This window comes from Coregonus clupeaformis, chromosome 29, assembly GCF_020615455.1.
Source record: "Coregonus clupeaformis isolate EN_2021a chromosome 29, ASM2061545v1, whole genome shotgun sequence".
NCBI classification, from domain to species: Eukaryota; Metazoa; Chordata; class Actinopteri; order Salmoniformes; family Salmonidae; genus Coregonus; species Coregonus clupeaformis.
In genome coordinates, this window is record NC_059220.1 from 61085234 (window position 1) to 61157322 (window position 72089).

General features: G+C 46.7%; 1 protein-coding gene across 5 annotated transcripts; it reads left to right on the forward strand.

Moving 5' to 3' along the window:
* The first annotated feature begins 24486 nt into the window (after positions 1-24486).
* sema6dl (sema domain, transmembrane domain (TM), and cytoplasmic domain, (semaphorin) 6D, like) lies at positions 24487-59633 on the forward strand. 5 transcript variants are annotated; one of them, XM_045209251.1, is made up of 19 exons: positions 24487-24704; positions 35820-35993; positions 36833-37005; positions 38988-39050; positions 39577-39678; positions 39809-39899; positions 40125-40244; positions 40622-40710; positions 43308-43525; positions 43783-43914; positions 44784-44939; positions 45167-45340; positions 46313-46453; positions 46745-46822; positions 47834-47892; positions 48422-48478; positions 49111-49341; positions 50501-50745; positions 55224-59633. In XM_045209251.1, exons 2-19 carry the CDS (start codon positions 35882-35884, stop codon positions 56433-56435), a joined length of 3453 nt encoding a protein of 1150 aa, XP_045065186.1. In that variant the 5' UTR covers positions 24487-24704; positions 35820-35881; the 3' UTR covers positions 56436-59633. The 5 variants fall into 5 exon arrangements, with proteins under 5 accessions (XP_045065186.1, XP_045065188.1, XP_045065189.1 ...); XM_045209252.1 differs by lacking the exon at positions 24487-24704 and adding an exon at positions 24790-25358; XM_045209253.1 differs by lacking the exon at positions 48422-48478.
* Positions 59634-72089: the final 12456 nt, after the last annotated feature.

A 72089-nucleotide genomic window follows, 5' to 3' on the forward strand; every position in this document is an offset into this window, starting at 1 on the left:
CTAGCTCTCTCTCAGTGTGTTCCAGGCGTAGCATGGCGGGTGGGTTGCTCAGGTTCTTCGGTTTCCATGTCGGGGGAAGTGTGCGCTGAGTCCATGATGGTCAGATCGTACTGTCACGGTTCAGACAGACGACAAGAGGACCACAATTGCGTCACACCAGAAAGTTTATTTAAACTTAAGGGGAAAGGGATGTAGGGAGTGAGTGAAGGCTCCAGGGGTTATCCCGTCCGATGTGCTGGGTCTGTGCCTCCCCCCAGTGGCAGCGATGCGTCCGATGACGCCGGTGGTTGGTGGTCCAGAAGTCCTGGGGGGAGGAAACACAGACACAGGGGCGGAATGAAACCAGGCAGCAGTACAGTTCAAGGGAAATCCAAAATACGTAGTAGCAAGGCAGAAGGCTGGTCAGAGTTACCGGGATTGAAGAGTAGTCAGGAGTCGTAATGGCAGAAGCAGGTCTGGATCTCCTGAGGCAGAAGAGTATCCAAAAAACAGGCAGGTCCGGGGTCACAAAACCAGGGTGAGCCAGAAGCGAGAGCAAACAGGTTCCGGGTGTGAGCTTTGCAGACGATCTGACAAAGGAGAGCTGAAAGACAGGGCTATAAATACTGGGAGAGGTTAGTGGGTAATGCAGCGCAGCTGGCAGAGTAATTAGAGCCGAGCAGAGCAGGGACAGGTGGAGCTAGTTAGGCTGAGTAGAGAGAGTGGTGAGCAGAGTGGAAGAAAATTAAGGTGGTAACCCGGTGGAGTGAGAGGCTCATGACAGAACCCCCCAAGGGGACGGCCCCAGAAGTCCCAAGAGCAACACCACGCCGGGCGGGAGGAGGGGAGCCGGAGGAGGGCTAGAACTCCTCCGAACGGTCCGAGTGAACGTCCTCATCTCGGAGGAAGCCGGAGGGCCGTGGGTCGGGGAGATGGGACAGGTCCCGAGACCCGGATCAGGCACAGGACAGGAAGCCGAGCGGGCAGGACGGTTAGAGACCCCTCTGGGGGCGGCCCCTCACGGATTGCAGGTTGATCAGGATGCCGTTGGTGGAAAGCGGTGATGAGAGTCCTATCCACAATCCGACTAGCTGGCACCCAGGTCCTTTCCTCAGGTCCATAGCCCTCCCAGTCAATGAGGTACTGGAGACCCCTACCCCTCCGTCTGGACCGAAGCAGGCGGCGGACGGTGTAAACCAGACCACCATCGAACGAGCCGTGGAGGAGGAGGACAAGGCGCAGCAGGGACCAGCGGACTCCTGGGCACAGGCAGGGGCTGCAGCAATCCGGCTGGGGGCTGGCAGGACGACTTGTGTTGGTTGCAGATGGGGCAGGCTTGGACGAATTCCCGTACATCCTTCCTCAGAGAGGGCCACCAGAACCTCTGGGCGAGCAGGTTGTAAGTGCGGGTGGAGCCAGGGTGACAAGCTGGCGGGAGTCATGTCCCCACTGAACGACCTGGGACCTCAGGTCTTCGGGGACAAAAAGGCGGTCAGCTGGGCAAGTGCTGGGACCTGGCTGGTTACGGAGAGCCTCCAGCACCTGTTCCTCAACAGCCCAGGTCAGAGCTGCAACGATGCAGGGACTTGGCAGAATCGACACAGGGTCCTTGGAGGGGTCAGGAGCGGAGTTAGTAGGTACTGGCCGAGGGGGTAGTGCGGCGGCAAGCAGGCAAGTTCGGTGGCAGTCCTCTCCCCCACTCCTGATCACCCCGGTCACCCAGTCGAGCTGAGGGTTGTGCCGGCGGAGCCATGGGTAACCCAGGATGAGGGGTTGGCCTGGAGAGGGGAGCAGGTGAAACTGGATAGTTTCTTGATGGTTTCCGGACAGACCCATCGAGACCGGGGGCCGTGACATGAGTGACCGATCCGAGTAAGTGTCCGTCCAGTGCCCGGGCAGGAATAGGAGGTGTCAAACGGAGGTTCTCCAGTCCCAGTTGGCGTGCCAGCTTGATGTCCATTATGTTGGCTTCGGCGCCAGAATCCACCAGAGCAGCCAGGGTGTGAGTTGAGTCAGGGAGGCGGAGGTGAACTTGCAGCAGGGGTTTGCGGTCGGAGGACTGGATGGTCATTGAACTCAACCGGACTCCCCCTATGCCCGGTGAGCTTCGGCCCTTTAAAGGGCAGGTTACCACACGATGTCCATCACCTCCACAATAGAGGCAGAGGTTTGAGGTGAAGCGTCGCTGGCGCTCTGCAGGAGTGAGAGAGGCTCGCCCAATCTCCATAGGCTCAGACTGATCAAGCTGAACTGGGTGAGTGGCAGTAGATGACAGGAGCCCAGTCGGATCTCTCCGAATGCCGGTAGTAGGTGGACCTTGGCGCCCCCTCTCACGGCAACGGGTCTGTATCCTTCTGTCGATCCTGACAGTCAGTGCGATGGCTTCATCAAGAGTGGAAGGCAGTTCATGGGAGACCAACTCGTCCTTGATATAGTCAGCCAAACTATGGAAGAACGCGTCCACCAACGATGGTGTGTTCCAAGAACTTCGTCTAGCCAGGGTTCGGAAGTCGATGGAATGGTCTGCGACTGTACGTCTGCCTTGTCGAATACTGAACAGTTCACGAGACGCCTCTGCGGTTGGTGAATCCAGGTCAAACACCTTCAGCATCTCCTCGGCAAACCGGTCGAAGGTTGCACATGCGGGGGTTTGACGTTCGAACTCTGCTGTTCCCCAGAGTCGAGCTCGGCCCGTCAGGTGAGTGATGGCATACCCAACTTTAGCCCCCTCCGTGGCGAAGGTCCTTGGCTGCAAGGAGAACTGAAGTCGGCAGCTAGTCAGGAATGGCCGGACCTGGGTTGAATCGCCGTTGAACCGCTCGGGGTTTCCAATCTTGGGTTCGGAGCAGCGGCTGCAATGACCGGGGCAGGTAACTCGGGGGCAGGGCTGGTGGGCAGACTGGCTGGGGTCAGGTTGGTGAGGAGTTGAATGATCATGGCGAGTTGTTGTTGCTGCTGCTGGGACTGCTGCTGGTGCTGCTGGAACTGCTGATGCTGTTGGTGGCCGACCTGAAGCAGAGAGGTGATGTCGCCGCTCATGCGGCCTAGCTCTCTCTCAGTGTGTTCCAGGCGTAGCATGGCGGTGGGTTGCTCAGGTTCTTCGGTTTCCATGTCGGGGGAAGTGTGCGCTGAGTCCATGATGGTCAGATCGTACTGTCACGGTTCAGACAGACGACAAGAGGACCACAATTGCGTCACACCAGAAAGTTTATTTAAACTTAAGGGGAAAGGGATGTAGGGAGTGAGTGAAGGCTCCAGGGGTTATCCCGTCCGATGTGCTGGGTCTGTGCCTCCCCCAGTGGCAGCGATGCGTCCGATGACGCCGGTGGTTGGTGGTCCAGAAGTCCTGGGGGGGGGAGGAAACACAGACACAACGGGGCGGAATGAAACCAGGCAGCAGTACAGTTCAAGGGAAATCCAAAATACGTAGTAGCAAGGCAGAAGGCTGGTCAGAGTTACCGGGATTGAAGAGTAGTCAGGAGTCGTAATGGCAGAAGCAGGTCCGGATCTCCTGAGGCAGAAGAGTATCCAAAAACAGGCAGGTCCGGGGTCACAAAACCAGGGTGAGCCAGAAGCGCGAGCAAACAGGTTCGGGTGTGAGCTTTGCAGACGATCTGACAAAGGAGAGCTGAAAGACAGGGCTATAAATACTGGGAGAGGTTAGTGGGTAATGCAGCGCAGCTGGCAGAGTAATTAGAGCCGAGCAGAGCAGGGACAGGTGGAGCTAGTTAGGCTGAGTAGAGAGAGTGGTGAGCAGAGTGGAAGAAAATTAAGGTGGTAACCCGGTGGAGTGAGAGGCTCATGACAATGGCCATATTTCCCATGTCATATCTCAACTGCCAAATCTTCCATCTGCCATTCTGTCATCTTAATTCCTCTCAGATTTTGGGATATCCTTTGAGTGGTCTGGAACATTTATTGTGCCTCCACCTGTGTTGTTGGGTAAGATACAGCTGATTCAGACAGTGACTCATGAGTCAGAGAGAGACCACAGTTCAGACAGGTACACAGCCTCACCCTGCTGGCTGGGAATTAACCTCACCGTAACCTCGTCCTTAACGTAACCTGGTCAACACATGACCTTTTAAATGGATTAATAGTTAATATCATTTCTGTATCCCCATCCTTGTATCATCCAGCCACTAACTCATTCTCAGCCTCTACCTCAGGCCCCAGCATCAAGGCCTAGCCCCAGCCATATACCCCAGCAGCCCTATACCCCAACCCCAGCTCCAGCATCAAACCACAGCTCAGCCCCAGCCTTGCTTCCAGACCCTACCTCAGAGCCCCATCTCCATACCCCAGTCTCTACATCAAGACCCCCAGGAATGAGCCCTAGCCCTGGGACATCTGTGGAGGCATATTCTGTCTATAAATCTGGTCGCAATGTTGGCCCTCTGGCCCCTGGCCCAGCCCTATATACCCCCTAAGGTCATCCCACACACCCCCTAAGCCTCAGGCCCCTGCACACCCCCGACGGTCACCCCGCAAGTCTCTCCCTCCTCTCGGACACACAAGGGCTTGGAAGCACCACTTTCTCCTTTGTCATCTGTCCATCCTCCCCCACCATCCATCCATCCATTCCCACCCGACATACTGCTGTCCATCTAGCACCATCAATACGTTGATTTCTCCAGTCCGCCAATATTGGACACATTGAACCATCCCTATATCCATCTTCACAATAAGGACAGATGCCTCTCCTTCCTCCATGCTGACACAGCAATCTGGGGAACAGACAGTGTACTAGACAGACAGGAGACTGACTGGTAGAGACAGACAGGAGACTGACTGGTAGAGACAGACAGGAGACTGACTGGTAGAGACAGACAGGAGACTGACTGGTAGAGACAGACAGGAGACTGACTGGTAGAGACAGACAGGAGACTGACTGGTAGAGACAGACAGGAGACTGACTAGTAGAGACAGACAGGAGACTGACTGGTAGAGACAGAGAGGAGACTGACTGGTAGAGACAGACAGGAGACTGACTGGTCGAGATAGACGGGAGACTGACAAGTAGAGACAGACAGGAGACTGACTGGTAGAGACAGACAGGAGACTGACTGGTAGAGACAGACAGGAGACTGACTGGTAGAGACAGACAGGAGACTGACTGGTCGAGATAGACGGGAGACTGACTAGTAGAGACAGACAGGAGACTGACTGGTAGAGACAGACAGGGGACTGACTGGTAGAGACAGACAGGAGACTGACTGGTAGAGACAGACAGGGGACTGGTAGGGACAGACAGGGGACTGGTAGAGAGACAGACAGGGGACTGGTAGAGAGACAGACAGGGGACTGGTAGAGAGACAGACAGGGTACTGGTAGAGACAGACAGGGGACTGGTAGAGACAGACAGGGGACTGGTAGAGAGTCAGACAGGGTACTGGTAGCTGGTTTGAAAAATCTGCCGTTCTGCCCTTTAGCAAGGCAGTTAAACCCCAACAACAACTGCTCCCTGGGGACCGTGGACGTTGATTAAGGCAGCCCCCTGTAAGGGTTGGGGTGAGGTGTGCAGGATATACAGTAGGCAGTAGGCAGAGATGGTGAAACAAGGATCTTTACTGGTGGTTTCTCGCACTACCCAATCCATCTCTGGGAAATACTGGTGGCCCACTTTAGCGCAGGACGTCACTCGCTATGTCAACTCCTGTTCCCTATGTGCTCAAACCAAGTCCCCCCAGAATGCTCCAGCAGGGAAGCTCCTGCCACTTCCCATGCCTCAGCGACCCTGGTAACATCTATCCATTGACTTTGTAACCGATCTCCCCTCCTTTGATGGTTTCACCACCATTTTGGTGGTAGTGGATTGATTTTCTATGTCCTGTCGTTTATCACGATAAAAGAAAGGTGGAGCAAATAAGTCTCCAAAAACCAGCTGACAGCCAAAATACGAAATACTACCTAAGGCTGAAACAAATAACGAAACAGGGAGAACACTTCTCAAGTACCTGTACATAGGTCTCCGATCAGACACTGATTAGTACTGCTGGACATAGAGAAACTAGCAGAGAAAACTGAGCAAGGGAACACAGGGAAGTGAGGGCATAAATACACAGGTGAACAGATAGACACAGGTCACACCAATAGGATACTGATTAGTCCAGACTGTGAGTGAGGAGGTGCCTAAGGTTGTTGGAGGAGGACACCTAGTGGCTCGCTCCGGAACTGCGACCCCCTCCTGTAACAGCCCCCTGCAGCTCTCTGATTCAGAGGGGTTGGGTTAAATGCAGAAGACACATTTCAGTTGAATACATTCAGTTGGGCAACTGACTAGGTATCCCCTTCCCACATGGACAGTGTAACATCACAGACAGCCTACCAACATGGTAGGCTGTCTCTCACAAATGCTTACAGACAACAAGCAAAGTCAGGTCGAAATAGGACAGTTGAAGTCAGGAATACTTTAGCACAATGACTGGAAGTCTATGGTAACTGCTAGCAACTACCTCTAACTTCCTTCATAGTGGATGCAGATACATAAAAATGGTTTCCATGAGTTTATTTGATTGGTTGAAAAGATGAACTCTGCTCATTTGTAAATCATGCGTGGCGGCCGCTCAAGACTTCAGCTTTTTCATCTTTTGGCACCAACCCTCTCCCTTTGAAGTCTATCTGTGGGGTTTTGACCAGAGGTGGTGCCTCCTCTTGACAACGCTTCGCTCTAACGTTTTGCTCCAACGCTTCAAGTCGCTTAAAATGTGCAGAAAGTAGAGAAGAGCTCAACTTTTACTACCACTCTGCGTGCCCTCGTTGAAAATGAATGGGGGCGGAACTTCTCCTGACAAATTTGTTGTTGGTGAAAACCCACTGTATGAGACCTTGGCTGCTTACCGTCTGTAACGGGCATGAGGCTTGGACTTGAGCGCGAGTGTGATGCCCTGTCACTAGGGGTGTAACGATTCGTTTTAACAACGATTCGATTTGTATCACGATTCGTGGTTGTCGATACGATTCAAGGACGATATTGGTTCATTTAGAACGATACGATCCGAAACGATTCAGTGACTTGAAATCGATTCAGTAACCTTTTAGCCAAAAATTCACCAGTGTGACTGAAATAAATACCTGGATACTGGACAGTGCAGGTGAAGTTTCCTAGATTCCTGTTTCTTGTAAGGACCGCAATGGTGGCTTGATAATTTCTCGCTCGTCGGCTTCTCCTCTGTCGTCCGCCATGCTATGTTTTGTTGTCTTTGCGCCTTTGCGCTGCTGCTGGCGCGGGGCGATGACGTCACGGATAGGCAGACTGAATCGAGTAATGTTTAAAGCCTTTATCATTAAAAGTGCTAAGAAAAAACATCCATATAAAGTCTGACGTGCTTAAATCCAATGGGTTATTTCCCTAGTATCGATACAATCGATTTATTACATTTTAAAACGATGTTAGATTGATATATGTTGTCCAAAAGGCCAACTCGCCGAGCACAGATCGATGTAGTTGGATCATAGGAATATAAATCGATACATCGATGTAGGAGATGGATCGTTACACCCCTACCTGTCACAATGGTGTATTCTAGTTTTAGTTTAGAAAGGTATTCCCATTGCTCACCTCATGTCTAGGAGTAGATGACTGTCATTTGAGCACCTATGCTTATTACAAGTTTAACCACAGTATCCTCTTCAAAACAAACAGGGCTGCGTGGGGCAGTGTACCGGTGTGTAGGTGCAAGTGCAACCTAACCTGTTGAACTTTCCCTTTGCTCTCTAAACTCTAACCCACGTAGTGACAACAACACATACTGCCGGTTTCCAACCACCATGACTAGTAGGGGAAATCCACAACATACTGTAGGTAGCATTTCATTTGAACCTCAGCTCACAGGGTGTGCAGTAGTTGTATAGCCAAATAAGGTGAAGGAAATTATGACTTCGTTACAAAATGACTGGTTGAGCATGAGGGTGGGGGGATAAGGGGGTCTCAGGAGCACTAAACACCAGGGTGTGTCCCAAATGTGCATGGGCCCTGGTCAAAAGTAGTGCACTATATAGGGTGCCATTTGAGAGTGACAAATGGTGACCTGGGCCCAATTTCCCGATAGTGATGGAACTTTGGCTTACGAGTGTTTTAACTATGCCTCTTTCCTACAACGGTCGTAACATGCGTCTCCCAAAACACCACGCAGAGAGAACGGCCGTAACATGCGTCTCCCAAAACACCACGCAGAGAGAACGGCCGTAACATGCGTCTCCCAAAACACCACGCAGAGAGAACGGTCGTAACATGCGTCTCCCAAAACACCACGCAGAGAGAACGGTCGTAACATGCGTCTCCCAAAACACCACGCAGAGAGAACGGTCGTAACATGCGTCTCCCAAAACACCACGCAGAGAGAACGGTCGTAACATGCGTCTCCCAAAACACCACGCAGAGAGAACGGTCGTAACATGCGTCTCCCAAAACACCACGCAGAGAGAACGGTCGTAACATGCGTCTCCCAAAACACCACGCAGAGAGAACGGTCGTAACATGCGTCTCCCAAAACACCACGCAGAGAGAGCGGTCGTAACATGCGTCTCCCAAAACACCACGCAGAGAGAACGGCCGTAACATGCGTCTCCCAAAACACCACGCAGAGAGAACGGTCGTAACATGCGTCTCCCAAAACACCACGCAGAGAGAACGGTCGCCAACATGCGTCTCCCAAAACACCACGCAGAGAGAACGGTCGTAACATGCGTCTCCCAAAACACCACGCAGAGAGAACGGTCGTAACATGCGTCTCCCAAAACACCACGCAGAGAGAACGGTCGTAACATGCGTCTCCCAAAACACCACGCAGAGAGAACGGTCGTAACATGCGTCTCCCAAAACACCACGCAGAGAGAACGGTCGTAACATGCGTCTCCCAAAACACCACGCAGAGAGAACGGTCGTAACATGCGTCTCCCAAAACACCACGCAGAGAGAACGGTCGTAACATGCGTCTCCCAAAACACCACGCAGAGAGAACGGTCGTAACATGCGTCTCCCAAAACACCACGCAGAGAGAACGGTCGTAACATGCGTCTCCCAAAACACCACGCAGAGAGAACGGCCGTAACATGCGTCTCCCAAAACACCACGCAGAGAGAACGGCCGTAACATGCGTCTCCCAAAACACCACGCAGAGAGAACGGCCGTAACATGCGTCTCCCAAAACACCACGCAGAGAGAACGGTCGTAACATCGTCTCCCAAAACACCACGCAGAGAGAACGGTCGCTAAGTGCGTCATTAGAGCATGTGTCGATTCTGATAGGATCGAAAGAAAGGGAGTGCTGCTCTCGGATCAGCTTTCTCCATTCAAATCTTTCCTTAACATTATAATTATTTCACAATACTGACAACGGATCAGCTCCTAGAGAGATATTTCCACCTACGGCTGCAAATATTGAGGCAGCTTATTCTAATGCTTACCCAATAAAAATGCACTAAATCACAGATTTGGCACATCAATGCGCACGTTAGGCTACACATCATGAAATATATTGAGACAAATTACAGACAGCAGCCTACAAGTAGAAAAATATAACAGAATTGATTGAATATGAAATGTATTTCGATATGACTGAAACGGGCCTATAGCCTACTCTATATATTTTAATGCAGTCATCCCGGTTTTCATTTCACTCGTCGGCTTCTCCTCTGTCGTCCGCCATGCTATGTTTTGTTGTCTTTGCGCTGCTGCTGGCGCGTGGCGATGACGTCACGGATAGGCAGACTGAATCGAGTAATGTTTAAAGCCTTTATCATTAAAAGTGCTAGAAAAAACATCCATATAAAGTCTGACGTGCTTAAATCCAATGGGTTATTTCCCTAGTATCGATACAATCGATTTATTACATTTTAAAACGATGTTAGATTGATATATGTTGTCCAAAAGGCCAACTCCGAGCACAGATCGATGTAGTTGGATCATAGGAATATAAATCGATACATCGATGTAGGAGATGGATCGTTACACCCTACCTGTCACAATGGTGTATTCTAGTTTTAGTTTAGAAAGGTATTCCCATTGCTCACCTCATGTCTAGGAGTAGATGACTGTCATTTGAGCACCTATGCTTATTACAAGTTTAACCACAGTATCCTCTTCAAAACAAACAGGGCTGCGTGGGGCAGTGTACCGGTGTGTAGGTGCAAGTGCAACCTAACCTGTTGAACTTTCCCTTTGCTCTCTAAACTCTAACCCACGTAGTGACAACAACACATACTGCCGGTTTCCAACCACCATGACTAGTAGGGGAAATCCACAACATACTGTAGGTAGCATTTCATTTGAACCTCAGCTCACAGGGTGTGCAGTAGTTGTATAGCCAAATAAGGTGAAGGAAATTATGACTTCGTTACAAAATGACTGGTTGAGCATGAGGGTGGGGGGATAAGGGGGTCTCAGGAGCACTAAACACCAGGGTGTGTCCCAAATGTGCATGGGCCCTGGTCAAAAGTAGTGCACTATATAGGGTGCCATTTGAGAGTGACAAATGGTGACCTGGGCCCAATTTCCCGATAGTGATGGAACTTTTGGCTTACGAGTGTTTTAACTATGCCTCTTTCCTACAACGGTCGTAACATCGTCTCCCAAAACACCACGCAGAGAGAACGGCCGTAACATGCGTCTCCCAAAACACCACGCAGAGAGAACGGCCGTAACATGCGTCTCCCAAAACACCACGCAGAGAGTCGTACATCGTCTCCCAAAACACCACGCAGAGAGAACGGTCGTAACATGCGTCTCCCAAAACACCACGCAGAGAGAACGGTCGTAACATGCGTCTCCCAAAACACCACGCAGAGAGAACGGTCGTAACATGCGTCTCCCAAAACACCACGCAGAGAGAACGGTCGTAACATGCGTCTCCCAAAACACCACGCAGAGAGAGCGGTCGTAACATGCGTCTCCCAAAACACCACGCAGAGAGAACGGTCGTAACATGCGTCTCCCAAAACACCACGCAGAGAGAACGGTCGTAACATGCGTCTCCCAAAACACCACGCAGAGAGAACGGCCGTAACATGCGTCTCCCAAAACACCACGCAGAGAGAACGGTCGTAACATGCGTCTCCCAAAACACCACGCAGAGAGAACGGTCGTAACATGCGTCTCCCAAAACACCACGCAGAGAGAACGGTCGTAACATGCGTCTCCCAAAACACCACGCAGAGAGAACGGTCGTAACATGCGTCTCCCAAAACACCACGCAGAGAGAACGGTCGTAACATGCGTCTCCCAAAACACCACGCAGAGAGAACGGGTCGTAACATGCGTCTCCCAAAACACCACGCAGAGAGAACGGTCGTAACATGCGTCTCCCAAAACACCACGCAGAGAGAACGGTCGTAACATGCGTCTCCCAAAACACCACGCAGAGAGAACGGTCGTAACATGCGTCTCCCAAAACACCACGCAGAGAGAACGGTCGTAACATGCGTCTCCCAAAACACCACGCAGAGAGAAGCGGTCGTAACATGCGTCTCCCAAAACACCACGCAGAGAGAACGGCCGTAACATGCGTCTCCCAAAACACCACGCAGAGAGAACGGTCGTAACATGCGTCTCCCAAAACACCACGCAGAGAGAACGGCCGTAACATGCGTCTCCCAAAACACCACGCAGAGAGAACGGTCGTAACATGCGTCTCCCAAAACACCACGCAGAGAGAACGGTCGCTAAGTGCGTCATTAGAGCATGTGTCGATTCTGATAGGATCGAAGAAAGGGAGTGCTGCTCTCGGATCAGCTTTCTCCATTCAAATCTTTCCTTAACATTATAATTATTTCACAATACTGACAACGGATCAGCTCCTAGAGAGATATTTCCACCTACGGCTGCAAATATTGAGGCAGCTTATTCTAATGCTTACCCAATAAAAATGCACTAAATCACAGATTTGGCACATCAATGCGCACGTTAGGCTACATCATGAAATATATTGAGACAAATTACAGACAGCAGCCTACAAGTAGAAAAATATAACAGAATTGATTGAATATGAAATGTATTTCGATATGACTGAAACGGGCCTATAGCCTACTCTATATATTTTAATGCAGTCATCCCGGTTTTCATTTCACTCGTCGGCTTCTCCTCTGTCGTCCGCCATGCTATGTTTTGTTGTCTTTGCGCTGCTGCTGGCGCGTGGCGATGACGTCACGGATAGGCAGACTGAATCGAGTAATGTTTAAAGCCTTTATCATTAAAAGTGCTAAGAAAAAACATCCATATAAAGTCTGACGTGCTTAAATCCAATGGGTTATTTCCTAGTATCGATACAATCGATTTATTACATTTTAAAACGATGTTAGATTGATATATGTTGTCCAAAAGGCCAACTCGCGAGCACAGATCGATGTAGTTGGATCATAGGAATATAAATCGATACATCGATGTAGGAGATGGATCGTTACACCCCTACCTGTCACAATGGTGTATTCTAGTTTTAGTTTAGAAAGGTATTCCCATTGCTCACCTCATGTCTAGGAGTAGATGACTGTCATTTGAGCACCTATGCTTATTACAAGTTTAACCACAGTATCCTCTTCAAAACAAACAGGGCTGCATGGGGCAGTGTACCGGTGTGTAGGTGCAAGTGCAACCTAACCTGTTGAACTTTCCCTTTGCTCTCTAAACTCTAACCCACGTAGTGACAACACATACTGCCGGTTTCCAACCACCATGACTAGTAGGGGAAATCCACAACATACTGTAGGTAGCATTTCATTTGAACCTCAGCTCACAGGGTGTGCAGTAGTTGTATAGCCAAATAAGGTGAAGGAAATTATGACTTCGTTACAAAATGACTGGTTGAGCATGAGGGTGGGGGGATAAGGGGGTCTCAGGAGCACTAAACACCAGGGTGTGTCCCAAATGTGCATGGGCCCTGGTCAAAAGTAGTGCACTATATAGGGTGCCATTTGAGAGTGACAAATGGTGACCTGGGCCCAATTTCCCGATAGTGATGGAACTTTGGCTTACGAGTGTTTTAACTATGCCTCTTTCCTACAACGGTCGTAACATGCGTCTCCCAAAACACCACGCAGAGAGAACGGCCGTAACATGCGTCTCCCAAAACACCACGCAGAGAGAACGGCCGTAACATGCGTCTCCCAAAACACCACGCAGAGAGAACGGTCGTAACATGCGTCTCCCAAAACACCACGCAGAGAGAACGGTCGTAACATGCGTCTCCCAAAACACCACGCAGAGAGAACGGTCGTAACATGCGTCTCCCAAAACACCACGCAGAGAGAACGGTCGTAACATGCGTCTCCCAAAACACCACGCAGAGAGAACGGTCGTAACATGCGTCTCCCAAAACACCACGCAGAGAGAACGGCCGTAACATGCGTCTCCCAAAACACCACGCAGAGAGAACGGTCGTAACATGCGTCTCCCAAAACACCACGCAGAGAGAACGGTCGTAACATGCGTCTCCCAAAACACCACGCAGAGAGAACGGTCGTAACATGCGTCTCCCAAAACACCACGCAGAGAGAACGGTCGTAACATGCGTCTCCCAAAACACCACGCAGAGAGAACGGTCGTAACATGCGTCTCCCAAAACACCACGCAGAGAGAACGGCCGTAACATGCGTCTCCCAAAACACCACGCAGAGAGAACGGTCGTAACATGCGTCTCCCAAAACACCACGCAGAGAGAACGGTCGTAACATGCGTCTCCCAAAACACCACGCAGAGAGAACCGGTCGTAACATGCGTCTCCCAAAACACCACGCAGAGAGAACGGTCGAACATGCGTCTCCCAAAACACCACGCAGAGAGAACGGTCGTAACATGCGTCTCCCAAAACACCACGCAGAGAGACGGTCGTAACATGCGTCTCCCAAAACACCACGCAGAGAGAACGGTCGTAACATGCGTCTCCCAAAACACCACGCAGAGAGAACGGTCGTAACACGCGTCTCCCAAAACACCACGCAGAGAGAACGGTCGTAACATGCGTCTCCCAAAACACCACGCAGAGAGAACGGTCGTAACATGCGTCTCCCAAAACACCACGCAGAGAAGCAGTCGTAACATGCGTCTCCCAAAACACCACGCAGAGAGAACGGCCGTAACATGCGTCTCCCAAAACACCACGCAGAGAGAACGGTCGTAACATGCGTCTCCCAAAACACCACGCAGAGAGAACGGCCGTAACATGCGTCTCCCAAAACACCACGCAGAGAGAACGGTCGTAACATGCGTCTCCCAAAACACCACGCAGAGAGAACGGTCGCTAAGTGCGTCATTAGAGCATGTGTCGATTCTGATAGGATCGAAAGAAAGGGAGTGCTGCTCTCGGATCAGCTTTCTCCATTCAAATCTTTCCTTAACATTATAATTATTTCACAATACTGACAACGGATCAGCTCCTAGAGAGATATTTCCACCTACGGCTGCAAATATTGAGGCAGCTTATTCTAATGCTTACCCAATAAAAATGCACTAAATCACAGATTTGGCACATCAATGCGCACGTTAGGCTACACATCATGAAATATATTGAGACAAATTACAGACAGCAGCCTACAAGTAGAAAAATATAACAGAATTGATTGAATATGAAATGTATTTCGATATGACTGAAACGGGCCTATAGCCTACTCTATATATTTTAATGCAGTCATCCCGGTTTTCATTTCACTCGTCGGCTTCTCCTCTGTCGTCCGCCATGCTATGTTTTGTTGTCTTTGCGCTGCTGCTGGCGCGTGGCGATGACGTCACGGATAGGCAGACTGAATCGAGTAATGTTTAAAGCCTTTATCATTAAAAGTGCTAAGAAAAAACATCCATATAAAGTCTGACGTGCTTAAATCCAATGGGTTATTTCCTAGTATCGATACAATCGATTTATTACATTTTAAAACGATGTTAGATTGATATATGTTGTCCAAAAGGCCAACTCGCCGAGCACAGATCGATGTAGTTGGATCATAGGAATATAAATCGATACATCGATGTAGGAGATGGATCGTTACACCCCTACCTGTCACAATGGTGTATTCTAGTTTTAGTTTAGAAAGGTATTCCCATTGCTCACCTCATGTCTAGGAGTAGATGACTGTCATTTGAGCACCTATGCTTATTACAAGTTTAACCACAGTATCCTCTTCAAAACAAACAGGGCTGCATGGGGCAGTGTACCGGTGTGTAGGTGCAAGTGCAACCTAACCTGTTGAACTTTCCCTTTGCTCTCTAAACTCTAACCCACGTAGTGACAACAACACATACTGCCGGTTTCCAACCACCATGACTAGTAGGGGAAATCCACAACATACTGTAGGTAGCATTTCATTTGAACCTCAGCTCACAGGGTGTGCAGTAGTTGTATAGCCAAATAAGGTGAAGGAAATTATGACTTCGTTACAAAATGACTGGTTGAGCATGAGGGTGGGGGGATAAGGGGGTCTCAGGAGCACTAAACACCAGGGTGTGTCCCAAATGTGCATGGGCCCTGGTCAAAAGTAGTGCACTATATAGGGTGCCATTTGAGAGTGACAAATGGTGACCTGGGCCCCAATTTCCCGATAGTGATGGAACTTTGGCTTACGAGTGTTTTAACTATGCCTCTTTCCTACAACGGTCGTAACATGCGTCTCCCAAAACACCACGCAGAGAGAACGGCCGTAACATGCGTCTCCCAAAACACCACGCAGAGAGAACGGCCGTAACATGCGTCTCCCAAAACACCACGCAGAGAGAACGGTCGTAACATGCGTCTCCCAAAACACCACGCAGAGAGAACGGTCGTAACATGCGTCTCCCAAAACACCACGCAGAGAGAACGGTCGTAACATGCGTCTCCCAAAACACCACGCAGAGAGAACGGTCGTAACATGCGTCTCCCAAAACACCACGCAGAGAGAACGGTCGTAACATGCGTCTCCCAAAACACCACGCAGAGAGAACGGTCGTAACATGCGTCTCCCAAAACACCACGCAGAGAGAACGGTCGTAACATGCGTCTCCCAAAACACCACGCAGAGAGAACGGTCGTAACATGCGTCTCCCAAAACACCACGCAGAGAGAACGGCCGTAACATGCGTCTCCCAAAACACCACGCAGAGAGAACGGTCGTAACATGCGTCTCCCAAAACACCACGCAGAGAGAACGGTCGTAACATGCGTCTCCCAAAACACCACGCAGAGAGAACGGTCGTAACATGCGTCTCCCAAAACACCACGCAGAGAGAACGGTCGTAACATGCGTCTCCCAAAACACCACGCAGAGAGAACGGTCGTAACATGCGTCTCCCAAAACACCACGCAGAGAGAACGGTCGTAACATGCGTCTCCCAAAACACCACGCAGAGAGAACGGTCGTAACATGCGTCTCCCAAAACACCACGCAGAGAGAACGGTCGTAACATGCGTCTCCCAAAACACCACGCAGAGAGAACGGTCGTAACATGCGTCTCCCAAAACACCACGCAGAGAGAACGGTCGTAACATGCGTCTCCCAAAACACCACGCAGAGAGAACGGTCGTAACATGCGTCTCCCAAAACACCACGCAGAGAGAACGGCCGTAACATGCGTCTCCCAAAACACCACGCAGAGAGAACGGTCGTAACATGCGTCTCCCAAAACACCACGCAGAGAGAACGGCCGTAACATGCGTCTCCCAAAACACCACGCAGAGAGAACGGTCGTAACATGCGTCTCCCAAAACACCACGCAGAGAGAACGGTCGCTAAGTGCGTCATTAGAGCATGTGTCGATTCTGATAGGATCGAAAGAAAGGGAGTGCTGCTCTCGGATCAGCTTTCTCCATTCAAATCTTTCCTTAACATTATAATTATTTCACAATACTGACAACGGATCAGCTCCTAGAGAGATATTTCCACCTACGGCTGCAAATATTGAGGCAGCTTATTCTAATGCTTACCCAATAAAAATGCACTAAATCACAGATTTGGCACATCAATGCGCACGTTAGGCTACACATCATGAAATATATTGAGACAAATTACAGACAGCAGCCTACAAGTAGAAAAATATAACAGAATTGATTGAATATGAAATGTATTTCGATATGACTGAAACGGGCCTATAGCCTACTCTATATATTTTAATGCAGTCATCCCGGTTTTCATTTCACTCGTCGGCTTCTCCTCTGTCGTCCGCCATGCTATGTTTTGTTGTCTTTGCGCTGCTGCTGGCGCGTGGCGATGACGTCACGGATAGGCAGACTGAATCGAGTAATGTTTAAAGCCTTTATCATTAAAAGTGCTAAGAAAAAACATCCATATAAAGTCTGACGTGCTTAAATCCAATGGGTTATTTCCTAGTATCGATACAATCGATTTATTACATTTTAAAACGATGTTAGATTGATATATGTTGTCCAAAAGGCCAACTCGCCGAGCACAGATCGATGTAGTTGGATCATAGGAATATAAATCGATACATCGATGTAGGAGATGGATCGTTACACCCCTACCTGTCACAATGGTGTATTCTAGTTTTAGTTTAGAAAGGTATTCCCATTGCTCACCTCATGTCTAAGAGTAGATGACTGTCATTTGAGCACCTATGCTTATTACAAGTTTAACCACAGTATCCTCTTCAAAACAAACAGGGCTGCATGGGGCAGTGTACCGGTGTGTAGGTGCAAGTGCAACCTAACCTGTTGAACTTTCCCTTTGCTCTCTAAACTCTAACCCACGTAGTGACAACAACACATACTGCCGGTTTCCAACCACCATGACTAGTAGGGGAAATCCACAACATACTGTAGGTAGCATTTCATTTGAACCTCAGCTCACAGGGTGTGCAGTAGTTGTATAGCCAAATAAGGTGAAGGAAATTATGACTTCGTTACAAAATGACTGGTTGAGCATGAGGGTGGGGGGGATAAGGGGGGTCTCAGGAGCACTAAACACCAGGGTGTGTCCCAAATGTGCATGGGCCCTGGTCAAAAGTAGTGCACTATATAGGGTGCCATTTGAGAGTGACAAATGGTGACCTGGGCCCAATTTCCCGATAGTGATGGAACTTTGGCTTACGAGTGTTTTAACTATGCCTCTTTCCTACAACGGTCGTGAACATGCGTCTCCCAAAACACCACGCAGAGAGAACGGCCGTAACATGCGTCTCCCAAAACACCACGCAGAGAGAACGGTCGTAACATGCGTCTCCCAAAACACCACGCAGAGAGAACGGTCGTAACATGCGTCTCCCAAAACACCACGCAGAGAGAACGGTCGTAACATGCGTCTCCCAAAACACCACGCAGAGAGAACGGTCGTAACATGCGTCTCCCAAAACACCACGCAGAGAGAACGGTCGTAACATGCGTCTCCCAAAACACCACGCAGAGAGAACGGTCGTAACATGCGTCTCCCAAAACACCACGCAGAGAGAACGGCCGTAACATGCGTCTCCCAAAACACCACGCAGAGAGAACGGTCGTAACATGCGTCTCCCAAAACACCACGCAGAGAGAACGGTCGTAACATGCGTCTCCCAAAACATCATGCAGAGAGAACGGTCGTAACATGCGTCTCCCAAAACACCACGCAGAGAGAACGGTCGTAACATGCGTCTCCCAAAACACCACGCAGAGAGAGCGGTCGTAACATGCGTCTCCCAAAACACCACGCAGAGAGAACGGCCGTAACATGCGTCTCCCAAAACACCACGCAGAGAGAACGGTCGTAACATGCGTCTCCCAAAACACCACGCAGAGAGAGCGGTCGTAACATGCGTCTCCCAAAACACCACGCAGAGAGAACGGCCGTAACATGCGTCTCCCAAAACACCACGCAGAGAGAACGGTCGCTAAGTGCGTCATTAGAGCATGTGTCGATTCTGATAGGATCGAAAGAAAGGGAGTGCTGCTCTCGGATCAGCTTTCTCCATTCAAATCTTTCCTTAACATTATAATTATTTCACAATACTGACAACGGATCAGCTCCTAGAGAGATATTTCCACCTACGGCTGCAAATATTGAGGCAGCTTATTCTAATGCTTACCCAATAAAAATGCACTAAATCACAGATTTGGCACATCAATGCGCACGTTAGGCTACACATCATGAAATATATTGAGACAAATTACAGACAGCAGCCTACAAGTAGAAAAATATAACAGAATTGATTGAATATGAAATGTATTTCGATATGACTGAAACGGGCCTATAGCCTACTCTATATATTTTCATGCAGTCATCCCGGTTTTCATTTGAAGCATCTTTTTATATGTCGCTTGTTTGTATCAATTGTAAAGACATTGACAACTTTGAATTTGTAGTCAACTTTGTTCTGAATTTATTGGTGGTCACAGAGAGATGGATAAACCATGTGATTCTATGTTTATTTTGGGGGGTAATGATGTGGTTCCGTCGCTCAGTTAGTTGGTGCTGTAATAGCTTTGGATAGAAGTATCTGCTAGGTAAATGGCCATATTTCCCATGTCATATCTCAACTGCCAAACCTATAAATTCCATCTGCTATTCTGTCAGCTTAATTCCTCTCAGATTTTGGGATATCCTTTGAGTGTTCTGCAACATGTAGCCTTTTGAATGGATTAATAGTTAATATCATTTCTGTATCCCCAGCCTTGTATCATCCAGCCACTAACTCATTCTCAGCCTCTACCTCAGGCCCCAGCATCAAGGCCTAGCCCCAGCCATATACCCCAGCAGCCCTATACCCCAACCCCAGCCCCAGCATCAAACCACAGCTCAGCCCCAGCCTTGCTTCCAGACCCTACCTCAGAGCCCCATCTCCATACCCCAGTCTCTACATCAAGACCCCCAGGAATGAGCCCTAGCCCTGGGACATCTGTGGAGGCATATTCTGTCTATAGATCTGGTCGCAATGTTGGCCCCCTGGCCCAGCCCTATATACCCCCTAAGGTCATCCCACACCCCCCATAAGCCTCAGGCCCCTGCACACCCCCGACGGTCACCCCGCAAGTCTCTCCCTCCTCTCGGACACACAAGGGCTTGGAAGCACCACTTTCTCCTTTGTCATCTGTCCATCCTCCCCCACCATCCATCCATCCATTCCCACCCGACATACTGCTGTCCATCTAGCACCATCAATACGTTGATTTCTCCATTCCGCCAATATTGGACACATTGATCCATCCCTATATCCATCTTCACAATAAGGACAGATGCCTCTCCTTCCTCCATGCTGACACAGCAATCTGGGGAACAGACAGTGTACTAGACAGACAGGAGACTGACTGGTAGAGACAGACAGGAGACTGACTGGTAGAGACAGACATGGAACTGGTAGAGAGACAGACAGGGGAGAGTGAGTGAAACAGTGGAGAGAGTGAAACAGTAGAGGGTGAAACAGTAGCGAGAGTGAAACAGTGGAGAGAGTGAAACAGTGGCCAGAGAGTGAAACAGTGGAGAGAGTGAATCAGTGGCCAGAGAGTGAAACAGTGGAGAGAGTGAAACAGTGGAGAGAGTAAAACAGTAGAGGGTGAAACAGTAGCGGGAGTGAAACAGTGGAGAGAGTGAAACAGTGGAGAGAGTGAAACAGTAGAGGGTGAAACAGTAGCGGGAGTGAAACAGTGGAGAGAGTGAAACAGTGGAGAGAGTGAATCAGTGGCCAGAGAGTGAAACAGTGGAGAGAGTGAATCAGTGGCCAGAGAGACAGTATGGGATCAGACAGATCAATAGTGTAAATTAGCTCTTCTTGTAGAACCATTCACATGGAAATACCACTTTCACAGTTACTAATGGGGGCCGGAGTGTGTGAGTATGTGTGTGTTGGGGGGGCAGAGTGTGTGTGTGTGGGGAGGTGGGGGGGATAGAGTGTGTGTGGAGGGGGGTCGGGGGATAGAGTGTGTGTGAGGGGGAGGTGGGGGGGGCAGAGTGTGTGTGGAGGGGGGTGGGGGGATAGAGTGTGTGTGGAGGGGGAGGTGGGGGGGGATAGAGTGTGTGTGGGGGGGGGTGGGGGGGATAGAGTGTGTGTGGAGGGGGGAGGTGTGGGGGGGGCAGAGGGTGTGTGTGAGGGGGGGGTGGGGGGGATAGAGTGTGTGTGAGGTGGGAGGTGGGGGGATAGAGTGTGTGTGAGGGGGGAGGTGGGGGGGCAGAGTGTGTGTGGGGGGGATAGAGTGTGTGTGAGGGGAGAGGTGGGGGGGCAGAGAGTGTGTGTGTGGGGGGGTTCACATACATCTGCTAACCCTCCCTACTAACGGGTTGCAAATGGACGGCCACTGTTTGGGTAAGTGGCCCTAGAACGACTTGACACGGTCAATAAGGACTTTCACTCCCTTCCCAACCCCTATCTCTCTTTGTCTGTCTCTCTCCTCTCTCTCTCCCACTCTCTCTCTCTCTCTCTCACACACACACATACTGTACACACATAGAGAGAGAGCAAGGGAGAGACCCACACACTCAAACAAACACATACATTCTGATTCTCCAAATGTGCATCGAGAATCATCCGCTGCTTGAACACGGTATTGCAGATTTTATGAGTGACTGAAGCACGTTATATGAGTGACTGAAACATTTTACAGGAGTGACTGAAGCATGTCAAATCAAAATCAAATCAAATCAAATTGTATTTGTCACATGCGCCGAATACAACAGGTGTAGACCTTACAGTGAAATGCTTACTTACAAGCCCTTAACCAACAATGCAGTTTTAAGAAAGAATACCAAATTATTATTTTTTAAACACACTAAAAAATACTATATAAAATAATATGAAATAAAAGTAACAAATAATTAAAGAGCAGCAGTAAAAATAACAATAGCGAGGCTATATACAGGGGGTACCGGTACCGAGTCAATGTGCGGGGGCATCGGTTAGTTGAGGTAATTGAGGTATAGTCCCGTGTAGCTCAATTGGTAGAGCATGGCGTTTGCAACGCCAGGGTTGTGGGTTCTTTTCCCACGGGGGACCAGTATGAAAAAAAATGCATGCACTCACTAACTGTAAGTCGCTCTGGATAAGAGCGTCTGCTAAATGACTAAAATGTAATGTAAATGTAATATGTACATGTAGGTTATTAAAGTGACAATGCATAGATAATAAACAGAGAGTAGCAGCAGCGTAAAAGAGGGGGGGGGGGCAATGCAAATAGTCTGGGTAGCCATTTGATTAGACGTTCAGGAGTCTTATGGCTTGGGGGTAGAAGCTGTTTAGAAGCCTCTTTGACCTAGACTTGGCGCTCCGGTACCGCTTGCCGTGTGGTAGCAGAGAGAACAGTCTATGACTAGGGTGGCTGGAGTCTTTGACAATTTTTTAGGGCTTTCCTCTGACACCACCTGGTATAGAGGTCCTGGATGGCAGGAAGCTTGGCCCCAGTGATGTACTGGGCCGTACACACTACCCTCTGTAGTGCCTTGCGGTCGGAGGCCGAGCAGTTGCTATACCAGGCAGTGATGCAACCAGTCAGGATGCTCTCGATGGTGCAGCTGTAGAACCTTTTGAGGATCTAAGGACCCCATGCCAAATCTTTTCAGTCTCCTTAGGGGGAATAGGTTTTGTTGTGCCCTCTTCACGACTGTCTTGGTGTGCTTGGACCATGTTTGTTTGTTGATGATGTGGACACCAAGGAACTTGAAGCTCTCAACCTGCTCCACTACAGCCCCGTCGATGAGAATGGGGGCGTGCTCGGTCCTCTTCTTTTTCCTGTAGTCCACAATCATCTCCTTTGTCTTGATCACGTTGAGGGAGAGGTTGTTGTCCTGGCACCACACAGCCAGGTCTCTGACCTCCTCAATATAGGCTGTCTCGTCGTTCTCTGTGATCAGGTCTACCACTGTTGTGTCGTCAGCAAACTTAATGATGGTGTTGGAGTCGTGCCTGGCCATGCAGTCATGAGTGAACAGGGAGTACAGGAGGGGACTGAGCACGCAACCTGAGGGGCCCCCGTGTTGAGGATCAGCGTGGCGGATGTGTTGTTACCTACCCTTACCACCTGGGGGAGGCCAGTCAGGAAGTCCAGGATCCAGTTGCAAAGGGAGGTGTTTAGTCCCAGGGTCCTTAGCTTAGTGATGAGCTTTGAGGGCACTGTGGTGTTGAACGCTGAGCTGTAGTCAATGAATAGCATTCTCACATTGGTGTTCCTTTTGTCCAGGTGTGAAAGGGTAGTGTGGAGCGAAATAGAGATCGCATCATCTGTGGATCTGTTGGGGCGGTATGCAAATTGGTGTGGGTCTAGTGTTTCTGGGATAATGGTGTTGTGAGCCATGACTTGCCTTTCAAAGTACTTCATGGCTACATACATGAGTATTACGGGTCGGTAGTCATTTAAACAGGTTACCTTAGTGTATGAAGCATGTTACAGGAGTGACTGAAATATGTTATAGGAGTGACTGAAGCATGTTATAGGAGTGTGTGAGGCATGTTATAGGAGTGACTGAAGCATGTTATGAGTGACTGAAGCATTTTACAGGAGTGACTGAAGCATGTCATAGGAGTGAATGAAGCATGTTACAGGAGTGACTGAAATATGTTATAGGAGTGACTGAAGCATGTTATAGGAGTGTGTGAGGCATGTTATAGGAGTGACTGGAGCATGTTATAGGAGTGACTGAAGCATGTTATAGGAGTGTGTGAGGCATGTTATAGGAGTGACTGAAGCACGGGGGCCAGTATGAAAAATGTATGCACTCACTAATTGTAAGTCGCTCTGGATAAGAGCGTCTGCTAAATGACTAAAATGTCAATTGGATCACTAAAAAAAGTTATAGGAGTGACTGAAGCATCTTATAGGAATGTGTGAGCCATGTTACAGACATTGAGTCAGTGAATCCTGGGGTCTGAGTAATGTAAGGGGCTTGTGGGGGATTTCCTTCAGTTCTGATAGAATGTAACTGTATTTGTGTGTACTTCCAGTACATATCTCTGTCTGTATCTCTCCCTTCCTCTCCCCATCCACAACCCTCCTCACCCCTCGTCTCTGCCTAGCTAGCCCTCAGCAGACCACCGTTATCCCTCTGATGTGATTCTCACTGACAAACTGGGTTAATGGAACAAATTGTAAGAATTTATTACCAAAGGCCATACCAATTGTTCTGTTCAGCGTTGGGGTCTGCATTTGTGTGTGCATTGTTGTTAGATCAGGGCATTACTTACTGGTTTGTTAAAGAAACACGTTTAAATCCATCAGCATCATTGCGTGATGCACAGATTTACTGTGGGATCCATTTGTGGAATGGCAGAATGGGTAGTGCATGGAAAACTATGTCTAAGTTTCATACATACAAATGCATTTGGTCTATTGCGTTCAACAACTGCAAGGTGGTGTAGAAAAGTCATAGCATTAGGCTAGCTGTAGTATAGTATAGCAGACATGGAGTTAAAGGGTTTTAAAGATAGTTCCTTTCTCAGCAAGTCCCCCTTTCCCCCTCCGAAAACAATTCTGCTGAAAAGATTTACCAACGGGCTTCACTTACTGGCTTTGGGGGATGGGAGGAAGGATAGGGGGGGGCAAGGCAGGGTCATGGGGGAAGGTGGGGGCCTCTCTCCTCTCTTTCTTTTCTCTTTCTCTCTGGCAGGAAAGAAAGCGGTCGGGGAGGGAGAGTCGCCAGAGATGGGGGAGGGACTGAAGCGAGAGCGCGGCCTATTGGAAGACAGGCAGAGCTCTGTGTGATGGATTGACTCAGTATGGATCGAGTTACACCATTTGCCGTGCATTAGATTGTTTTTCTGGCTGCCCACTGCAAGCTAACAGCGACAAGTTGGACTATTCGTGATTTTGTGATTGTATAGCAACTAAAAAGGATAAAAAAATATCTACCCCGATGAGGTGAGTTTATTCTTTAAACCCGCAACGAGCAGCGAAAGTGTCCTTGCAAACTGAAGGGGAAAGGTTGTATTTGTTGCAGCCTGAGTCGGCTTGTAGGGCTGCCCTGCACAAGTGGTGAATGCTACAGAAATAGTTGTCGACCAGGCTATTTATACATGGGCTTTCTTCGTATTGGCTGCAGACTATATTCTCATAGTTTATGAAACATTATAATTCTGCTTGTATCTCTTATGCCTGATTTGTTCTCTATGCGCGTTCAGTGCTGAACGGAAAGCGTACTTCTCTTATTTACGTTTTCCCTCTGGTTTTAAAGTTAATAATCAAGGGGGATGAATGGGGGCGGTAATGAAGGTACGAGGGGACTGTAGCGCTATTTGATCACGGTTGAGCTTTGAAGATCAGTAAGCAGTGAGCCGGGCCCAAGGACGCAGAGAGAGAGAGAGAGGAGTCCGCGTCTCTGAATTAATGTCCGCGGTCCGCGACTGGAAAAGAGAAGTGTGGAGACCTTATGGCCCTGGGAATAAGGAATTATATACGTTTATAACTCCACCAAATGGAATTATTATAATGGATTAACATTATAGGGATATAGCCTTCATTGGGATTGTAAAGAGATCTGCCATACGCTTTCATGAATCATTTTGGAACCACAAGGTAGGTTGTTGGTGTTCATATTAAACCGTTTGAAAAGTGCTTAAATGGGTTTGTTAAATGTTTTTTTTTCTTAACATTCGTTTGGCTATAGTTTTCGTCCTATAGAGATTGGTACAGAATTCAGAATAGATGTTTGCTGACGCCACTTTCATATAACAGCACTTTATTGTTGGAGTGAATAAAGTAATTGTCTAATTAGATTATTATTCTTTCATGGATAGATGGTCAGGTAAACATGATATTTACAGAGAAGATAAGAGTTTGCTATTTTTCTAATACTGTGGCGCAGATAAGATAGATAGATATAAGATCAAATTGATGAGCCCTGATTGTTGATTTAAAGCGCAGGGGGAAAAAGCTTTTCTCACATTGTGTTGGGGGTCGTTACGGTGTACAGGCATGTAGGAAATGGGAATAAGATGTGAACTTTTACATTCTCACACAGTGGACTTTGGTACTGATCAACAGAACATGACCAGCGAAATTGCACCTTCATTGTGATTGTGAAACGGGCTATTTTATTAGGGCTTGTCCAACAGTTATTGGCGTTAGGTTGGATAGGTAGGCGACTACTTTACGCGTTATCCAATGCTTAATTTCATTTGTTGTTAGGTTGTATTTTAGTAAGATACAGGTCTAAACATGTTGGCAAATAGGGATGGTTGATTAGCCTAAATAAATCAGTGTTGCCTGTGAACTAAGCAGCCAATGTTCCGCGGTGGCAGGGAGCTTTTAGCGCCGAGCCCATCCCTGCATTAGCGGCGCAATCAATTCTCTCCTATCCCCATTACTGGTGTGTCACTCCTCTGCTCTCCCTCCCTTCTTTGTTGTCTTTCGCATTTCATGTGGAGTATAAAGGTTAGCACAGATCCATTTTGAATGCGTTCCCTCCCAGCCGGGACAATAGGTGTTGTGGAGCCGGGATGTGGCTTGGGTCCACGGGCACTAGAAAGCTTCCCCCCACGCACTCTCCCTGGCCTGCCCTGTCCGCTACGGTAAATAGCCAGATTGTCCCGCGGCTCTGGATCCCTAAACATCTGTGTTCTACTCCAGTGATAGGATGAATGGGTTAAGGTTAGGGGGAGTTGGGGTGGGGTAGTGTAGGGGTTAACGTGGGAGAATGAATGAAACGGCGCAATAGAGTCAGTTAATTGAATGACAGCCGTGGAAGGACTGTGTCGGAAGATAAGTTATTCAAGTCAATATTCACACGCTGTATGTAGTGTTTAGGAGGGCCGTGCTCCATTTAGTTCAGTTAGATAAATGCTTTTGGTAAAATGAGCAAATAATTTATGCCATTCTGATTATTATGTGACATATATAATATCACAAGTCCTAGATTTCTTTGTGTCTGAAATTATATGGAAAGTTTAATTTATTCTAAACCCATGTTTTAAGGGTAAAAGTAATCCAGTAACCTCCATTCACCCTGGACAGTAGTAGCATGTCTACATGGTCTCCAGGCTCAAATCCATCAATATACAGTGAGGGAAAAAAGTATTTGATCCCCTGCTGATTTTGTATGTTTGCCCACTGACAAAGACATGATCAGTCTATAATTTTAATGCTAGGTTTATTTGAACAGTGAGAGACAGAATAACAATAAAAAAATTCAGAAAAACACATGTCAAAAATGTTAGAAATTGATTTGCATTTTAATGAGGGGAAAAAAGTATTTGACCCCTCTGCAAAACATGACTTAGTACTTGGTGGCAAAACCCTTGTTGGCAATCACAGAGGTCAGACGTTTCTTGTAGTTGGCCACCAGGTTTGCACACATCTCAGGAGGGATTTTGTCCCACTCCACTTTGCAGATCTTCTCCAAGTCATTAAGGTTTCGAGGCTGACGTTTGGCAACTCGAACCTTCAGCTCCCTCCACAGATTTTCTATGGGATTAAGGTCTGGAGACTGGCTAGGCCACTCCAGGACCTTAATGTGCTTCTTCTTGAGCCACTCCTTTGTTGCCTTAGCCGTGTGTTTTGGGTCATTGTCATGCTGGAATACACATCCACGACCCATTTTCAATGCCCTGGCTGAGGGAAGGAGGTTCTCACCCAAGATTTGACGGTACATGGCCCCGTCCATCGTCCCTTTGATGCGGTGAAGTTGTCCTGTCCCCTTAGCAGAAAAACACCCCCAAAGCATAATGTTTCCACCTCCATGTTTGACGGTGGGGATGGTGTTCTTGGGGTCATAGGCAGCATTCCTCCTCCTCCAAACACGGCGAGTTGAGTTGATGCCAAGGCGTTTGCAATGCCAGGGTTGTGGGTTCGATTCCCACGGGGGGCCAGTATGAAATTTTTAAAAAATGTATGCACTCACTAACTGTAAGTCGCTCTAGATAAGAGCGTCTGCTAAATGACTAAAATGTAAAATGCCAAAGAGCTCGATTTTGGTCTCATCTGACCACAACACTTTCACCCATTCTCCTCTGAATCATTCAGATGTTCATTGGCAAACTTCAGACGGGCCTGTATATGTGCTTTCTTGAGGCGCTGCAGGATTTCAGTCCTTCACGGCGTAGTGTGCTTTCTTGGTTACTATGGTCCCAGCTGCCTTGAGATCATTGACAAGATCCTCCCGTGTAGTTCTGGGAACAAGATCCTCCCGTGTAGTTCTGGGCTGATTCCTCACCGTTCTCATGATCATTGCAACTCCATGAGGTGAGATCTTGCATGGAGCCCCAGGCCGAGGGAGATTTAAAGTTATTTTGTGTTTCTTCCATTTGAGAATAATCGCACCAACTGTTGTCACCTTCTCACCAAGCTGCATGGCGATGGTCTTGTAGCCCATTCCAGCCTTGTGTAGGTCTACAATCTTGTCCCTTACATCCTTGGAGAGCTCTTTGGTCTTGGCCATGGTGGAGAGTTTGGAATCTGATTGATTGATTGCTTCTGTGGACAGGTGTCTTTTATACAGGTAACAAACTGAGATTAGGAGCACTCCCTTTAAGAGTGTGCTCCTAATCTCAGCTCGTTACCTGTATAAAAGACACCTGGGAGCCAGAAATCTTTCTGATTGATAGGGGGTGAAATACTTATTTCCCTCATTAAAATGCAAATCAATTTATAACATTTTTTACATGTGTTTTTCTGGATTTTGTTGTTGTTATTCTGTCTCTCACTGTTCAAATAAACCTACCATTAAAATTATAGACTGATCATTTCATTGTCAGTGGGCAAACGTACAAAATCAGCATATATTCATGAATATGTAGGTGGTCATTTATCATATAGCAGCAACTTGAACAGTTGACTTACATTAAGTGACTTACAGTTAACACATATATTCAGTATATGACCTATGCTGGAATCAAACCCACTCTTGGTGTTGCGCCAGTACCGAACCCACAACTCTGGTGTTGCGCCAGTACCAAATCCACAACTCTGGTGTTGCGCCAGTACCAAACCCACAACTCTGGTGTTGCGCCAGTACCAAACCCACAACTCTGGTGTTGCCAGTACCAAACCCACAACTCTGGTGTTGCCAGTACCAAACCCACAACTCTGGTGTTGCCAGACCCATACCCACTCTGGTGTTGCCAGTACCAAACCAACCCCACAACTATTGTGTTGCCAGCCCCAATAGCAGCTGTGTAACTGGCAGCGTAACTATAACAGATCTGTGAACAGCAGCTGACCTCTGTTGGTTCTTCCATCTCACTGGCCAACCCCTACAAAGTCATATTGTGCTGAATGGGAAATTAACCAACTTTAACTCCTTTAATCAGGTTTGTTAATTCCAATAGTACTATCCCTAACCCCCAGAGAGTTGGGTAAGTGAAGGGCCACTACTACTAACCTCTAACCCCTAGAGAGTTGGGTCAGTGAAGGGCCACTACTACTATCCCTAACCCCCAGAGAGTTGGGTAAGTGAAGGGCCACTAGTACTATCCCTAACCCCCAGAGAGTTGGGTAAGTGAAGGGCCACTACTACTAACCTCTAACCCCTAGAGAGTTGGGTCAGTGAAGGGCCACTACTACTATCCCTAACCCCCAGAGAGTTGGGTCAGTGAAGGGCCACTAGTACTATCCCTAACCCCCAGAGAGTTGGGTAAGTGAAGGGCCACTAGTACTATCCCTAACCCCCAGAGAGTTGGGTAAGTGAAGAGCCACTAGTACTATCCCTAACCCCCAGAGAGTTGGGTCGGTGAAGGGCCACTAGTACTATCCCTAACCCCCAGAGAGTTGGGCCAGTGAAGGGCCACTACTACTAACCAAACCCCCAGAGAGTTGGGTCAGTGAAGAGCCACTAGTACTATCCCTAACCCCTAGAGAGTTGGACAGTGTTAGGGGCAGTAGCTCCATTGTACAGCCCAACCAAAAGCCTCTATTGTTCCCGTCACACCTGCAGCTCTGGCCTTTGTGCTTCACTACAGCTGAACTACCATGGAGAACAGCCTTTCTCCTCTTACAATCCACCTCTCACGAAGGTATATGGAAAAGGAGGGAAAGAGAGAGAACAGCCTTTCTCCTCTTACACCCCTCTACACACGAAGGGAAAGAAAGAGGGAGGAAAGGAGGCCATGAAGAGAGGAGGGAGGGAGGGAGGGTGTGAGGTGGCACAGCCTTCTTTCTCTGCCAACTCTCTCTGTAGCAACAAGTCAGACTCTTCAGATGTAATCCTCAGTAAACACTGAGATGACTGGCTGGTGTTGTTATTGAAGATCAGGAGAGGGAGCAGTAATGGTTTCTCTAGTCTGGTCTGATGGAGGTCTGCTAATCGTCTGGCTGCTCGGTCACACACTGATTACTTTCCCAAAGCCCTGATGAGGACAACAAAGTTATTTAGTACATCCAATTTGGCATGGCCGCACACACACACACGTACGCATGTAGTCAAGCACACACATGCACATGCACGCACGTAGTCAAGCACACACTTGCACACACACTGGGAATGCTACAAGGAATATCTTAATTTTATTCAGTGAAATCCAGTAAAAGTAATACTATCAGCTTTTACTGAGGTAAACGTGAGGTCTGAAACTAAACTTCAGTTATTTGATTTCCTCTACGTTGTGTGTGTGACTGTGTGTTTTTGGTTTTACTATCCTTGTGGGGACCAGAAGTCCTCACGAGGATACTATAAAACAAGAACAATTTTGACAAGTGGGGACAATTCGATGGTCCCCACAAGAAAAAAGTAAATTTTAGGCTTAGGGGTTAGGTTTAGGATTAGAATTAGGGTTTGGGATTAGGGTTAAGGGTTTGTAGGTTAGGTTTACGGTTAGAGGTTATGGAAAATAGGATTCTGAATGGGAATAAATTGTTTGGTCCCCACAGGTATAGTAAAACAAACGTGTGTGTGTGTAACATAGGGCTGGATGACAAACAGAGTTGCCCCTGGAGCAGCATCTATTGTTCAGTGGTGTTGTATTCACCCTGGTCACACTGATGGAGGGGTATTTACAACAACACACAGGGTGGAATGAGGGGGGTCACATTACTATAATCTTATTGTGTACCACAGTTGATTGGGCTGATTCCTCCACAGCACCAGTTGTACTGACCTGCAGGAGAGGAGACTGCTCTGGTGTTGTTTCTACAGGCAGACTGCGGAGAGAGAGAGAGAGAGAGAGAAATAACTATACATACACTATGTCCAACAATCACAGAAGCTGGACTAAATATATATATATATAATATATATATATGCAGAGAGGAAGTCATGTCCACACTGATTGCTGCTCCCAATCTGTAAGTTCTTTGTTATCCTTGTGCTAGTTAAAACGTTACGACAATATAGGTGTTGGTCAGGTTCTGTGATTGAAACACTGTAACTAGAACAAGCTTCATAAGTCAACTTGGTGCAGAGCCTGCCAATGAGCAACAACCAGCCAACAACACCCGCCACACACACACACACACACACACACACACACCCTCCTCTTGGTGTTTAAACAGAGTGAGTCTGAGCCAACAACATCAGCAGTGGGAGAGTGATTGTAGGATACTGAAAAGCCTGTAATAACAGACAGAGAGAGGAGAGAGGAGGAGGGGAAGGCTGAACAGGACAGAGTTGCGTGACTAGCTCTATTCCTGCGTCTCAGGGCCTGTCGAGGCCTACGGACACGCACACGTGCACACACACACACACACACTCTGCAGGGCAGGAATAGGATAGTGAATAGGGAACATGTTAGGTTGGCCTCAGATTGAGGGTAATTTTAGCAGGCTGACCCCTCCATGTCTCCCCTTCCTCTCCCTCTCTGTTCTGTTTTACATTAGAGCTGCTCAAGAAAGACTGCTACTCCACCACTAGGCATCATGGGAAGTTACAGCCCAAGTGTTTTTCTCTGGAACAGTTTAGAGAGCCACAATAACAGAGAGAGGGAATTTTAAAAAGAATGAGAGAGAGTAAAAGAAAAAGAGGAAGGAAGGAAGGAAGGAAGGAAGGAAGGAAGGAAGGAAGGAAGGAAGGAAGGAAGGAAGGAAGGAAGAAACAGAGAGTTAGAGAGGGAGAGAATCCTTAAGAAGGGAGGTTAATGATTTACCTGTGAATAAATGATTAACCTGTGAAAGGAGCCTTGTCGTCTCTTGAAGCAGCCTTGAGGCTGTATAGTAATGCTCTATAATGATCATATCATTTCCCATGGTTTATACTTTTATTGATTGTATCTGTATTCATTGTTTTCTTCTTAGCTATTTAATTATCAGTTGTTGTCTCGAGAACTGTTTGGAAAAGAAGACGTTTTATCTAGGGCAACTTTTTGGAATTGATATGATGATCTGGATTGTAGGGAAAGTAACAGCAGCAGGGATAGTGCCAGATTTAGGCAATTAAGCTAGCATGCTAGCTGTTCTGGTAGACTTCCAGTCAATGCACTAATGCTAGTTAGCAATGGCTCGCGAAACTACAGTGCCTTCAGAGAGTATTCACAGCCCTAGACCTTTTCCACATTTTGATTTGTTACAGCCTACATTTTAAAATGGGTTAAATTGAGATTTGGTGTCACTGATCTACACACAATACCCCATAATGTCAAAGTGGAGTTATGTTTTTAGAAATGAAAACTGAAAAGTCAGTTAAGAACAAATTCTTATTGACAATGAAGGCCTACACCGGCCAATTGTGCGCCGCCCTATGGGACTCCCAATCACGGCCGGTTGTGATAAAGCCTGGACTCGAACCAGGGGGTCTGTAGTGACGCCTCAAAGCACTGAGATGCAGTGCCTTAGACCACTGCGCCACTCGGGAGCCCATAAGCATTCAACCCTTTTGTTATGGCAAGCCTAAATAAGTTCAGGAGTAAAAATGTGCTTACAAGTCACATAATAAGTTGCATGGACTCACTCTGTGTGCAATAATAGTGTTTAAATGACTACCCCATCTCTGTACCCCACACATACAATTATCTGTAAGGTCCCTCAGTCGAGCAGTGAATATCAAGCACAGATTCAACCACAAAGACCAGGGAAGGAAACCGCTCAGGGATTTCACCATGAGGCCAATGGTGACTTTAAAACAGTTACAGAGTTGAATGTCTGTGATATGAGAAAACGGAGGATGGATCAACAACATTGTAGTTACTCCACAATACTAACATAAATTACAGAGTGAAAAGAAGGAAGCCTGTACAGAATAAAAATATTCCCAAACATGGATCCTGTTTGCAATAAGGCACTGAAGTAAAACTGTTAAAAATGTTTTTTTGTCCTGAATACAAAGCGTTAGCCTCCCGTGTAGCTCAGTTGGTAGAGCATGGCGCTTGCAATGCCAGGGTTGTGGGTTGGATTCCCACGTGGGGCCAGTATGAAAAATGTATGCAGTCACTAACTGATAGTCGCTCTGGATAAGAGCGTCTGCTAAATGACTAAAATGTAAATGTAAAAATGTTATGTTTGGGGCAAATCCAACACAACACAACACTGAGTACCACTCTTCATATTTTTAAGCATGGTGGTGGCTGCATCATGTTATGGGTATGCTTGTCATCGGCAAGGACTAGGGAGTTTTTTAGGATAAAAATAAACCGAATAGAGCTAACCACAGGCAAAATCCGAGAGGAAAACTTGGTTCAGTCTGTTTTCCAACAGACACTGGGAGACAAATGTACCTTTTAGCAGGACAATTACCTAAAGGCCAAATATACACTGGAGTTGTTACTAAGACGACATGGAATGTTGTTGAGTGGCCTAGTTACAGTTTTGACTTAAATCGGCTTGAAAATCTATGGTAAGACTTGAAAATGTCTGTCTAGCAATGATCAAGAACCAACTTGACAGAATAATGGGCAAATATTGTACAATCCAGGTGAGCAAAGCTCTTAGAGACTTACCCAGGAAGACTCACAGCTGTAATCGCTGCCAAAGGTGATTCTAACATGTAATGACCCAGGGGGTTGAATACTTATCTAATCAACATACTGTATATTCATTAGTGTTATATTTTCCATATTAAAAAAAATATGATGTTCACATTTTTCTTCCACTTTGACATTACAGAGTACTTTGTGTAGATTTGTTGATTTAAAAAAAAGACAATTCAATCCATTTTAATTCCACTTTGTAACACAACAACGTGGAAAAAGGGGTGTGGATAGTTTTTGAAGGCACTGTACCTTTAACTTCCTTCAAACTGCATGCAGAGACATAACATTTGTATCCATAAGTTCATCTGACTCTGGGTAAGTAGAAAAAGGTTTTAAATGCCACTATCTCACATTATCCCTTTAAGTAGCTAAAGCGGCATGTCCCCCCATGTTGTTGTCTCTACTTTTCTCTCTTTCTCCTCTCCTCTCTATCGATTCCTCTTCTCCCCTGGTTAGGGTGAGGGATGAAATTGCTGGCAGTTGCAGATCAGTGAATTGTTCGGTATAGACCTGTGAATCGTTCGGTATAGATATATGAATTGTTCGGTATGGATCAGTTAATCGTTTGTGTATGGGATATCCTGTAGCCAGCCTCATCTATGTGTGTTAGATCACCAGAGAGATCTTTCTGCTCTGATGCTCTGATTGCTGAAACATCAGAACTCTAATTTCTCCACTAACACCACTAATTGAAGAGAAGAGCAGTTCTGCTCAGCCAGCTGGCGCTGGGCTGGTTCCTCCCAGCAGTAGTGCATCCGTACTTCCATAGTGGCTGGCGATGCATCACTGCCAGTCATACTGCTTGGTGTGACTCTCTCTCTGTCTCACTCTCTGTCTCACTCTTTGTCTCACTCTCTGTCTCACTCTTTGTCTCACTCTCTGTCTCTCTCTCTGTCTCTCTCTCTGTCTCTCTCTGTCTCTCTCTGTCTGTCTCTCTGTCTCTCTCTCTGTCTGTCTCTCTGTCTCTCTCTCTGTCTCTCTCTCTGTCTCTCTCTCTGTCTCTCTCTCTGTCTCTCTTGCTCTCTGTCATCACCACAGTGATATAACCCTCCTCAGGCCACTCTAACAGACAGATAGATACCATAGATCTAAGGCTGTGTGTATTCAGCCAGCTAACAGTATCAGACAGGAAGAGTAGATTTAGCCTGCAGTGTGTTGATTGTTCCATCCGATCCCCCAGCAGACATCATCATTCTCATTGGTCAACTGTGCTGCTCTAACGATGACATCTAATATTCCTTACATCTAAAGTCGATGTAATATAATGTTCCTTAGGTAAACTGCTGTGGTGTGTTAACCTATAGAGGCTGCTGTAGTTAGTATAATAGTTAATATAGGTAAACATGTATATAAACCTAGTGAGGCGTACATCCTGACTGGATCAATCAGATACTAATGGGCTGGCCAGACAGACACACCGGCTGCTGCCAGCTAGCTCTGCTCTGAAGCAGGTGGACCTTGGGCTAATTGAAAACGTGTCAATACTGGTTTGTGTGCGTGTGGCCGTGTGCGCACAGAGATGGCGTGCTTATCAGTGGTACACTGGGATATTCTGCTTGTGTGCACACTTTTGTGTGTGTGTGTCTCAGTGTGCTGCTGGCTAATCCATCCCCCCTGTGTGTGTGTGTGTGTGTGTGTGTGTTGTTTAGTGGTAAATTGTGTATATCCATTCAGACTGTCCACATTAATAATTTGTTTGTCTTATAAATATTTGACTGGACGTTCATTAAAATGCACACACACGCCGTCTCTAAAGGGCGGCTGCCACTCCCACATAACACACACACACACACACACAGACAGACACACAGTAGCTGATCAGGTCATCCGAGGTACTGCTCATGTCATAAATGATCTCAACTTAAAACCACTAAACATTCAAACGGATCTACAATACACCCTGGTACAATAGTCCCTGGTAAAAACAGTTTACATGTAAAAGGGGTTCAGAGAGTGAGAAGGAGAGAGAAATGGAGTGTGTGTGTATGTGTGAGAGAGATATAGAGAGCGATTACAGAAAATGACAGTGAAAAATATTATTTTAAATATACATTTGGTGTCAATACTGAATTCTGTTAGCTTCTGTTAGTTCTAGACTTTCCTGACCATTTCTGTATTTCATGACTGATCGTCTCTGTGTTTCCAGGTAACATCTTGTTGGGTGAGAACCAGGCAGGAAGGAGTGGTCTCAGACCAGAAGCAGCAGTCATGGTTTGGAGAGCAGGCCTTCTATTCAGCATACTGCTAGCTACAGCCACACACACCCTGTCTGCCAGCTTCCCAGAGGATAGTATACCCCTGGACATTGTCGACGCACACTGTGAGTACACACAGACACACACACACACACACACACACACACACACACACAGACATACTGCACACACATGCACGCACGCTTGCACGCACCCTGTTGTCATTAATTATGTGTCCCATTGTCCTGCATGTATCAGTGAACAGTGTATTGATGGTGTACTGTAAGGTCTTCATGGTAATGTAATGTGCTGACTTATCAGACATTGTATGCCCCCGTATAAAATCAATCCTGTCCATCGTCAGCTCAGGCATTAACTAGATTCCCTTCCTCTGTGATGTACACAGGGAATACAAAGACTGCTGAGCTGGCCTACCGTAACTCTCACAAACACACACACACACACACACACACACACACACACACAGAGTCTTGTACAACTAACCTTGTAGGGACATACAATTCAGTCTCATTCAAAATCCTATTTTCCCTAAACCTAACCCTAGCTCCTAACCCTAAACCTAATTCTAACCTTAACCCTAAACCCCCTTAGAAATAGCATTTGACCTTGGGGCTAACAAAATGTCCCCAGTTGGTCAAAAAACATTCTGTGTACTATACTTGTGGGGACTTCTGGTCCCCACAAGTATAGTTAAACATGTCCACACACACACACACACACCACCGTGCTGTATCAGCAGCCTGCATTACATTACTGAAAGATTTCTATAAAGCTGTAACACACGACATGTTTACGCTTAATCAATAACCTGATTGCTAGTGTGTGGCCCTCTGAGAAACAGAGAAGGTGTGTGTGTGTGTGTGTGTGTGTGTGTGTAGCACTCTGAAAGCTTACGTGTGTGTGTGTGTGATCTCTGACTAACGTGTGTGTATGTGTATTTCAGCCTCGCGGCAGTACCCAGTGTTCCGAGGTCGTCTGTCGGGGAACGAGTCACAGCACAGACTGGACTTCCAACTGATGACCAAGATACAGGATACACTGTTCATCGCTGGCAGAGACCAGGTGTATCTAGTGAGTCTCCGAGAATCCTACAGGAATGAGATCATTCCCTACAGGGTAAGTCTGTCTAACCACAAGTTAATCACAGAGTTACACACAATTCCTCTGTAGAAAACACTACCACATCAATCACACAATTAACAGGCTATAAATGAGAGTGGAAATGGGTCTTTCTAAAATAATGGGGCCAATTTCAAAATGGTTTCATGCAGTTCCTCATGTGTAAATAGATTGGATGCATGCATGGCCATTTTTCTGTAGCCTATGTGGCTTACGCAGGGATACATAATAAAGCCATGAATAGCGGTAGCTTTAATCTCACCATTTGAATCTCACCATCGCTGTTTTTATAATGAGAAAGTGACCAAAAACCAGGTTCCTTTTTTAATGGAAGAATTTGTATGGGAAGCCAACAGATGTTGTCGTTTACATTTTAGTCATTTAGCAGACGCTCTTATCCAGAGCGACTTACAGTAGTGAGTTCATACATTTTCATACTTTTCTTGTACTGGTCCCCCGTGGGAATCGAACCCACAACTCTGGTGCTGCAAGCGCCATGCTCTACCAACTGAGCCTCATAATAACCGCACATGGTTTTTCCACAACAGAGTAGAGCAACACCCTTCAATTGAAGCGGCGGGAAACAAATGAAAGTGACCACATCTCTCACAAAAACGGATCAAAATGAAATCACAGATAATTATAAGGGAGCAGGAGAACTTATAAATTGGCTACAATAATTACAAGGACTTTTCAAGCACCAGATTGAGGAAATGTCTGATTTTCAAGGTAGGCCTATTCCAGGTCTTGAATTTCTGAGCTCCAAATTCAAGTTCAAAGTAGGTTACTTCAAGCCCCTTGTATTGTTTAAAATTGCAGGTATAACATGGAAAACAAAATGTATTTGTCATGTTATTTCATTACCAGATCCTACTGTGAATGTCATTTGTTGTCATTATATCCGGAATAATGAATAGGAATAGCGTTAGGTGTTGCGCACAGTAGACTCAGTGTCCAATCCGCGGTACAAAAACATATGAAAACATGAACTCATTACCTTAATGTTTTCTTTGTTAAAATCTAATGAGACCCTGCTGTAAATCAAGCAGATAACAACAGGTGATCAACATCAATTCAATAGGGATATTAGATCCAACGTGGATCCAGGAACAACTTTCTTCACCGGTGTAACGAATGAGACACCAAAATATTCTTGACATTTCTCGCAAACACCTGTTTTCCAGCACTTGGGCTCTTGTTGCATCGCATGCGCTATCACAACAGCTGTTCGTTCATCACTTGACGAAAATTCCTTCCTGGATCAGATGATGTAAGAAAATATCACGGCGTAACTAATCAACTGGACACCAAATGCGCATCCAACAAGGATTATGCATAATTATTGAAGAACCACGTTAATGACAGTATCAATTTAGGTTTTAAGTATCAAGGTAAGGTGACTCTTTCGGTTAGAAGCATTCGATTTTGCAATCGCATACATCATTTGGGATTTGTGTGCCCATAAAAACTGTTTTCAACACGTAACAAAAGGAGACACGAAATGTTACGTAGTTACACTGCATTTCTGAGATCACTATACAAAAAAACTGTCCAACAGCTAGATCCAGGATTCTTACAAGGTTAAAGTTCAATGTCTAATTTAACAGATTCATGCTTAAGATATGATATAACGACACTTACACTGCCATAAATGCAAGGACAGAAAAGTAATGTTTTATGTCACATGATTTTGGACAGATCCGTCAAGACGCCAACCATGATAAAGGGTTAAACAGGTTTTAAATCAACTTGTGAATTTGATTGAATATAGCTATGATCCCCCCCTTATATCTTCATGTAATGACATGAAAGAAAATGGGCAGATTATTATCAATGACTTATCAACAACTGTAACAAGTTGTCCAGTGTAGGAAATCCCATATACTAAAGTGTATGTGTGTGCTTGCCTGAATGTGCATGCCACAATGTGTGTGTGTTTCTAAATGTGTGTGTGTGTGTGTGTGTGTTCATGTTTACAGAAGTTAACATGGAGGTCAGGCGAGGCAGACAGAAAGAACTGTGCCATGAAGGGGAAACACAGAGTAAGACTTTACTATACTTATTATTATACTATGTTTCTATAATTACTATACACTGCCTTTCTACTGTCTACTATAGACTCTCTCTACCCTTGGCTTTACCTCTCACCTCATAATGTCTTGTCATTATAGCTACTGGCTATAGCTACCATTTTAATTACTGGCTATACCTTCCATTATAGCGAAATGGGTTTAGCAGGCATCCTTGTAATATTATCTCTCTCTCTCTCTCCCTTCTCATCTCTTTCCCTTCTCATCTCTCTCTCTTCCCATCTCTCTCTCTCTTCCCATCTCTCTCTCCCTTCCCATCTCTCTCTCTCATCTCTCTCCCTTCCCATCTCTCTCCCTTCTCATCTCTCTCTCTTCCCATCTCTCTCTCCCTTCCCATCTCTCTCTCATCTCTCTCTCTCTCTCTCTCTCTCTCTCTCTCTCTCTCTCTCATCTCTCTCGCTCTCTCTCTCCCTTTCCATCTCTCTCTCTCTCTCTCTCCCTTCCCATCTCTCTCCCTCCCCCTCTCTTTCTCCTCCAGGATGAGTGTCATAACTACATCAAGGTTCTGGTTCCCAGAAATGATGACCTGGTGTTCATCTGTGGAACTAATGGCTTCAACCCCATGTGCCGATACTACAGGGTAAGACAACAGCAGAGTGTGTGTGTGTGAGAAACGTTCTCTCTCCCTCCTGCTCTGCCTCGATAAGCACCAATTGTTTACTATGCAGTCTGTGTGTCTTTGTTAACGACGCGTGTGTCTTTGTGTGTAGCTGGATAACCTGGAGTTTGACGGGGAGGAAATCAGCGGACTGGCACGATGCCCGTTTGACGCCAAGCAGACCAACGTCGCTCTGTTCGCTGGTATGACCACATACACACACACACACACACACACACACACACACACACACACACACACACACACACACACACACACACACACACTGTGGCCATAGCAACTAGGGTTCATAAGGTGCCACATTGTCAGTGTGTAAACAAACAGTTTGAACTAGGGTGCTAGATCGACGTGTCCAGTATGACAGAATGCAATGTGTTTGTCTGACCTGTGTGTGTGTGTTGTTTCAGACGGGAAGCTGTACTCGGCGACGGTTGCTGACTTCCTGGCGAGCGACGCAGTGATCTACCGTAGTATGGGTGACGGCTCGGCCCTCAGGACCATCAAATACGACTCCAAATGGCTGAAAGGTAAACACAGCAGTGTGTGTGTGTGTGTGTGTGTGTGTGGTGGCAGCCGTCTCTGTCCATGTCCCTGTCCTGTGAAGACGTCCTGTAGCTCTACTCTGTCAGACTATCTAGGTCAACTCTGTCACACACAGCTGTTACAGGAACACTGAAATATTCAGGATGGAGGGAGAGAGGGAAATAGGGAGAGAGAAAGAGAAGTGGGGAAGGAGGGAGAGGGGAGGAGAACAGAGAGAGAGGGAGAAATGGTTAGGAGAGAGACAGAGAGAGTCTGAAGGGAGGACAGAGATAGTTATGTATAGAAAGAGGTACAAGTAGAAATGGAGGGAGAGACAAAAGAGACGTGACAATGTAAAACCTCTGTCCCCTCTCTCTTCCAGAGCCCCATTTCCTGCATGCAGTGGATTATGGGAACTACGTCTACTTCTTCTACAGAGAGATCGCAGCGGAACACAACAACCTGGGCAAGGTAAGACGCACACACATACGTACACACGCAAACACGCACACATATGTGCACACACAGTTTACTAGACAACATTGTGTATTATAAATATGTATTTATTATAAATAGTAAACACTATATTACCAGACAACAGATAGTGTTGTAGAAAAGTGCTGAGTACAGCAGAAGGTAGTGACTGAACTGTAGGTCAAACTACTTTACATGTAAACCCTTTACCCATGGAGAGGATTCACACACACACAACACACACACACACACACACACACACACACCACCCTTGGTGGTAATGGATGTTTTCTGCAGCTATTAGTATGATTTAGCCGCCGCGGTCCTCAGATTTACCCATGATGCATCATTCAGAGAATGGGCGGCCAGGCTGAAACCGCGGGCTGATAAATCTTTTAGCGCTAGTAATGCTGGCGTGTGTGTTTGTGTATGTCCCTGTGTGTGCGTGGCGTACGTGTGTGTGTGTGTCAATGCTGATGGGCCTGGGATGACACCTGGGCAGATGGAGCTTTGCACTGGTCAATTATTAAAGCTGTTTCTGCTGACTGCTTCACACACTTCATTTAAACCACAATACTCACCCAGAGCTCTAGCCCTAGTCCCCCACAACCCTGTCCTATAGCCCAGCCCTGGACTTCTACCCTAGACTTCTACCCTAGACTTCTACCCTAGACTTCTACCCTAGACTTCTACCCTAGACTTCTACCCTAGACTTCTACCCTAGACTTCTACCATAGACTTCTACTCTTAGACGTCTACCTGGTCCTAGCCTCATTTACCGCAACACTGTAAAACCTATAACTCTCCTCCTAGCCTCTATCATATAGCCCAGTCCCACTCCTATAGCCCAGCCTCTATCATATAGCCCAGTCCCAGTCCTATAGCCCAGCCTCTATCATATAGTCCAGTCCTATAGCCCAGCCTCTATCATATAGTCCAGTCCCAGTCCTATAGCCCAGCCTCTATCATATAGTCCAGTCCTATAGCCCAGCCCCTATCATATAGTCCAGTCCCAGTCCTATAGCCCAGCCTCTATCATATAGCCCAGTCCCAGTCCTATAGCCCAGCCTCTATCATATAGTCCAGTCCTCAGCCCAGCCTCTATCATATAGTCCAGTCCTATAGCCCAGCCTCTATCATATAGTCCAGTCCTATAGCCCAGCCTCTATCATATAGTCCAGTCCTATAGCCCAGCCTCTATCATATAGCCCAGTCCCAGTCCTATAGCCCAGCCTCTATCATATAGTCCAGTCCCAGTCCTATAGCCCAGCCTCTATCATATAGCCCAGTCCTATAGCCCAGCCTCTATCATATAGTCCAGTCCTATAGCCCAGCCTCTATCATATAGTCCCAGTCCTATAGCCCAGCCCCTATCATATAGTCCAGTCCTATAGCCCAGCCTCTATCATATAGCCCAGTCCTATAGCCCAGCCCCTATCATATAGCCCAGTCCCAGTCCTATAGCCCAGCCTCTATCATATAGCCCAGTCCTATAGCCCAGCCTCTATCATATAGTCCAGTCCTATAGCCCAGCCTCTATCATATAGTCCAGTCCTATAGCCCAGCCTCTATCATATAGCCCAGTCCTATAGCCCAGCCCCTATCATATAGTCCAGTCCCAGTCCTATAGCCCAGCCTCTATCATATAGCCCAGTCCCAGTCCTATAGCCCAGCCCCTATCATATAGCCCAGTCCTCCTATAGCCCAGCCTCTATCATATAGTCCAGTCCTATAGCCCAGCCTCTATCATATAGCCCAGTCCTATAGCCCAGCCTCTATCATATAGCCCAGTCCCAGTCCTATAGCCCAGCCCCTATCATATAGTCAGTCCCAGTCCTATAGCCCAGCCCCTATCATATAGTCCCAGTCCTATAGCCCAGCCTCTATCATATAGCCCAGTCCTATAGCCCAGCCCCTATCATATAGCCCAGTCCTATAGCCCAGCCTCTATCATATAGCCCAGTCCTATAGCCCAGCCTCTATCATATAGTCCAGTCCTATAGCCCAGCCCCTATCATATAGCCCAGTCCTATAGCCCAGCCCCTATCATATAGTCCAGTCCTATAGCCCAGTCTCTATCATATAGCCCAGTCCTATAGCCCAGCCTCTATCATATAGTCCAGTCCTATAGCCCAGCCTCTATCATATAGTCCACTCCTATAGCCCAGCTCTTTCCTAGTTCTAGGTTAATCAGACTGGGTCAAGAGGTGTGTGTGAATCAGGTTTAGGGTCAAGAGGTGTGTGTGAATCAGGTTTAGGGTCAAGAGGTGTGTGTGAATCAGGTTTAGGGTCAAGAGGTGTGTGTGAATCAGGTTTAGGGTCAAGGTTTAGGGTCAAGAGGTATGTGTGACTCAGGTTTAGGGTCAAGAGTTGTGTGTGTGTGTGTGTGGGTGAGGCGTTTGTTCAATCGGAGCGCTTCAAACAAATGTCCTCTCTGACACAAGGTCCTGGATAAGCGTCAGTGTGCGTCACACTGTGAGGCCACCGGATGAGGAAGATGTATTATTTAGAGGGTGGAAGTGTTTTAGTGATGTTGATTCCAGAGTCTCACTTTTTCTCTTCTCTCCCTCCCCTGCTCCCCCTTTCGTCTCCAGGCGGTCTACTCCAGAGTGGCTCGTATCTGTAAGAACGACGTAGGCGGGTCCCAGCGTGTGTTGGAGAAACACTGGACGTCCTTCGTCAAGGCCAGACTCAACTGTTCTGTTCCCGGAGAATCCTTCTTCTACTTCGATGTTCTACAGTCCATCACTGACATCATCAACATCAACGGAGTTCCTTCTGTGGTGGGAGTCTTCACTACACAGATGAACAGGTAAGGATGGACACACTGAGAGTGTATCCCAAATGGCACCCTGTTCTCTTTATAGTGCACTACTTTTGACTAGGGAGCATAGGGCTCTGGTCAAAAGTGGTGCACTATATGGGGAATAGGGTGCCATTTGGGATACACTCTTTGTAATATTGGTGTAATAGATGTGTTGTTATTGTGAATCTCTTGGGGTGTGTGTTTTCTCCATATCTAGTTAATAGTAGTTGTGTAACAGTGTGTGGTTGTGTTCCTCTCTTCAGTATCCCAGGGTCTGCAGTGTGTGCGTTCTCCATGGATGACATAGAGAAGGTGTTCAGAGGACGATTTAAAGAACAGAAAACACCTGACTCTGTCTGGACCGCCTTCCCAGAGGAGAGACTGCCCAAACCCAGGTATGTACCTGTACCTTTACCCTAACCCAGGTATGTACTGTACCTGTACCTTTACCCTAACCCAAACCCAGGTATGTACCTGTACCTTTACCCTAACCCAGGTATGTACCTTTACCCTAACCCAAACCCAGGTATGTACCTGTACCTTTACCCTAACCATAAACCAAAACCAGGTATGTCAGTCTCAAGTTTCAAGCCAGGTATGTCAGTCTCTAACCCAATCCCAGGTACTATACCTACAGTATGTCAGTGTCTAACCCTACCTCTAACCCTAACCCAGTATGTCTCAGTAAGTGTATGTCAGTCTGCACAACAACAGGTACATGACCCCTCCCTTCAGTTTATGATGCCAGGCTGCGCAGAGCTTTATTGTCACTATATCCTTGAGTTTAGGTCTCATTGAGATAAACCCTCTTTAACAAGAGAGACATGGTCTATGACCGCACACACACACACACACACACACACACACACACACACACACACACACACAGCTGGTGGTTATTAGCAGTAAATAATTAATCTAGATAATTAGACACGTTGCATATTTAACCTGCATACGGCCATTCACACACACACGTAGCTCAGCTCTCTGGCCCCACAAAAAGTCCACAGAGCTGCTCATTATCGTGGTAAATAATTAACAAACGTCTGATTATAGTCCTCTATTATCACTTCATGTTTACAATGATACAGCAGCACGTCTCTTTGTTGACCTGACAGGCTTCTGCTCCTCTCTCATTCCCTAACCCCTCTCCTCAGTTAAATTCAATAGAGTAAACTTTATTAGTCCCTACAGGGTGATGGTAGCTGGGCTCATGTGTGACCTGTGTTGACCTTTGACCCCTCTCTGACCCCTATGTCTCCAGGCCAGGCTGCTGTGCGGGTCATGGCCAGGCTGAGTCCTATAAGACCACTATAGAGTTCCCTGATGAGACTCTCCTCTTCATCAAGTCCCACCCCCTCATGGACGCCTCCGTGCCTAACATAGGAGACGAGCCCTGGTTCACCAAGACACGCGTCAGGTAAGGACACACAAACACACCATAAGAGTTGCTTGAGTGATCGGAATTCCCGGGTTACCGTAAGACAAACACACCATTCTACTGTAAGGACAATCATTTGGTTTCATACACTCAACAAAAACAAGTAAAAATGCACATTTGTAGATCAACAGGAGGGCCTTTAAATACCGGCTTGATAATTCCTACTGAAGTCTGACTGTACTCCTGTCTTGTCCCTGTCTCTCTAGGTACAGGCTGACAGCCCTGGCGGTGGACAACGCGGCTGGTCCCCATGGTAACTACACGGTGCTGTTCATTGGTTCAGAGGCGGGCGTGGTGCTGAAGGTTCTAGCCAAGACTTCCCCTCTGTCCTTCGACGACAGCATCCTATTGGAGGAGATTGACCTGTTCAACAGAGCCAAGTACGGAACACTCACTACACGTTTCTCACTGTCTCTCTCTCTTAGTCTCTGTCTCTCACTGTCTCTTTCTTAGTCTCTGTCTCTCACTGTCTCTCTCTCTTAGTCTCTGTCTCTCACTGTCTCTCTCTCTTAGTCTCTGTCTCTCACTGTCTCTCTATCTTAGTCTCTGTCTCTCACTGTCTCTCTCTCTTAGTCTCTGTCTCTCACTGTCTCTCTCTTAGTCTATGTCTCTCTATGTTAGTCTCTGTCTCTCTCTCTTAGTCTCTGTCTTTCACTGTCTCTCTCTTACTCTTTGCGTCTCTCTCTTAGTCTCTGTCTTTCTCTTTTTTTGGTCTCTTATCTCTCACTCTGTGTTTTCTTTCTCTTTCCCTCTGTGTGCCTCTCAATGTCTCTCTGTTTGTCTCTCACCGTCTCAGTCTCTCCTCTCTCTTCCTCTCTCTCTCGCTCTCCTCCTCTGTCTCTCTCTCTCTCAGTCTTCCTCTGTCTCTCTCTCTCTCTCCTTTGTCTTCCTCTGTCTCTCTCTCTCTGTCTCCATCTTCCTCTGTCTCTCTCTCTCCTCTGTCTAACTCTCTCTCCTCTGTCTTCCCCTGCTCTCTCTCTCTCTCTCTCCATCTTCCTCTGTCTCTCTCTCTCCTCTGTCTTCCTCTGTCTCTCTCTCTGTCTCCATCTTCCTCTGTCTCTCTCTCTCCTCTGTCTTCCTCTGTCTCTCTCTCTCCTCTGTCTTCCTCTCAGTCTCTCGTTCTCTCCTGTCAGTAAGGGTATCAGGGCTAAACAGTGCCACTGTGATTACATCTGGAGAGTGAAACAGTAGACAGGCCTATCTGATAAACAACTGTTCAAGTAACCTGTAATCTGATTTCTGACTCTCCTCTCCATCTCCCCCCTCCACCACCCTCCCTTTCTCGCTCTCCTCTACTCCCTCTCCTCTCCCAACCCCTCTCCTCCCATTCTTCTTTTCTCTCTGTCTCCCAGGTGTCTGTCTAACAGTGAGGATGACAGGCGTATTTTGTCGCTCCATGTTGACAGAGACACACACAGTGTGTACGTAGCTTTCTCCAGCTGTGTGGTTCGCATGCCTCTCAGCCGCTGTGAGCGACACACTAACTGCCACAAGTGAGTCACCACACTGACACACACGCGTGCACTCAGACTCAGACTCACACACACATTCAGAAACGTGCACACACTCCACTCAAAGGTTACTTTATGCTGTGCCTGGTCACAGATTTGTAGGTTTATTGATGTGTTTTTCTCTATCTACATGTTATAAACATTGAGAACACCTGCAGCACACTGGTTAATATACAGCCAGACAGAGGTTAACTGGTGCTGCCTATTTAACCCTGTATGGTGAACTGTATATTTACAGATATATGTTAACCCTGTGTTGTGTTTCTCCCCTAGGTCTTGTATAGCATCCAGGGACCCCTATTGTGGCTGGATGCCTCATGGAGCCTGTGAGAGGATACTGCCTGGAGTTCTGTGAGTACCAAGTATTACAATACTAAATAGTATGGATACTCAGGGCTCTAAAGTGTGACCAATTTGGTCGCATATGCAACAAATTTTTTTGCTGTGCGACCTGGAGTTTTTAATTTGGGATCACCAGTGCGACCAAAACAAATCCAATATTTGTTTTTTAATTCATTTTAATAATAATGTTTGTAATGATAAGGCTTCGCTGTACTGTTGTTTCCTGAGCGCAGATTAGTTAGCATCATGCTTGCACCATTAATACAGCGAAAACTGCTTGTTTTTAGCCCAAACAGTTCAAAAGGTTTGACCCATATTACTGGCAAAATGTTTTTTTCTTCCGGTCATGGATTGGCGGCCGCATTTTACATTCATAAACCATGTCGCGGGCCGTTCTAAAACTACTCGCGAGCCGCATTTGTTTTACACCTTGTTCAGTCATGTTTGTTAGCTCATTAGCTAGCTAGCTAACAACCTGCTAACTTTACCTGTATATCCAAACATAGAAAGGGATAGCTTCTTCAGGGAATCAATGATCAATGAATGAATGGCACAATAAATTGCACAAGCATTTCTCTAGACCCGCAATAACACCTCCTAAATATGTGTATGCGACCAATAAAATGTTATATGATTTGAATGAGATGTCTTGCATGTCATCATCACAAACACTCTTAAAGAGACAGTGTACAATTTTCAATGTAATGCATCTCAATACGAAAATAGTGCTTTTACATAATGTAGAAACCTTATATTCCACAAAATGACTTTTTCATTTCAATGACAGGTATTTGTATCAACATTTTAGGTTTTTATAATAAACAAATGTATTTGCAGGGCACAACATGGGCTTCAGAAGTAGCTAGACTTCATATAGGCTACATCTCAATCCATTTAAAAGGAAATGTTGATGTTAGAGGGGTTCTGTTCTCTCTCTCTCTCTCTCTCTCTCTCTCTCTCTCTCTCTCTCTCTCTCTCTCTCTCTCTCTCTCTCTCTCTCTCTCTCTCTCTCTCTCTCAGGTCTGGTTATGAGCAGGATGTAGAATTTGGGAACACGGTTCAACTGGGAGACTGCCATGGTGAGCCCCTCCCATTCATACCAATCCAGCTCTTTCTCTCTCTCTCTCCCTGTCACACACCATCAGTCTGCACAACCAACCAGTAACACACTACCACTAACACCAGTAACCACACCATACCAACACACCAATCAGTAACCCTCCCTACATGGTTCTATGTTCAATATTAACACACACATCTACTGTATATCCACATACTGTACACACCAGGCCACCTGTTACTAATGCTACCTACCTAGAGGGAAGAAACATAGACGTGCTCAACCAGTAGCAGTAGCAGTACTAAGACAGTGCTGCTATAGGATACACACCAGGCTGAACCATAGAACTAGAACAGGGGATAGAGGCCATACATACCTGTCTCTACTCCAGTCTAGACAAGACTGGGAGCAACAGGCCTACTCAGCCTTTAGCTTTTTATCATTTGATTAAGAAGAACTACAGTCTTAGTTATCAGGGCCTTCTTTTGTTTTGGGACTTTACTTTAGGGTTCCTTTATACTGATTTCTTGTTCCTCTAATTGTTTTAGTGTTTTTGGCCACTACATCAGCGCCAGATCACAAATCATTTGGTGTCCCGACCTCTGGTTAGTTGGATCTTTTACTCCGCTGGTTTCTTTCTTTCCTTGAGTTCAGCTTCTCCGAACCCCTCTCTCCTTCCTTCCTTCAACGCTACTCACTCTTCATCTTCTTAACACACCTCATCTTCAACACCTTTTTATCTTCACTTTCATCATCATCACAACAAACAACAACATCACTGGGTCACGTCAGAGATCTCCATCTCACCGCTGCACTGACTCACTTCCTCACTTCTTCTTCCTCACGCATCACTTCCTGTTTACTTCCTGCATGCTCACTCGGCCCCTCCCTCTTCTGACGTCATCACTGCTATGACATCATCGCTGCTGTGTACCAGAGACCTTCCTAAGACAACTCTCACCCTTTTCCCCTTTCAAACTGTATCCTGTCTCAACAAAATGAATCTTACAATTGTATTTCTATTACTGTTTATGATAAATAAAATAGCTCTTGAATCAGAAAATATGTATTATTTTTTTCAAACAGCATTATCATAAAACATAAAACCTATTATGTTGTGTAAACTAACCCATACGTGCGTACACATACCAACCCATGCCTACTAACCAGGATGTAAGCTAACAGCCTGCTGGCCTCATGTCTACACACCGTGTTAACACTTTGTTTGTCACCACAGACATGGAGTTGTCATCTACGTCAGTCACAGACCAGCCCAGTGGGCCAATACACCCCCCAGTACCCCCAGTACTCACCCCCACCCTGAGCCCCCATCCTGGGCTTGGTCCCGGGGAAGGGCCTGGGTTGGGGCCTGGGGCTGGTTCTCCAGATCTGTATGGCTCAGGGTTTGTGCAGCAGGATGACCCGGCCACCTCCCATTCACTAGAGTCACTCCCAGGGGGCCTAGAGGGTAAGGCCTAGCAGAGAGAGAGAGAACTGCTGCTACCATGCTGTATGGAACCCTGACTGTCCCATAGCTGCTACACCATACACACACATACTCATCACATACTCATACATACAGACACACTTCATACACACACACACAGGGGCAGTATTCACACAGACACAGGGGCAGTATTCACACACACACAGTGGCAGGTATTTGAGATTACCATCAGCTGATATAGCAGATTACATTTTTCTTTCTCTGATTTTGTTATGATTTATATTTCATCCAACTTCATGTATTTTGATTTATTCATTGGTTTATTGTCATGATTATAATGATTTTCTACATGGTGAAAATATTTTTTCCCATATTAAACAATTATTTCAAATCTTATCTTCAAACCTTCTGTACTTCTATATTCTTTCTTCAGACTCTTTTCTTTGACCCTCGTTTCTCTCTCTGCCAGTAGACCCTATAACCCTGGTTGGTACAGTTTAAGGTTAACCCTGTTCCTGGGTGTAAAGGGTTAACCCTGGGAGTTAGGAGCATTAGAGCATGTCCCAGGCCTGTCCATTAACCCCTCCTGCTCCAGGACATCTCTCTGTCTCTCTCCTGCTCTGTGGATGACTAACTCTTCCATGTCTGTGGTTACTAACAAAGCTGCAGTCTAGAAACAGAACAGCCTCACCAAGGACAAACTACAATCCTCTTCCCTTTGACAACGCTGGAGAGTCAATGGTTCATTGTCTTTCTGATATTGGGAGAACAAGTCTATCTCTGTCCTAGTTAGGAATGCACTAACCCTCCTTTTTATCTGGACAAATGTTTGACATTTGGTAGGAAAAAAGCAACACTTCAATTCTTCCTCTTCAAACTAACATACCACTACTTCTTCTAGATTGGCTTACATCACCGGACTGGTTGTGGGATCCTAACCATTTTCACCATGTATTTACAATTTAAGAATGACGAGAGTGGAAGCCAATCTGAATGGTTTTGGTAACGTTAAAATCCCTGTTGGATAGCGGACAGAATACCTTTAAGGGGAAAAGCAGAGAAACCATGCATGACTGAGTGTCCACAAACACACACAGACTCACCTGCTATAGAGGTGTGGTGTAGAGCTATGATTGGCTGTGTCGGGGTGTTCGTTAACCAATGGGGTGTGTGACTTCAGGTGTGTGGGAGATCCAGGCGGGAGAAGCCAATCAGATGGTCCACATGAATATCCTGATCAGCTGTGTGTTGGCTGCCTTCCTCCTGGGGGCGCTAGTGGCAGGCCTGGTGGTCTTCTGCTACAGAGACTCCTTCCTCCGCCACAAGCCCCGGCACGCCCACAAAGACGCAGAGTCAGCCCCCTCCTGCAGCGACTCCACCGGATCCTTCGCTAAACTCAACGGGCTCTTCGACAGTCCTGTCAAGGTAACCTGGAGACCTGAATACAGAGTGCAATTTAAGAGTCAACACATTATTCAGTAACAGAGTGTTACTGATTGACATTGTCTTGTGTCTTATGTAGATAGATAGAAGCAGAGTGCGAATTACACTGTGACATTCGGGAGGGGGGGGGGGTCTCTACTTTTTTGGGGGGCTTAATAATAAAGACATCATTTTAGGGTAAAAAATGAACTACCTTTTAATGTGGCATGAACACAACCAGTCATGCTTTCATCTGATTGTCAAACAAATCACTTCAAAATGTAGGCTACCTGTGCATGTTCGTCCACTCCACCATTCATTTTTCCGATAGGGGATTTTAGAAACACTTAAAATAAGGGCTTTGTTTCGTGTAGGCTTACCCTGGTGTGACGTTTTGATAACCGTATAAATCTCTCTAGGACAAGGTGATTTTTATCAATATAGTTGCCTGTATTTATCCCCCCAAAATGATACGCTAATTAGCTGCTAATGTGGCTATCATAAAGAACTACAAATGCCATGATGATCTGGACGAGACTGCCGAATAGAGGCAAAGGTAAGAATCTCTGGATTAACTATCTAATGTTAGCTAAATGTAGCAATGAATAAATTGGCTACATTTCTTTAAATTGACAATTCTGTAAACTGTCTTGTGCACGTTTTAAATTGACACAATACCTGTTAGCAAAGGTGTCAGCTAGAGATGATGTGCAGGAGCTTGCAGGGATTTGTAGTCTTGCATGATGTCTATGTTTATGCTAATTAGCGTTTTAGAATGTAAGAGTAAATAGAGCCGAATATATTGATAAAAGTCACCTTGTCTGAGAGAGATTTACATGGATATCAAAATGTCACGCCAGGGTAAGCCTACACAAAACACAGCCCTTACTTTAACGTAATTTAGCAGACGCTCTTATCCAGAGCGACTTACAGTTAGTGAGTGCATACATTATTTACTATTATTATTTATTCATACTGGCCCCCCGTGGGAATCGAACCCACAACCCTGGCGTTGCAAACGCCATGCTCTACCAACTGAGCTACATCCCTGCCGGCCTTTCCCTCCCGTACCCTGGACGACGCTGGGCCAATTTGTGCGCCGCCCCATGGGTCTCCCGGTCGCGGCCGGCTACGACAGAGCCTGGATTCGAACCAGGATCTCTAGTGGTACAGCTAGCACTACGATGCAGTGCCTTAGACCACTGCGCCATTCAGGAGATACGTGTTTCTAAAATCCCCTATGGGAAAAATGAATGGTGGAAAAACGATTGGAACCATTTCCCTGTATGACCGCTAGGTTTTATGGGTATTAAGCCTCCTGTAGCTCAGTTGGTAGAGCATGGCGCTTGCAACGCCAGGATTGTGGGTTCGATTCCCACGGGGGGCCAGTATGAAAAATGTATGCACTCACTAACTGTAAGTCGCTCTGGATAAGAGCGTCTGTAAAATGTAGGTACATTTATGACATCTCCACTGTGGGGCTCTATTAACATGAACTTCAAATAGGACTACCGGTAGCCAGTGATGTAGTGGTAAAAAAATTGGTGGGTAAACTCTGATTGCCGGTCGCGGAAAAAAAGTTACGCTCCCTATCCTTTCAATGCATTTTTCTGAAAAAGGAGGGTAAACTGCATTTAGTTGCATTTACCCTCCACTAGGCCTATGCCTACCCTCTCAGCCGAGGCCATTTTACACACATGAACACACACAGAACAGGTAGCCTACATTCAATATAATACACAAGTTGAATCAAAACATGGTTACACCATAGTTCATGAGTTGTCCATAATTCAAGACATGAATGCTTGGAGTCTTCACAGATCGTGTGAAATAAACGACAACCTTTCTTTCCTTACATTTAATGACATTTATGACCGTGCTATTTGTAATTCTTCAGCATTTAACAATTGATTTAGAACATTGAACTTAAACCCTGTACTATTCCTGGATCTTGGAGATCTCTGAAAAAGCACTGTAAGTGTAACCATGGCTACGTAAATTGTCATTATCCAAAATAATGTAGTCCTATGCCATTGCCAAATCGAATGCTTCTAAAGACTCTACTATAGGCCTACTGTCATTCATGTTGGCTGGATTGGATGCGCATTGGTGTTTAGCTGTAGGCTAGTTGTCTAGTGATATTGGAGACAATCATCAGTGGATCCAGGCAAGAAAACAAATATTGATAGAAAATAATCAAGCTAAATAAATGGTCTACTTGTGGTCACGGACGGCACAGAGACCACCAATACCCGCGCGCACCTAAACAGCTGACTGACAAAAGCAAACAATGATGAATGAACAGATACATTTAATGCATTGGAATAAAGGCAAAGGCTATTTTTATCAAGGGCACATGGCAAACACATGGCGAAAATGAGCAAGTACAAAGAAAAATCTATGCGTTTAAAGGAGCTCAGCTGAGGCTGAAATTCAGCACTACTGAGTGGACAGTGCTGTGGACAGGGAGACGGTTTGTGCAGCCACAGTTTGTGCAGCCACGGTTTGTGCAACCACGGAGAAATAAATGGTTTAAACCACGACAGAGAGGTGGGGGTGTTCGATTAATTTGTAAACTTTTATTTTCATATTTACCACTGTAAAACATATTTACCACTGCATTTTAAACAAATAGGAGAATGGTTAAATTAGCATTATTTAGAGACCCCCCCCCCAAAGTTGGACTTTTGTTTCATTTAGGGGAGCTAATGTCTCATTCATGGTAGCTGAGCCCCCCCTGGCTCCCCTGTAATTCACACCTGGATAGAACATTTACAGTGCCTTCGGAAAGTATTCAGACCCCTTGGCTTTTACCACATTTTGTTAGGTTACAGCCTTATTCTAAAATCGATTACATCGGTTTTTTCCCTCATCAATCTATGCACAATACCCCATAATGACAAAGAAAAAAAAGGGTTTTTAGAAATGGTTGCTTATTTATTAAAAATAAAAAACTTAAATATTACATTTACATAAGTATTCAGACCCTTTACTCATATACTTTGTTGAAGCACATTTGGCAGCGATTACAGCCTCAAGTCTTCTTGGGTATGACGCTACAAGCTTGGCACACCTGTATTTGGGGAGTTTCTCCCATTCTTCTCTGCAGATCCTCTCAAGCTCTGTCAGGTTGGATGGGGAGTGTCGCTGCACAGCTATTTTCAGGTCTCTCCAGAGATGTTCGATCAGGTTTAAGTCCGGGCTCTGGCTGGGCCACTCAAGGACATTCAGAGACTTTTCCTATGCCACTCCTGCGTTGTCTTGGCTGTGTGCTTAGGGTCGTTGTCCTGTTGGAAGGTGAACCTTCACCCCAGTCTGAGGTCCTGAGAGCTCTGGAGCAGGTTTTCATCAAGGATCTCTCTGTACTTTGCTCCGTTCATCTTTCCCTCGATCCTGACTAGTCTCCCAGTCCCTGCCGCTGAAAAACATCCCCACAGCATGATTCTGCCACCACCATGCTTCTCCGTAGGGATGGTGCCAGGTTTCCTCCAGACGTGACGCTTGGCATTCAGGCCAAAGAGTTCAATTTTGGTTTCATCAGACCAGAGAATCTTGTTTCTCATGGTCTGAGAGTCTTTAGGTGCCTTTTGGCAAACTCCAAGCGGGCTGTCATGTGCCTTTTACTGAGGAGTGGCTTCCGTCTGGCCACTCTACCATAAAGGCCTGATTGGTGGAGTGCTGCAGAGATAGTTGTCCTTCTGGAAGGTTCTCCCATCTCCACATAGGAACTCTAGAGCTCTGTCAGAGTGACCATCGGGTTCTTGGTCACCTCCCTGATCAAGGCCCTTCACCCCCGATTGCTCAGTTTGGCCAGGCGGCCAGCTCTAGTAAGAGTCTTGGTGGTTCCAAACTTCTTCCATTTAAGAATGATGGAGGCCACTGTGTTCTTGGGGACCTTCCATGCTGCAGAAATGTTTTGGTACCCTTCCCCAGATCTGTGCCTCGACACAATCCTGTCTCGGTGCTCTATGGACAATTCCTTCGACCTCATGGCTTGGGTTTTTGCTCTGACATGCACTGTCAACTGTGGGATCTTATATAGACAGGTGTGTGCCTTTCCAAATCATGTCCAATCAATTGAATTTACCACAGGTAAATTTACCACAGACTCCAATCAAGTTGTAGAAACATCTCAAGGATGATCAATGGAAACAATGCACCTGAGCTCAATTTCAAGTCTCATAGCAAAGGGTCTGAATACTTATGTAAATAAGGTTTTTCTGTTTTTAATTTGTAATTGTCTAAAAACCTGTTTTCACTTTGTTATTGTGTGTAGATTGCTGAGGATTTTATTTTATTTTATCAATTTTAGAATAAGGCTGTAACGTAACAAAATGTGGAAAAAGTAAAGGGGTCTGAATACTTTCCGAAGGCACTGTATGTATATATGTATGTATGTATGTATGTACGGTATGTGTTGGCTGGAGGAACCAAATGAACAAAGCCCTCTCTTCTGTCTTCCTGTCCTGTCTTGTCTCCAGGAGTACCAGCCAGGTCTGGACTGTCCCAAGCTGTACACCAACCTGCTGAGCAGTGGTAAGGACCTGACGCCTAATGGAGACACCAAGACCATGATCCTCCGGGACGGCTGTCAGCCCCCCGAGCTGGCCGCCCTGCCCACCCCCGAGTCTACCCCTGTGCTGCAGCAGAAAGGCCTGCAGCCAATCAGGAACCAGTGGGAGCGAGCCAATCACCACGGGAAGATCAATGGATCCAGGAAGAGCTCCAACTCTACCTCCTCCTCCTCCATCGCCAAGAGTCCCCAATTCCACCCCAGTTCCTCCCCCCCTCCTCACCCCCAGCCACACCCCCACCCTGCGCTGGGACACCCCCACATCCCTAGCGCCGTCGTCCTTCCCAACGCCACGCACGAATACCGCAGTGGTTACCATGGAAACCCGGCCGATGACGTCACGCCGCCTCGCACCCTGGACAGGAAGCCTCAGAACATGGAACACCTGCAGGCCACGCCCCCTCATTCTAAAGGAAGCAGGAAGGAGCAGAAGAGGTCACTGGATGCCAGGAACACTCTGAACGACTTGCTGAAACACCTGAACGATGCTAACACGGCTAATGCTAGCTCTAAGGCTATCCTCCAGGAGGGGGCCGGCTCAGCGCCCCGACCCAGCAGGCAACACCTGATGCTGGAGCCTCTAGGGGACATCACTGAGGTTCCCCCCAAGGTCCCCAGCCGAGAGGCCTCTCTCTACTCCCCCTCCTCCTCCTCCTCCTTGCCCAGGCACAGCCCCACCAAGAGGGTGGACGTCCCCCTGCCCTCCACCCCCAGCTCCCCCACAGGCAGCCTGGGTATGGGAGGAAGCATGAGCGGCACCCTGGAGAGGAGGTACGGCTCTCATCACAGGAGCTCCTCCCACAGACACTCCCTCACCTCCACCTCTCCTAACGGGGTCAGTATGGGGGTGTCGTTGTCCCGCCAACACAGTATGAACAGAGGGGGGTACATGCCCCCCACCCCTCCCTCCAGACTGGACTCCCAAGGGGGGCTCCACTCCCCCCATCAACACCCCCACCCCCCCTCCCTGTCCCGCCAGAGCAGCTACAGTGGGCACTGCTCGCTCCCCCGCCAGGGGCTTAAACGGACACCGTCCCTAAAGCCTGACGTCCCCCCTAAACCCAACGCCTTCACCCCACAGACTCCTCAGATGAGGGTGGTCAACAAGTACAGCTACTAGGACACTATAGACACTATGGAGTGTACTACCAAGTGTACTAACTGGGACAGGGCAGGGCCTCTACTGAGTGTGCTCTAGGGCCAGACTAGTTGTGAGAAGACTTAGGGAGGGAGTAGGACCGGGTGTGTGTGTGTGTGTCGGGGTGTGTTCCCCATGGAATGATAGGCACATTCATTCTTTCACTCTAAAAAGGGAATATCACACCAGTGGCGAAAAATGTGACGTGGAGTTCTGTGTCTTGTCTTGTGGCTCCATGTTTCTCTCCATCTCACAACACACTGGTCTGTCTCCTCTAACCCTGACCCCTGACCCTGACTCACTAACCCCAGCCCAGCCCCAGGACATAAGGCAGGGTGGGGGTAGATGGGGTGTCTGTGGCTCTCCAGTATGTGTAGGGGTCCTGTAGGGGACTAGTGTGGCCCCCAGTGTGTAGCCTGGCCCTATGACCCAGACTGTGGACGGTACGAGGTCTAACTCAGAGAACTACTTGAAGAATGGGTCTGATGTCTCACTGTCACTGAGCACTGTCTGTCTGTCTGTCTGTGTCACAAATGGCACCCTATTCCCTTTGTTGTGAACTACTTTTGACCACGACCCATAGGACTGGTTGAACCTAGTGCACTATACGGGGAATAAGGGTGCCATTTGGGGGACACCCTCTGTCTTCCCATAAATGTGAACTGGACTGAACTGAACAAGGAGAGGAATACGATATAAATGTTTGTATCTTATCTGTCTGACTGATGGGGGAGAGCAGAGAAGAGACACAGTAAACATAGTGTCCCTTTAGAGGTGTTTCACTAAACTATAACGACTGGGGAGGAAGGAAGGAAGGAAGGAAGGAAGGAAGGAAGGAAGGAAGGAAGGAAGGAAGGAAGGAAGGAAGGAAGGAAGGAAGGAAGGAAGGAAGGAAGGAAGGAAGGCAGGCAACAGAGAACATCAGTGTGTGTCAGTTGGAGGGCAAAACCCAATGTACAGTGAACACATACACACACACTTTGTTTGGGGAGGTGAAAGGCTTGGCTGCCTACGTACCCTAACAGGGACCCTCTGTAACTCACTGGGATATCTACTAAACACGTTTGCTGCTATTGGTTTATGATGAGTAATGTATATTGCTATTGGTTTATGATGAGTAATGTATATTGCTATTGGTTTATGATGAGTACTGTATGCTGTGTGTATTTTGTCCTCTTATGCGTCTGTATTCTACAGCTGCCGTTGTCTCCTGACTGTGTGTGTGTGTGTGTGTGTGTGTGTGTGTGTGTGTGTGTGTGTGTGTGTGTGTACAGACCATGCAATTCAGTCCTCCACCATGTCAATGCACTGTTAGAAGAGGCTCCACTGACATCAGAGTCCTGTATCTCTCTGTTACTGAAATAGCACATAACACACTCCACTTCTCCTGTCACATACAGATACAGACTGGCTTTAGTTTGGTGGCAATTGCAGAGACCTTTCCTCCAGTCTTTCAATGTAGCAGAGTGGTATTTAGAAACATTTCATCCAACCCACTTCAACATGCTGGTGTTGTTTTGGTTTGGTTTTCACATGTTCTTTATTTTATTCAGAAATGAAAGATGTAAACATTTTATGCAACACCAATGGGTTTTGTTCTGTGAGGTTGAAATGGCGTTCTGTAACATGTCTGTCTGTCTGTCTGTCTGTCTGTCTGTCTGTCTGTCTGTCTCACCTGCCAACTGCATGTCTGTCACTAGTGTTAGTCTCTGTGCTCCTGTGGGAGTTCACACACTGCTCTCTGTGTGGTAGTTGCCCCAAGGTACAGATGCAGGATCAGCTTGCCCTCTCTCAAACCTAATCTTAACCATTTAGAGGGTAAACCCATAACTGATCTTAGATCAGTGTCTAGGGGGAACTTTGGCTCTCTGGTGGCCATTTTGGTTCCAGAGGCAGTGTTGTGTGTGTGCAGTTTCCCAGTGAGTGACAAGTGTACAATCACACCAACATCTACCAATGTGTCCTACCAAGTCATGCTGGTAATGACAAGATACTGTACATATTATAAATATGAGTATACATATTTTTAGGCCAGTTAAGCCCAATCTGTGCATCGTGTGCCTTATTCAACGAATTATCGATATACAGTAATATTGAGAAAAAAAAGTGATTTGGTCTTGAATGTCATTGTTGTTACAATATAGCCTAAGCAACTCTGATTATTTGAATTCAGCGTGAAATTTGGGTTTTTATTTATCTACCAAACTGCAGTTATTTCGATTCTAGAACTAAGAGCCGGTTTATTCACCAACATTCCAATACAGAATGCAGGCTGAAGCAAAGCATGCTGGGATTACAGTATCCGTATATGACCTCATGAAGAAGAAGGCTGCTGATAGACCAAGCTGAGGTTCCATGCAGTGAATGTAATATAATGGCATGGGGATGTAGACTGACTCTTCTAAATGCTTTGCTTTGAAACACTCCGCTCAACATGGCACGATACAGCCACTATACAGTAAACAGTCAATACAGTACTCAATAAAACATCCAACCCAGTATTAAGGTAAACACTCCGGGTAATTATTATAGATCTAATGTCTTAATAAACTGTTACATTAGAGTGAGCAGTGGTCATGTGACAGGGACATGATGTAAAACAGGATAATGTTTTTAATCTTTAAAAAAAGATTTGGGTACGATCTTACATTGTGAATGAGGTTCATGATTTGGGTACGTTTACTTTATTTTGGGAATGAATTTGTCTGCCTGTTTGGAACCCGAAGCCACATTTAGTTTAAAAGAGATGATTGTATTAATTAAAGTCTTGGCTATCAGTCATCCTCTGCTAACCGGTGTTGGGCTTAGAGAGACACACACACATGCAGGAACACACACACACACACACACACCTCTGTTCCTTTCCTCCAGACAGACGGGCTGTGCTCTAATGTCTTGTACATTGCCATATTGACCTGTGTCTCTGTGTTGCAGTGTCAGTCTAAAGCCTTTCTACCCTCCTGTCTATCTATGCTCTCCGTGTGCAGATGAACCAGACTCGTTGACATTACCTTTCTAATACTGTTCTGATTGGACAGTAGACATCCTGATGTTTGTAGATATGTTGTAAAGTTGGAACTGTGAATGTGTACATAATGGTGGTCTTTTGTTTCAGGACTTTTTGTTGAATTTTTTTTTAACACGGCATGTATAGTTGAAATAAAATATTACTGCACAGAATTCTGATTCTGAGAGATATCCTTGTTTTTTTATGGTTCTCGGGAAGACAGCGGATTAGACCAGTGACTCTCTAATCCAGTTAGTGAGCACAAGATGCAGCAATCACTGAACTCACTATAGAAGTCAGATATCAACATACTGTTCATGTTCAACTGTAGTGATTTAGCAAAGCCACTCCTCAAGCTTTTGTTTTATTAGAGTTTCATGAGGGAAATCTTAACTGGGACACTAATGCCTATATTTATCCTAAAGGGTTCCTTCTTCAACATATCCCACAGCAGAAGAACAGGCTATTGGCCTCCATGCACCACTGCTATCATCACAAACCACTAGCTAACATCAAACACTATTTACACCTCTACTAAACAATGTCCTGTTTTCCTCTGGCACTGAGTGCGCTACATATCTACAGTTACACATGTAGGACAATGTTGTTTCAGAAATAGAAATTCAAAACGTGGATGGAGATTTGTTAAGATTTGGTGTTGCTAGCCAGTTTCTGCTTAGGGTTGCCAAGAAGTCTTTGTTGTCTTGCCAATGGTATAGTGTTGTTGTCTTGCCAATGGTATAGTGTTGTTGTCTTGCCAACGGTATAGTGTTGTTGTCTTGCCAACGGTATAGTGTTGTTGTCTTGCCAACAGTATAGTGTTGTTGTCTTGCCAACAGTATAGTGTTGTCTTGCCAATGGTATAGTGTTGTTGTCTTGCCAACGGTATAGTGTTGTTGTCTTGCCAACGGTATAGTGTTGCGTCTTGCCAACGGTATAGTGTTGCGTCTTGCCAACGGTATAATGTTGTTGTCTTGCCAATGGTATAGTGTTGTTGTCTTGCCAATGGTATAGTGTTGTTGTCTTGCCAATGGTATAGTGCTGTTGTCTTGCCAACAACTATGTTAAGTTGTTGCATTTCCAAAGCAAAGTGGTGCTGTTGCATGCATAGGCTTTAGCTTAGTGGGCTTACATGGTCTTGAAGTGTGCAGATGACCGTGGTTCGATTCCCTCTTGGTCACGGCAGGGCGGGGTTGATGATTGCCATCTGAGAGGAGAGAAGACCTGTTGCAGAGCAGAGGGTATTTGTGTGTGTGTGTGTGCATGCATGGTCATGTGGGAACGTTTCCAGAGTGGTTTGTTGATGTAGAGATGAACATCTGGTCCAAGTCCCTCCCTGCTCTGGGCTTCAGATCTGAGCCTCAGCACAGTGCCAGGCAATTTAACACACACTAACACACTGTACACATGCACACTAACCCAGTACCGTCACAGTGATGAGATGAGATATGGAAGAGCAGACCAGGCCTGGGTGGGAGTATGAGGAGACTACTCTTACCCCGCTTGATTCGCTGAATGAACAATAATTATGCTGAAGAATGACATTGTCTGTCTTACAGACACACACTAACACACAATGGGGTTCTGCTTATGCGTGTGATTCATGACGTGGTGCTATTTAATGGCTCCTCTACTTGGCTGCTACACACACATCCCCCCTTACTGTTAAGCTCTGATGTCAGGCACACACACTTATTTAAAACAATTCTAAAAAATAAATCACGGAAAAGTAGTGTGTGCATATGTATTCACCCCCTTTGCTATGAAGCCCCTAAATAAGATCTGATGCAACCAATTACCTTCAGAAGTCACATAATTAGTTAAATAAAGTCCACCTGTGTGCAATCTAAGTGTCACATGATCTGTCACATGATCTCAGTATATATACACCTGTTCTGAAAGGCCCCAGAGTCTGCAACACCACTAAGTAAGGGGCACCACCAAGCAAGCGGCACCATGAAGACCAAGGAGCTCTCCAAACAGGTCAGGGACAAAGTTGTGAAGAAGTACAGATCAGGGTTGGGTTATAAAAAAATATCTGAAATGTTGAACATCCCACGGAGCACCATTAAATCCATTATTAAAAAATGGAAAGAATATGGCACCACAACAAACCTGCCAAGAGAGGGCCGCCCACCAAAACTCACGGACCAGGCAAGGAGGGCATTAATCAGAGAGGCAACAAAGAGACCAAAGATAACCATGAAGGAGCTGCAAAGCTCCACAGCGAAGATTGGAGTATCTGTCCATAGGACCACTTTAAGCCGTACACTCCACAGAGCTGGGCTTTACAGAAGAGTGGCCAGAAAAAAGCCATTGATTAAAGAAAAAAATAAGCAAACACGTTTGGTGTTCGCCAAAGGCATGTGGGAGACTCCCCTAACATATGGAAGAAGGTACTCTGGTCAGATGAGACTAAAATTGAGCTTTTTGGCCATCAAAGAAAACGCTATGTCTGGCGCAAACCCAACACCTCTCATCACCATCCCCACAGTGAAGCATGGTGGTGGCAGCATCATGCTGTGGGGAGGTTTTTCATCGGCAGGGACTGGGAAACTGGTCAGAATTGAAGGAATGATGGATGGCGCTAAATACAGGGAAATTAATGAGGGAAACCTGTTTCAGTCTTCCAGAGATTTGAGACTGGGACGGAGGTTCACCTTCCAGCAGGACAATGACCCTAAGCATACTGCTAAAGCAACACTCAAGTGGTTTAAGGGGAAACATTAAAATGTTTTGGAATGGCCTAGTCAAAACCAAGACCTCAATTCAATTGAGAATTTGTGGTATGATTTAAAGATTGCTGTACACCAGCAGAAGCCATCCAACTTTAAGGAGCTGGAGCAGTTTTGCCTTGAAGAATGGGCAAAACTCCCAGTGGCTAGATGTGCCAAGCTTATAGAAACATACCCCAAGAGACTTGCAGCTGTAATTGCTGCAAAAGGTGGCTCTACAAAGTATTGACTTTGGGGGGGGTGAATAGTTATGCACGCTCAAGTTTTCTGTTTCTTTGTACTATTTCTTGTTTGTTTCACACACAAAAAATATTTTGCATCTTCAAAGTGGCAGGCATGTTGTGTAAATCAAATGATACAAACCCCCCAAAAATCCATTTTAATTCCAAGTTGTAAGGCAACAAAATAGGAAAAATGCCAAGGGGGGTGAATACTTTCGCAAGCCACTGTATGTGTCTCTAATATGGTCATACATTTGGCAGGAGGTTAGGAAGAGCAGCTCAGTTTCCACCTCATTTTGTGGAATGAGGTGTCACTCTCTCTCTCTCTCTCTCTATCTCTCTTACTTTGTCATACCTTATCCCCCTCTCACATGCCCCCGCTTTCACACAGCAGTGGCAAATTCTGTGTGGGGGAGAGAGTGGCAATCAGGCTGGGAGAGGGCTGGGGTATACAGCTGGGGTTTGGGTCTGAGAGAAGGGGGAATCGGGCTGGGAGAGGGCTGAGGTATACAGCTGGGGTTTGGGTCTGAGAGAAGGGGAATCAGGCTGGGAGAGGGCTGGAGTATAGAGATGGGGTTAGGGTCTGAGAGAAGGGTGAATCAGGCTGGGAGAGGGCTGAGGTATACAGCTGGGGTTTGGGTCTGAGAGAAGGGGGATCAGGCTGGGAGAGGGCTGGAGTATAGAGATGGGGTTAGGGTCTGAGAGAAGGGTGAATCAGGCTGGGAGAGGGCTGAGGTATACAGCTGGGGTTTGGGTCTGAGAGAAGGGGGATCAGGCTGGGAGAGGGCTGGAGTATAGAGATGGGGTTAGGGTCTGAGAGAAGGGTGAATCAGGCTGGGAGAGGGCTGAGGTATACAGCTGGGGTTTGGGTCTGAGAGAAGGGGAATCAGGCTGGGAGATGACTGGGGTATACAGCTGGGGTTTGGGTCTGAGAGAAGGGGGATCAGGCTGGGAGAGGGCTGGAGTATAGAGATGGGGTTAGGGTCTGAGAGTAGGGGGAATCAGGTTGGGAGAGGGCTGAGGTATACAGCTGGGGTTTGGAGCTGAGAGAAGGGGAATCAGGCTGGGATAGGGCTGGAGTATAGAGATGGGGTTAGGGTCTGAGAGAAGGGTGAATCAGGCTGGGAGAGGGCTGAGGTATACAGCTGGGGTTTGGGTCTGAGAGAAGGGGAATCAGGCTGGGAGAGGGCTGGAGTATAGAGATGGGGTTAGGGTCTGAGAGAAGGGTGAATCAGGCTGGGAGAGGGCTGAGGTATACAGCTGGGGTTTGGGTCTGAGAGAAGGGGAATCAGGCTGGGAGAGGGCTGGAGTATAGAGATGGGGTTAGGGTCTGAGAGTAGGGGGAATCAGGTTGGGAGAGGGCTGAGGTATACAGCTGGGGTTTGGAGCTGAGAGAAGGGGAATCAGGCTGGGAGAGGACTGGGGTATAGAGCTGGGGTTTGGGTCTGAGAGAAGGGGGATCAGGCTGGGAGAGGGCTGGAGTATAGAGATGGGGTTAGGGTCTGAGAGAAGGGTGAATCAGGCTGGGAGAGGGCTGGAGTATAGAGATGGGGTTAGGGTCTGAGAGAAGGGTGAATCAGGCTGGGAGAGGACTGGGGTATAGAGATGGGGTTAGGATCTGAGAGAAGGGAAATCAGGCTGGGAGAGGACTGGGGTATAGAGCTGGGGTTTGGGGCCTGTGGGCTGAAAGTTTGACGTTTATTGTCATACAATTTTCCTCTAGAAGCAGAACTGAGCGATTTCCACTAGATGGGCCAGCTGCAAAGTCGAAAATGAGCTATTTGGTGTTAATTTAAGGTTAGGGTTAGGCATTAGGGTTATCTGTGTGGTTAAGGTTAGGGTTAGGCATTAGGGTTATCTGTGTGGTTAAGGTTAGGGTTAGGCATTAGGGTTATCTGTGTGGTTAAGGTTAGGGTTAGGCATTAGGGTTATCTGTGTGGTTAAGGTTAGGGTTAAGATTAGGGTTGGGTTTAAAATCAGATTGCATGACTTTGTGGCTGTGCCAGCTAGTGACCACTCTGCAAAGCTGCCTCCAGAGCAAGATTCATGACAAAAAACGCTAACCTGCGAAAGAAGGGGGAATCTGACTAGGACAGGAGCTAGAGGCTCTCTCGCTCTCTCTCTCTCTCTCTAGATTATAATGCAGGTCCCATCGCCCCTGTCTCATCAGATGTCCAGGCTGAATAGGCGAGGGCAGAGCAAAGTAAACACACAGAGCTATTCTGTCCTCTCCTTCATTCATCCCTCCACCCCCACGCCACACTCCTCCTCCGCCTCGCTGAGTCTGTGTGTGTGTCTAAGGACATAGCTAGGAGCTCATTCCCAAATAAACCCTTTCACCCACAGGTTGAAAGTCACACACTAAGGCACAGTCAAAGACACACACACACACACACACACATACATGCACACACACAAACGCAGGAATAACTAGATGACAGTAATTGTAGTAAGTGGATCTAGAAAAGCGTGTTGACACACAGCTAGAGGAGTGAGAGGAAATAAACATGCTGGCCTGGATGGTGGAGCTCCACAGCAACCCTTCAGTGAGGAAAACAAGCAGTGTTACTGTAGTAGAACCCCACCCCCTTTTACCTACACTCTCTATGCTCCATATAGTTCACCCCTCTCTCTCTCTCTCTCTCTCTCTCTCTCTCTCTCTCTCTCTCTCTCTCTCTCTCTCTCTCTCTCTCTCTCTCTCTCTCTCTCTCTCTCTCTCTCTCTCTCTCTCTCTCTCTCTCTCTCTCTCTCTCTCTCTCTCTCTCTCTCTCTCTCTCTCTCTCTCTCTCTCTCTCTCTCTCTCTCTATATATATATATATATATAATGTCTCTAGACCTCCTTTGGAGATTGAAAGTAGCAATTCAACTAAATAATCACTCTGTACTCATTCACCGTGCTCTCGTTCCAGCTCCCCTCCTCTTCCCCTCTTCTCTTCTTAAGAGCAGTGGATGAAAACCTGCAATTACAGTTAGGGGCTGTAGTTATGGAAAGGTGTGTGAGAGGTTCTGTGTGGGATTCTCTTTGATAGTCTCTCTCACACACTCAGGTGCAGTCACGCACACAGGCAAATGTGAACACACACAGACACAGACACAGAAACACACACACGCACGCATGCACGCACAAACACACACACACACACACACACACATAACACACAGAAAAGATTCAACAGCCACTTAAAACCCCAATTATAATGACAGGGAGATTAAATACCCTGGTCGGCCTGGCAGCAGCAGCAGCCTGGAGTGAAAAGAGAAGTTCTTCAGCAGCTATATGAGGAAGGAAGGCCTGGAGAATCTCTCTACTATACTATACACACTGCCATCTAAACTAATCCATATCCCACAGAACCGCAATATGGAGGGTTAGCCTAGTTAGTGGCACACAGAGCTTTGAGGACACACTTAAAAGACTGCTGTGAGGACATGAGAAATAGAGAGGGAGAGGGAGAGGGGGGAGATGAGATGGAGAGGGAAGGAGAGCGATGAGAGAGTGGGGATTTCTAAGGAGACTTTGATCCGTTTAAGTCCTTTAAAATGATGATCAGTCGTACAGACAGTGAAGGTACGTATATTTACATTTTAGTCATTTAGCAGACGCTCTTATCCAGAGCGACTTACAGTTAGTGCATACATTTTTCATACTGGCCCCCCGTGGGAAACGAATCCACAACCCTGGTGTTGCAAGCGCCATGCTCTACCAACTGAGCTACAGGGGACGTATACATTGACAGTTAAAGGAAACAAAGTGGTGTGTAGCCCCGTGTAGCTCAGTTGGTAGAGCATGGTGTTTGCAACGCCAGGGTTGTGGGTTCGATTCCCACGGGGGGCCAGTATAATTTATTTTATTTTTATGTATGCACTCACTAACTGTAAGTCGCTCTGGATAAGAGTGTCTGTAAAATGTAAAACATGTATGTAAGGCCTTCTGCTAGTCACCCTCTTCAACAGAACCTCAGCCGGAGAGAAATCAACTACACACAGAAACAAGAGCCATTAGAGAGAAAGATAGACATACTGTAGAGATGGGGAGATGGAGAGAGCGATTCCGTTCCATGAGTTTCTACACTCTTAGAACAAAAGGGTTCCAAAGGGGTTCTGCGGCTGTCCCCATAGGAGATTCCTTTTTGGTTCAAAGTATAACCCCTTTTGGTTGCATGTAGAACCCTCTGTGGAAAGGGGTCTACATCGAACAATATGTGGACAGCCGAAGATAGCACCTATTTTTTCTAAGAGTGTTGTTGTAAAAGGTGCAGGCATGCGTATGAGTCAGGGCTGTCATAGGATTTTGGTTTAAAGGCAATAAATTATTGACAGACTAGTGTGTTTATAAGGATACTGCTGTAAGACGTGTGACTCTGATTTATCTATGATCACACAATATTGATTATATTCCATGCATGGATGGTAAAGTAGAGAGAAAGAGAAAATATGGACTCATTTTGTTTTGGTACATGAACAAAAAAAATTGACCAATACACAATAAACCTAGCTGGTTTATAGTTATTGGCAGGCTAGCTGGTTTGCTATTGGCAGGCTAGGTTTGCTTATGGCTAGCTAGCTGGTTTTCTTATGGCTATTGGCAAGTTAGCTGATGGCTAGCTGGTTTTCTTATGGCTATTGGCAAGTTAGTTGGTTTGCTTATGGCTAGCTATTGGCAGGGTAGCTGGATTGCTTATGGCAAGTTAGCTTCTGGCTAACTATTGGCAGGATTGGTTTGCTCATGGCTAGCTAGCTGGTTTTCTTATGGCTATTGGCAAGTTAGCTGATTTGCTTATGGCTAGCTATTGGCAGGCTAGCTTGGTTGCTTATGGCTAGCTATTGGCAGGCTAGCTGGTTTGCTTATTCACATTTTAGTCATTTAGCAGACGCTCTTATCCAGAGCGACTTACAGTTAGTGAGTGCATACATTTTCATACTGGCCCCCCGTGGGAATCGAACCCACAACCCTGGCATTGTAAACACCATGCTCTACCAACTGAGCTACACGGGACTATGGCTAGTTATGGCAGGCTAGCTGGTTTGCTGAAAGCTATCAGGACGTCTGCCAGGTCATTCACCTGCTGAGGCCAGCACACTGCTGGCCTCAGCAGGTGACTACTGGACTAACTATAGTGTCTCACAGATGAGGAGAGGAGAGAGGAGGGGAGAGGTGTGGAGGAGCGTGAGGAGGGTAGAGAAGTGGATTGAGTGGAGAGGAGGAAAGGAGGATGGGAGAGGTGGGTGGGGAGGGAGAGAGAGGAGGATTACAGAGAGGTGGAGAGGGAGAGACCAGAGGGGGAGCTGGGTAGAGAATGGGAGATGAGAGAACGTGTAGATGAGAGACGGGTAGGGAGGAACAGAAGAGGGTTGAGGAGAGGTGGAGAGGTGGAGACAGGTGGAACAGAAGAGGGTTGAGGAGAGGTGGAGAGGTGGAGACAGGTGGAACAGAAGAGGGTTGAGGAGAGGTGGAAAGGTGGAGACAGGTGGAACAGAAGAGGGTTGAGGAGAGGTGGAGAGGTGGAGACAGGTGGAACAGAAGAGGGTTGAGGAGAGGTGGAGAGGTGGAGACAGGTGGAGACAGGTGGAACAGAAGAGGGTTGAGGAGAGGTGGAGACAGGTGGAACAGAAGAGGGTTGAGGAGAGGTGAAGAGGTGGAGACAGGTGGAACAGAAGAGGGTTGAGGAGAGGTGGAGACAGGTGGAACAGAAGAGGGTTGAGGAGAGGTGGAGAGGTGGAGACAGGTGGAACAGAAGAGGGTTGAGGAGAGGTGGAGAGGTGGAGAGGTGGAGACAGGTGGAACAGAATAGGGTTGAGGAGAGGTGGAGACAGGTGAAACAGAAGAGGGTTGAGGAAAGGTGGAGAGATGGAGAGAGTAGAGATGAAGAGGAGGGTTGAGGTGGATTGATGGGAGTAGAAGAGGGTCGAGGGAAAGGATGAGACGAGTGGAGGGTGGGCAGGTTTGAAGGGGCAGAGCGGGATGAGGGGAGAGGTGGAGACAGGTGGAACAGAAGAGGGTTGAGGAGAGGTGGAGAGGTGGAGACAGGTGGAACAGAAGAGGGTTGAGGAGAGGTGGAGACAGGTGGAGACAGGTGGAACAGAAGAGGGTTGAGGAGAGGTGGAGAGGTGGAGACAGGTGGAGACAGGTGGAACAGAAGAGGGTTGAGGAGAGGTGGAGACAGGTGGAACAGAAGAGGATGGAGGAGAGGTGGAGAGGTGGAGACAGGTGGAACAGAAGAGGGTTGAGGAGAGGTGGAGACAGGTGGAACAGAAGAGGGTTGAGGAGAGGTGGAGAGGTGGAGACAGGTGGAACAGAAGAGGGTTGAGGAGAGGTGGAGAGGTGGAGAGGTGGAGAGGTGGAGACAGGTGGAACAGAATAGGGTTGAGGAGAGGTGGAGAGGTGGAGAGGTGGAGACAGGTGAAACAGAAGAGGGTTGAGGAAAGGTGGAGAGATGGAGAGAGTAGAGATGAAGAGGAGGGTTGAGGTGGATTGATGGGAGTAGAAGAGGGTCGAGGGAAAGGATGAGACGAGTGGAGGGTGGGCAGGTTTGAAGGGGCAGAGCGGGATGAGGGGAGAGGTGGAGACAGGTGGAACAGAAGAGGGTTGAGGAGAGGTGGAGAGGTGGAGACAGGTGGAACAGAAGAGGGTTGAGGAGAGGTGGAGACAGGTGGAGACAGGTGGAACAGAAGAGGGTTGAGGAGAGGTGGAGAGGTGGAGACAGGTGGAGACAGGTGGAACAGAAGAGGGTTGAGGAGAGGTGGAGACAGGTGGAACAGAAGAGGATGGAGGAGAGGTGGAGAGGTGGAGACAGGTGGAACAGAAGAGGGTTGAGGAGAGGTGGAGACAGGTGGAACAGAAGAGGGTTGAGGAGAGGTGGAGACAGGTGGAACAGAAGAGGGTTGAGGAGAGGTGGAGAGGTGGAGAGGTGGAGACAGGTGGAACAGAATAGGGTTGAGGAGAGGTGGAGAGGTGGAGACAGGTGAAACAGAAGAGGGTTGAGGAAAGGTGGAGAGATGAAGAGGAGGGTTGAGGTGGATTGATGGGAGTAGAAGAGGGTCGAGGGAAAGGATGAGACGAGTGGAGGGTGGGCAGGTTTGAAGGGGCAGAGCGGGATGAGGGGAGAGGTGGATTGATGTGAGAAGTGTAGAGAGGTGAGCCAGAGTTCTGTTTAATGTGTGTCTTTAATATGAAACACACAGCAGTGTTCCTGGTCCAATACCTGCAGCTAAACCTGCTTACCTGTCACCTCTCATCTGTGTGTGTGTTGGTGTGTGTGATGGGACAAGCAGCAGCATGCCTATCAGAGACAGTGAGTCAGCATACACCTGGGAAGAGGTGCGTGTGGAGAGGGAGGTGCATGTGGGGAGGGAGGGAGGGAGGGGGGAGGGAGGGGGGTGGGGCAGGTGGGAATTGGGAAAGCCCCTCAGTGGGGGGTAGCCAGGCTAGTACGTTCCTTGACTCTGCTCTCACACACACACACACACACACACACACACACACACACACACACACACACACACACACACAGACACATACAGTCACAGAGACACACAGACACACACACACACTGTTTTCCTCTAACTCCTTATTGATTTTCCCACAATGGAAACTGCAAAGGGCCACTAAGGAGTAGGTTGGTTCCTTGACTAAACCAGCCACAGAGTTTAATGCTTTATGTTATACCACACAACGTCCCCACAACACACACCCTGAAAACACACCCTCCCCCCAGGGCACCGAGACCTGACAGATCTCCTCCTCCTCACCTGTGACGCTCTAAGCCCTGGGAAAGCCCCCGATGGCCTCAGGAACTGGCAGCATACACACAGTTGGTTTACTGGTCATGTGCCAACACGTCTGTATAATTGGGATGTTGTAGAATAAAATGTTCAGCCACATCTGAAGAGCAGTACCATGACACATCAAACCAGATCCAGACAACCAGACAGTAGTGATTATGATGAGTACTGACTGAGTCCACAGCAGAACTCTCTATCCCTTCACTTCAGACACACACTATTCAGACATACACTATTCAGACATACACTATTCAGACATACACTATTCAGACATTCACTATTCAGACATACACTATTCAGACATACACTATTCAGACATACACTATTCAGACATACACTATTCAGACATACACTATTCAGACACACACTATTCAGACATACACTATTCAGACATACACTATTCAGACATACACTATTCAGATATACACTATTCAGACATACACTATTCAGACATACACTATTCAGACATACACTATTCAGACACACACTATTCAGACATACACTATTCAGACATACACTATTCAGATATACACTATTCAGACATTCACTATTCAGACATACACTATTCAGACATACACTATTCAGATATACACTATTCAGACATACACTATTCAGACATTCACTATTCAGACATTCACTATTCAGACATTCACTATTCAGACATTTACTATTCAGACATTTACTATTCAGACATTCACTATTCAGACATACACTATTCAGACATACACTATTCAGACATACACTATTCAGACATACACTATTCAGACATACACTATTCAGACATACACTATTCAGACATTCACTATTCAGACATACACTATTCAGACATACACTATTCAGACATACACTATTCAGACATACACTATTCAGACATACACTATTCAGACATACACTATTCAGACATACACTATTCAGACATACACTATTCAGACATACACTATTCAGACATACACTATTCAGACATCACTATTCAGACACACACTATTCAGACATACACTATTCAGACATACACTATTCAGACATACACTATTCAGACATACACTATTCAGACATACACTATTCAGACATTCACTATTCAGACATACACTATTCAGACATTTACTATTCAGACATACACTATTCAGACATACACTATTCAGACATACACTATTCAGACATACACTATTCAGACATACACTATTCAGACATACACTATTCAGATATACACTATTCAGACATACACTATTCAGACATACACTATTCAGACATACACTATTCAGACATACACTATTCAGACATTCACTATTCAGACATTTACTATTCAGACATTTACTATTCAGACATACACTATTCAGACATACACTATTCAGACATACACTATTCAGACATACACTATTCAGACATTTACTATTCAGACATTTACTATTCAGACATACACTATTCAGACATACACTATTCAGACATACACTATTCAGACATACACTATTCAGACATTCACTATTCAGACATACACTATTCAGACATTTACTATTCAGACATACACTATTCAGACATACACTATTCAGACATACACTATTCAGACATACACTATTCAGACATACACTATTCAGACATACACTATTCAGACATACACTATTCAGACACACACTATTCAGACATACACTATTCAGACATACACTATTCAGACATACACTATTCAGACATACACTATCAGACATTCACTATTCAGACATACACTATTCAGATATACACTATTCAGACATTCACTATTCAGACATACACTATTCAGACACACACTATTCAGACATACACTATTCAGACATTCACTATTCAGACATACACTATTCAGACATACACTATTCAGACATACACTATTCAGACATACACTATTCAGACATGCACTATTCAGAT

Bases quoted from the DNA above. Each gene is read 5' to 3' on its own strand.
- sema6dl (XM_045209251.1), top strand. From the start codon at position 35,882: ATGGTTTGGAGAGCAGGCCTTCTATTCAGCATACTGCTAGCTACAGCC. The intron at 43,526-43,782 runs GTAAGGATGGAC...TCCTCTCTTCAG, and splicing joins TTCACTACACAGATGAACAG to TATCCCAGGGTCTGCAGTGT. The intron at 49,342-50,500 runs GTAAGGCCTAGC...GTGTGACTTCAG, and splicing joins ACTCCCAGGGGGCCTAGAGG to GTGTGTGGGAGATCCAGGCG.